This window comes from Peromyscus leucopus, chromosome 23 (genome assembly GCF_004664715.2).
Source record: "Peromyscus leucopus breed LL Stock chromosome 23, UCI_PerLeu_2.1, whole genome shotgun sequence".
NCBI lineage: Eukaryota > Metazoa > Chordata > Mammalia > Rodentia > Cricetidae > Peromyscus > Peromyscus leucopus.
The window spans coordinates 29,484,166-29,552,538 of record NC_051082.1 but is presented as its reverse complement, the minus strand read 5'-3'; the positions used below and the strand labels follow the sequence as shown (position 1 = coordinate 29,552,538).

The 68,373-nt window shown below is 46.8% G+C and overlaps 5 protein-coding genes across 8 annotated transcripts; 2 read left to right on the top strand and 3 right to left on the bottom strand.

Moving 5' to 3' along the window:
* Positions 1–10,317: 10,317 nt before the first annotated feature.
* On the top strand, positions 10,318–14,721 carry Lamtor4 (late endosomal/lysosomal adaptor, MAPK and MTOR activator 4). 2 transcript variants are annotated; one of them, XM_028859630.2, is made up of 4 exons: positions 10,318–10,425; positions 10,875–10,955; positions 14,030–14,147; positions 14,413–14,721. In XM_028859630.2, the coding sequence occupies exons 1-4, from the start codon at positions 10,423–10,425 to the stop codon at positions 14,508–14,510; spliced, it is 300 nt and encodes a 99-aa protein (XP_028715463.1). In that variant the 5' UTR covers positions 10,318–10,422; the 3' UTR covers positions 14,511–14,721. The 2 variants fall into 2 exon arrangements, with proteins under 2 accessions (XP_028715463.1, XP_037054254.1); XM_037198359.1 differs by lacking the exon at positions 10,875–10,955 and having other exon boundaries at positions 10,332–10,425.
* A 364-nt stretch (positions 14,722–15,085) lies between these two features.
* Positions 15,086–19,434, bottom strand: Trappc14 (trafficking protein particle complex 14). 2 transcript variants are annotated; one of them, XM_028859628.2, is made up of 11 exons: positions 18,851–19,428; positions 18,503–18,598; positions 18,274–18,403; positions 18,076–18,162; positions 17,824–17,944; positions 17,580–17,727; positions 17,193–17,275; positions 16,943–17,106; positions 16,297–16,451; positions 15,959–16,152; positions 15,086–15,844 (listed from the first exon to the last, which is right to left on the bottom strand). In XM_028859628.2, the coding sequence occupies exons 1-11, from the start codon at positions 19,262–19,264 to the stop codon at positions 15,691–15,693; spliced, it is 1,746 nt and encodes a 581-aa protein (XP_028715461.1). In that variant the 5' UTR covers positions 19,265–19,428; the 3' UTR covers positions 15,086–15,690. The 2 variants fall into 2 exon arrangements, with proteins under 2 accessions (XP_028715461.1, XP_028715462.1); XM_028859629.2 differs by lacking the exon at positions 15,086–15,844 and having other exon boundaries at positions 16,060–16,172; positions 18,851–19,434.
* A 933-nt stretch (positions 19,435–20,367) lies between these two features.
* On the bottom strand, positions 20,368–29,205 carry Gal3st4 (galactose-3-O-sulfotransferase 4). The gene is given in 5 exon segments (XM_037198357.1): positions 20,368–21,726; positions 26,631–26,903; positions 26,905–26,935; positions 27,180–27,281; positions 29,058–29,205. Coding segments are annotated over 4 exon segments (1,485 nt in total). The 5' UTR covers positions 27,278–27,281; positions 29,058–29,205; the 3' UTR covers positions 20,368–20,643.
* A 1,050-nt stretch (positions 29,206–30,255) lies between these two features.
* On the bottom strand, positions 30,256–36,801 carry Gpc2 (glypican 2). Its single transcript, XM_037198356.1, has 10 exons — positions 36,415–36,801; positions 35,595–35,753; positions 34,943–35,265; positions 34,113–34,193; positions 33,273–33,435; positions 32,901–33,031; positions 32,615–32,761; positions 32,386–32,525; positions 32,132–32,301; positions 30,256–31,153 (listed from the first exon to the last, which is right to left on the bottom strand). The coding sequence occupies exons 1-10, from the start codon at positions 36,578–36,580 to the stop codon at positions 30,894–30,896; spliced, it is 1,740 nt and encodes a 579-aa protein (XP_037054251.1). The 5' UTR covers positions 36,581–36,801; the 3' UTR covers positions 30,256–30,893.
* Positions 36,802–36,902: 101 nt separating this feature from the next.
* Positions 36,903–67,603, top strand: Stag3 (stromal antigen 3). Of its 2 annotated transcripts, none has more exons than XM_037198354.1 (34): positions 36,903–37,394; positions 38,601–38,774; positions 41,019–41,121; positions 41,438–41,557; positions 44,913–45,009; positions 45,977–46,053; positions 46,344–46,548; positions 46,947–47,098; positions 52,470–52,543; positions 53,306–53,429; positions 53,940–54,038; positions 54,250–54,329; positions 54,644–54,751; positions 54,970–55,084; positions 55,227–55,332; positions 55,532–55,635; positions 55,903–55,995; positions 56,112–56,201; positions 56,591–56,791; positions 56,892–56,962; positions 57,055–57,142; positions 57,771–57,848; positions 57,932–58,024; positions 58,143–58,311; positions 58,423–58,559; positions 59,311–59,412; positions 60,797–60,945; positions 61,138–61,266; positions 61,355–61,512; positions 64,566–64,740; positions 64,919–65,020; positions 65,253–65,334; positions 66,935–67,003; positions 67,225–67,603. In XM_037198354.1, exons 1-34 carry the CDS (start codon positions 37,126–37,128, stop codon positions 67,231–67,233), a joined length of 4,002 nt encoding a protein of 1,333 aa, XP_037054249.1. In that variant the 5' UTR covers positions 36,903–37,125; the 3' UTR covers positions 67,234–67,603. The 2 variants fall into 2 exon arrangements, with proteins under 2 accessions (XP_037054249.1, XP_037054250.1); XM_037198355.1 differs by having other exon boundaries at positions 37,308–37,476.
* Positions 67,604–68,373: the final 770 nt, after the last annotated feature.

Sequence of the window (68,373 nt, the reverse complement as noted above, 5' to 3'; positions counted from 1 at the left end):
TGGCTGTGGATCTCTGCATCAGCTTCCATCAGTTACTAGATGAAGTCTCTATGATGACAGGGTATTCACCAATCTGATTACTGAGGTAGGCCAGTTCAGCCACCCTCTCCACTATTGCTAGTAGTTTAATATGGGGTCATCCTTGTGATTCCTGGGAACCTCCCTAGCACCTGGGTTCTCCCTAACCCCATAATATCACCCTCTATCAAGATATCTCTTTCATTGCTCTCCCACTTCATCCCTCCCCCAGCTCAACCACCCCATTCCCTCAAGTTCTCACCCCTATCCCCTCCCCTCTATTGCCCCCTCATCCCCAGTTTACTCATGGAGATCTCATGTGTTTCCCCTTCCCAAGGTAATCCATGCATCCCTCTTAGGGTCCTCTTTGTTTCCTAGCTTCTCTGGATCTGTGGGTTGTACTCTGATTATCCTTTGCTTTACATCTAGTATCCACTAATGAGTGAGTACTGCTGTGGATATTGTTCTATATAAATAAAACACTGATGGCCAGTGACCAGGCAGGAAGTAGGTGGGACAAGGAGAGAGGAGAATTCTGGGAAGCGGAAGGCGGAGGGGAGAGACACTACAGCCACCGGCAGGAGAAACAGCATGTGAAGACGCCGGTAAGCCACCAGCCACGTGACAAGGTATAGATTTATAAAAATGGGTTAATTTAAGATAAAAGAACAATTAACAAGAAGCCTGCCACGGCCATACAGTTTATAAGTGATATAAGCGTCTGAGAGATTATTTTATAAGTGGATTGTGGGACTACAGGGCTTGGGGAACCTGGAGAGAAGCCCTCCAACAACAAGTACATACCTTGTTTGTCCTTCTGAGTCTGGGTTACCTCACTCAGGATGATATTTTCTAGTTCCATCCATTCACAGCAACTCTTATAAAGGAAAACATTTAATTGTAATGGCTCATTTACAGTTCTGAAGTTTAGTCCATTATTGCCATGGTGGGAAGCAAGGCAGCAGGTAGGCAGACATGGTGTTGGAGAAGGAGCTGAGAGGTCTTACATCTTGACTCACAGGCAACAGGAAGTGGTCTGAGAAACTGGGTGTGGCTTGAGCATATGAGACCTCAAAGCTCACCCCCACAGTGACACACCTCCTCCAACAAGGTCACACATCTTAATAGTGCCACTCCCTTTAGGGGTCATTTTCTTTCAAACCAACTCACCCATCAAGCACAGAACCCTGGTTGGACTCTAGTACTGGAATATAGGTGTGATGGTGCAGTAATGCATTGCCTCTAATCGCAGCACTTGGGAGGTGGAGGCAGGAAAATCAAAAGAGGTTTGAGGCTCATTCTTAGCTACAAAGAGAGTTTGAGGCCAGCATGGGCTATATGAGGCCAGCCTGGGCTATATGAGGCCCTTTCTAAAAATAAAAGGACAACTAAGGTAAGTTTAGCTTGATGGGAAAATCAGCTTATTAAAGGTTGTACGAAGGGCAGCTGCCATGCACCAGTTACCTGCCTCCCACCTCACCTTCACCTTCTGTATTCCTATTTTATTTTATTTTATTTTATTTTATTTTATTTTATTTTATTTTATTTTATTTTATTTTTGAGACAAGGTTTCACTACGAAGCCCTGGCTAGCCTGGAACTTAATATGTAGACTAAGATCTCCTTGCCTCTGAGTGCTGACATTAAGGGTGGGCACCACTATAACCAGCAGACACTTTTATTTTTATTTACTTATTTGACCCCCCCACCGTGTGTGTGTGTGTGTGTGTGTGTGTGTGTGTGTGTGTGTGTGTGTGTGTATCATATGTGTTGTATGTGTTAGTGCTGGTATGTGCATATATGCATGTGCGTGCACAGGTCAGAGGTAGACTTTCGGGTGTCTTCCCACCTTTCTGTTTTGAGCTTCTCATTTGGCTAATGGGTCTAGCCAATGAGCTTCAGGAATCTGTTTGTCTCAGCCCCTCTCCCCACCTAATATTGGGGTTATAAGAAGCTGGAACCCGAGAATTTTATACAAAACCCTCAGTTCTTAAATATGGAGGACTCAGTGAACCAAGTAATTCTTATCAGTGAAAACCCATCTATCACAGCCTCTATTTTGGGCATGTAACAGTCTAGCAAACAGCATGTCCTTTGTAAAACCTCTTTAGAGCCCTCAAGGGCTAGTCTGGGAAGAGTCTGTCCCAGTCCTCAGTCTGTTACATAGTCAAGGTCTACCGCACAGAAGCCCCTCCTTGTACAGCCCCGCTACGTAAGCCACCTTGAACTCCACAGAACTGTAACCCAGCACGTGAGAGACTGAGGTAAGGATGGTCAGGACTTCAGGGTGGTCCTCAAGCTATATAAGGAGTTTAAGGCAAGCCTGGGATACATAAGACTTTGTCTCAAAAAGCCAACACAACAACAACAACAACAAAGGTAGGAAAGAAAGATACACATCAAGCATTTACCAAGATACATACCGAGAAAAAAAAAATATTCCTTGGCAGAAAGTTTGTAGATTCCAGGCTAGCCTGGCTATCATATGTGCCATGACAACATCCAGCTAGTATTTGTCTACCTTAAAGCCTTGTGGCTCCAAATGGTAGAATATCTCTCTCTCTCTCTTTTTTTTTTTTTTTTTTTTTTTTTTTAATTTTCAGGGTGGGGGATGTTGCTCGGTTTGTAGAGTGCTTGCCCAGTATGCAAAAAATGCCCTAGGTCTAGCCCCGCAGCACCACATAAACTGGTTTTATGGCACTGTTATTCCAGCCTTCAGGAGCAGAGACAGGAGAAGTATCAAGAGTTCAAGACCACGCTGGGGCATGGTGTCCCAGAATGCCTTTGTATCCCCCAACTTGCATCAAACTATTTCCACCCTGTCTTAGGGTTTCTACTCCTGTGAAAAAACAGACCCCGACCAAAAGCAACTGGGGGGAGGAAAAGGTTTATTTCAGCTTCCGACTCTCAGGTCACGGTCCATCACCGCGGGAAGTCAAGGCGGGGATTGAAGAGAGGAACTGAGGTAGGGGCTGAAGGAGAGGCTGTGGAGAAGCACTCATCATCGCTTGTCACCATGCTTGCTCTTTTGGTTTTTATACCACCCAGGACCATCAGCCCAGGGCAGCACTGCCCTCAGCGGGCTGGCCCATCCACATCTATCCCTAATCAAGAAAATGCACTATAGTCTTGCCTACAGATGAATCTTACGGAGGCATTTTCTCATTGGAAAAATCACTTTCCCCAAAGGACTCTAGCTTGCATCAGTTGATATTAAATTAACCAACACACACCTCATAACATCTGGGACTTATTTTTAAAATTCATTGTATCTATATATTTGACTTCAAAAGGTTGCATATGTCATTGAGATCATACAAAATTACCCCTCATGTATCTGGCTCCCTTCACTATTTCAGGTCACCCATGTTGTGGCAAACGGTAGAATTTCCCTCACGTTTAAGTCTGAATAATATCCTGTTGTATGTGTATAATATAAATATATTATTATTTTTCTTTTTATTATTTTGGTTTTTGGAGACAGGGTTTTTCTGTGTAGCCTTGGCTGTCCTAGAACTCTCTCTGTAGATCAGGCTGGTCTCAAGAAATCCATCTGCTTCTGCCTCCTGAGTGCTGGTATTAAAGGTGTGCGCCACCACCGCCTAGCTTATTTTCTTTCTTTCTTTCTTTCTTCCTTCCTTCCTTCCTTCCTTCCTTCCTTCCTTCCTTCCTTCCTTCCTTCCTTCTTCTTTCTTTCTTTCCTTCCTTCCTTCCTTCCTTCCTTCCTTCCTTCCTTCCTTCCTTCCTTCCTTTCTTTCTTTCTCTGTTGTGGACATTTAGATTGATTCTATATTTTAGGTATTATAAGTAGTATGTCAATAAACATATCAGTACAGATATCTATTCAATGTATTTATTTTGTTTTCTTTTGTTATATGCCTAGTATTGGCATGGATGAATCATGTTAGCTTTTTTTTAATTAAAGCATCTTATTTTTATTTATTTAAATTATGTGTATATGTGCACATCTGAGTGAGTTTGAACATGTAAGTGTAATGCACATGGAGGCCAGAAGAGGGTATCAGAGTCCCTCCTGCAGCTGGAGTTATGGGCAGGTGGGAACCATTTGATGTGGGTGCTAGGAATTGAACTCCAGTCCTCTGGAAGAGCAGCAAGCACTCTTTAACTATTGGGCCATCTCTCCAGACCCCATGTGGTAGTTCTGTTTTTAATTTTTTGAGGAAACTTCATATTGCTTTCCATAATGGCTGTACAAGTTCACATTGTGTCCAGTAGACACAAGGATTCCCTTTCTTTACTATCTCACCAACACTCATCACTTGTCTTTTTATAATAACTGTTTTAGGAGCTGGAGAGATGGCTAAGAGCACTGGCTGCTCTTCTAGAGGAGCTGGATTCGATTCCCAGCACCCACAGAGATCTGACACCCTCTTCTGGCCTCAGGTAGCGCTGTGCTGCACATGGTACATAGACACACATGCAGGCAAAACACCCCTACAGATAAAATAATAAACCTAAAGAAATACCCATCCTAGCAAGTGTGGGGTAGTTTGGGTATGCATTTCTCTAGTAATTAGTAACGAGGAACACCCTTTCATTAGCTGTTACATGTACATCATATTGGTAGGCTGTTTGAATGCACTGGGAAGCTGGCTCTGGAAGCAAAGTTGCACCCCCGTCCCCAGCTCCACTTCCATTTCAGGCATAATCATGTTTGACTCAAAGAGTGTTCCAAGATCTAGAGTGGCTGCTGTGTTCCTGCTGAGCTACTCCTAGCCTGGGCTCCAGAGAGCAGCACTGAGCCCTAATCCATCCTTTGTTTAACCCACACCTTTTGTTTCTCTTATCGCCCTATGTGAATCTTGTCTGAGAGTCTTCTAAGGATCCAAGGTCTATGCAAAACTTGGTTCAGGAAACCCAGAAAGCCACCGTAGTACCTGAGAAATCGAGGAATTTGCACTTGGAATTTTATCTCTGGGAGCTCTTCTCAGGTTGCTTTGAAGGTATGGAAATTAACTGGCTAAACTGTAAATAGAGAGAAAATAAAGATGCCCTAGGCGAAGGGAAAGTGCTTCAGTCCTTCGAGGCAGGACCCCTCTGCAGTCATGAAGGGCTAGATTAATTCTTAAGATGCCTCTGAGTCTTCTTTCCACAGATCCGCATGAACACACATACTCGTGTCGTGACACACAGTGACAATCTAGGGATGGACTGGCCCCTTAACTCTGATAGGGTGGGAGCAAAGCATCAAAAGAGGCCAAGAGTGAAAATATCGTGCCTGTCAGTGCACAGTGGCACACATCTTTAATCACAAAACTCTGGCGGCAAAGGCAGGAGGATCTCTGTGCATACCAGCCAGCCTAGTCTACACTGTGAGGCCCTGTCCCAACCAACCAACCAACCAACCAACCAACCAACCAACCAATCAAATAAAGTGCCCTTGAGAATGACTGGCAGGTGATCCATTTCCAACAGAGGGTCCACGGTATAAAGGTGCCTGTAGCGGGAGAGAAGCTGAAAGTTCGGCCATGGGGTGAAAACTTCATGGGGGAACTCCCGTCAACTGCCTCAGCCTCCCCAGGTCAGTTTCTGCTGGATATCTGTAAGCTCCTAATTTGATGATTTTTGTTTTTTGACTTAGAAGCCTCCCCCCAAGGAGACACTCTACTCTGCCCAGGACTCTGTTTGTTGGTGGCTGCCTTAAAGGGGCTTCCCCAGTTAGTTTTTGCTGGATACTTGAATGCCCGATTTGGTTATGTTTTGTGTTTTCTCTCTCTCCCTCTTAATAAAGACACCCATTCAAAACCAGAATTGTGGCTATCACAGATCACCCTCTGAACTGTACAAAACAGCTATTGATATTCGAAAAAAGTCTCAACCTTTTTAATTAAATTATCAGTTAATTTTCTGGTAGTTGTGACAAGATCCTGCACTTGAGGAAGCCTCATGGTTTCGGGAGATACAGTTCATCTTGGTGGTGGGAAGGCATGGCAGTGGGAGCATGAGGCAGCTGGTCACGTGGCATCCACAGTCAGGGAGTGGAGAGAGATGGACGCTGGAGCTCAGCTCATTTTCTCCTTATTATTCAGTCTGGAACCCCAGTGCACTAGATGGCGCTGCCCACATTCAGGTGGGGCCCACTCTTCAGTGAAACATCTCTGAGAAGATCGTCACAGAGAGATCTCAGGCATGTCTCCTTAATTTCAGTCCCATTTATCACATCCCACTTGTTCAGGGTGCTATTTGTTGCTCATGGTTTTGTTGTTATAGTAAAAACTCATTGTCAAGGCCAGTTTCAACGTACAGTTCTTACTATGTTGGCCTACATGAGATTCTGTCTCAGAGAAAATCACTACTCTCCCCACCAATTTTAAGGAGAGTGTTTGGTACACAGGAAATGCCCAATACACACTTGTTGGCAGAGCAAGAAACTCTGATGTTGACATGAGTAGTGTGAACCAAGCTGTTGCAAAAGGAAACAGTACTGAATGATGAACAGGGCCTTGCGAAGAGTTCTTCTGCATTAACAAAAATGTCAGGAGGAAGTTTTGAGGTCAAAGGAAATGTAATTCATGTCAATGCATGGGCTGTCTGTAGTTGAAAATCAGTATTCTATGTGTTGCTGATAGTTTCTGTGTTAATAACTATGTCTGACATTACGCCTGGAAGGAAACAAAAATTTGCCCTTTTAAAAAAATTATTGGGGCTGGAGAGATGGCTCAGAGGTTAAGAGCACTGGCTGCTCCTCCAGAGGTCCTGAGTTCAATTCCCAGCAACCACATGGTGGCTCATAACCATCTGTAATGAGATCTGGCGCCCTCTTCTGTAAACATAATAAATAAATAAAATCTTTAAAAAAATAATAATAAAAAAAAATTATTCTGGGCTGGAGAGGTGGCTCAGAGATTAAGAGAACTGGCTGTTCTTCCCAGAGGTCCTGAGTTCAATTCCCAGCAACCACATGATGGCTCACAACCATCTTTAGTGAAACCTGGTTGCTGTGGGATGATCTGTATGTCCTGTGGGAGCCCTTCTTGGGTTCTTTGTGGCGTTACCCAGCAGGTCCGCATAGAGGATGATTAGGACCATGGGCCTGAGTGCAGGTGTTTGAGATGGTCTGCACTTGGCTGTGCTGGGGGATGGTCTGTATGTCAAGTTGTTCTGATTGGTCAATAAATAAAACCTGATCGGCCGTGGCTAGGCAGGAAAGATAGGCGGGACTAACAGAGAGGAGAAATAAAAGGACAGAAAGGCAGAAGGAGACGCTGCAGCCGCCGCCATGACCAGCAGCATGTGAAGATGCCGGTATGCCACCAGCCACGTGGCAAGGTATAGATTTATGGAAATGGATTAATTTAAGCTATAAGCACAGTTAACAAGAAGCCTGCCACGGCCATACAGTTTGCAAGCAATATAAGTCTCTGTGTTTATTTGGTTGGGTCTGAGCAGCTGTGGGACTGGCGGGTGACAGAGATTTGTCCTGAATGTGGGCAAGGCAGGAAAACTCAGGCTACACCTGGTGCCCTCTTCCAGCCTGCAGGGATGCAGGCAGAACACTGTATGCATAGTAGATAAATAAATACTTTAAAAAAATTATTCTTATTTTTTAAAAAGTGTGCATGTGTGTGTGTCTGTGTGTGTGTGTGTCTGTGTGTGTGTGTGTGTGTGCGCGCGCGCGCGCGCATGTATGTGCATATGTCCACAAAGGCCTGAAGAGAGAAGACACCAGACCCCCTACAGCTAGAGCTTATGGGTTGCCTGGCATGAGTGCTGGGAACCAAACGCAGGTCCTCTGGACGAGCACCGCATGATCTCAACCACTAAGCCATCTCTCTAGACCCTCATTCCTTCTAGATCACTGAATACTAGCCGTTCTTGGATGGTTTAGTCATTTGCGATTAAAAAGGTAAAATGCAGTTTTAAAGAACTGCATAATCAGTCCAGAGAGCAAAGGAACAAGCATTGGCCTTGACATCAGAAAATTGAGAGTAGAAACTGGCAACTGGCCAGTTGTACGCCTGGAAGCAAGGCTCAACCTCTACACTTCCCCCATCTACAACATGGAGCTATTACAGGGACATTAAGTGTGTGTGTGTGTGGGGCTATTATGGAGTTATGAACAAGTTTTAGATGTATGTGTATAGATGAAAATGCTCTGAGTAATAAATGCAAAGCTATCCCTAGCCAGCTGTGGCAGCACACAGCTGTAACCTCTGCACTTGGGAGGTGGAAACAAGAGTGTCAGGAAACCAAGGCCAGCCTAAGCTACATGAAGTCCTACATCAAACAAACCAACAAAAACAAACAAAAAACCCCATGTTATTCGTAAGCATCATGAGTGTCTAAGGCCAGGGAAGGCCTTGCATATTTAACATCTCTGAATAACTTTCTCTCGACAATCTTCACTAATTTAAAACTCTTTAGAGACAATCTCACTATTTACCTTAAAATAAAATTCAAGATCCTCCCACTTCACTCCTGAGTATGGGATTATAGATATGCATTACCAGACCCATTTAAATTAAATTTTATATTGTAATTATACTTTTATTTTTATTAATTTATTATGTACACATGCGTGTATGTGTGCGGCCACGTGTGCCATGGCTCACAGGTGGAGGTCAGAGGACAACTTGTGGGAGTCGGTTGTTTACTTTCACAATGTGGGACCCGGTGATCGAACTCAGGTTATTAGGCTTGGCTGCAAGCCCCTTTGCCTGCTGAGCCATCTTGCCAGTCCTTCTTCCATATTTTTGTCATCAAGATTGAAGTTGGGGCCTGTAAGTGCTAGGTAAGTGTTTGCACTTAAGTGATGGTCACAGCCTCACCTCACTTTAAAAGACATGCCTCTTCTCTAGTCAGCTGCTGCTTCTACAGCAGGAGGATTTGGGACCAAGGACTTTCACTGTTGAGCTATAATTCTCAGGACTGAAAAGGGGGGCGGGGTATAATTCACACATTAATTAATAAAATTCTCTATTTCAAAGTGTAGGATTCAGTGACTTCAGCACATTCACAAAGATGTGCAGTCACCCTGCCCCCTCAAAAAACAAACAAACAAAACAAAAAAAGTCGCATTAACAGCCTCTCCCTGTTCTCTTGCCCCACTACCAGCCACTAACATGCTTCCAGTTTTTCTGAATTTGCCAGAAGTGTATATGTGTGTTGGTCAGGGTCTCGGCAGGTAGCTCAGGCCTCAGACTATCTTTGAACTGGCTATTTAGCTGAGTGGTCTCTGAAGCCATCTCTCCAGCCTGCTTTCTCCATCTCTATCATGTTTTCGAGATTCTCATGCTGCACTGTACGTCGGGACGTCGGGACTGAAGAACCAAAGCACCCCCATTTCAAGCAAGCCCCTCACCCCAGCTTGAAACAGGCCTGAGTTTCTAAATTCTCAGAGCTGCTGACATCGGTCCCAGGACAAAGTCAGGATGTTTGAAGAGCCACCTGGTAGCAACTGATTAACCATAGAATGCTCCAATGCGGGAGATGGTCAAAAGTACAAAGTCAGGATGTTTGAGGGACTAACTGGTAGCAATTGATTAACACAGATGCCCCAATGCCGGAGACAGTCTATAAAGTTTGACAAACAACCAGTCAAAACTAAAAAGTAAGATAACACAAAAATTCTGGAAAGCCCCTAAAACCTGAGCCAATCAGAATTGTACCCGTACTAGCACCCCTAACTGATGTAACCTTGTGGTTTTTGCCTTTAAAAACTGAGCAGAGGGGCGGGCACCTCCTCCAGCCTCTACTGTGTTGGATGGCTTGATGAGGTCCCGGCCCCGGGGATTGAACTGCTCCAATAAACCTTGCTTCTGCATTTTGGTGAGCTCGTGTCTCTGGTGGTCTCTTTGGGGGATCTCGCGCCCAGGGCACAACAGGAACCGTATTCCCTTGTGTTCATCTTAGGCCACTGCGTATATTCCCCAAAATTGACTTACCCATTCGTTATATATGGGTTGCTTCACTCTTAAACCTCAAGACAGAAGAGTAACATTGTGAACGGCTTTTCATATGCAACCCATCGTCTTTCTTTCACGTTAGTTCCTCATTTCAGGTTGAGGCAAGACACCTAAGGAGTGTTCCCTTACCATCACTAGACTCCGTTAGTTTCTGCACCAAAGACCAGCGCGCACATGCGCACATTCGTAGAGCCCGAGGGTGGGAGTGTCCCGCCCTGCCCCCGCCCCGCCCCGCCCCGCCCCGCCCACTAACTCGCGGACTCTTCCGACGCTCTCCCCGGGTCGGAGAAATGCAACCAATCCACGGGTGTGTCCGGGAAGCGGCGCTCCGCAGTGGTTGATGAAGTCTGATGACGGATCCGCCCTCCAATCGGCAGGCGAAGGGCTGGGCTAGAGTCAGCTAGTGAAACCACATGACTCCAGCCTGGCGCCGGAAGCTACCTATCCGGTAGACAGCTCCCCCGGCACCTACGGCTGAGATGGTGAGTTGGGACGCATGCGCGGGCGTGCACGCCTAGGGTTCCGCGTCCCTGTTCCCCAAGCTTCGGTTGCCCCCTTATGGCCTGCCTTCCGCTGTCACCTCCAGTCCACCCTGGGACCGAGAGGGAACGGAGATGGGAGGGAGGCGACAGGGAGGGCTGGAGAAGGCTCTGCCACCCGGTGTTCTGCGGCTGGGGAATAGTCTAGATGGCACAAGGGGCGGGGCACAAGGGGACTGGAGTGAGAAGGGCCCCGAGGAGGGGCTATGGGGCTAGGAAGGCCTCCTGGGTCGCCTACTTGACAAGTGGAAGAGCTTGGGGGTCCACTAGTGACCGTGGATGGAGACTCAGTCCTACAAGCCATTTAGAGGGTCTGGAAGGGCCCTATTCAGGAGGAAGATGGGTCTGCAAGGCTGTCACGCTCCTCACCCCTTGCCTTTTTTACCCGCTAGACTTCCGCACTGACCCAGGGACTGGAGCGAATCCCAGACCAGCTTGGCTACCTGGTGCTGAGCGAAGGTGCAGTGTTAGCGGTGCGTTGTGGAAAAGCAAGGCGTGCGCGCACGGGGCGGGACGGGGGTGGTAGTGGGAAGGTGTCCTTGTGGGATACACGGTCCAGAAATCCCTTCAAATCTTGCCCAGTTTCTCCCAGTTGTCTATTTTTGTCCTCTGTCTGGCTCCCTGCTTGCCATATAGTAAGCTTTCAGTAATTAAATGTCTGGAATCCAAGTCTCCTGTTTTATGGTATTATAAGAGGTTTGTTACCAAAGGGCTGGGGATGTAGCTCAGTTCGGAGAGTTAATTTGCTGAGCACGCACAAAGCCTTGGGTTCAGTCCCCAGTACTGTATAAAACCAAACATGATGGGACATAATCCCAGCCCTTGAAAGGCGGAGACAGGCAGATCAGAAGTTCAGGGTCATCCTTGGCTACATAGTAAGTTCACTCCCAGTCTGGACTTCATGTAACCTTGCCTAAAAAAACAAAAAAACAACAACAACAACAACAAAAAAAAAACCACTTTTCTAAAGTCGTACAATTAGTTTGATGACAACTGGTCACTTGTAGTATGTTTTTATTTGGTGTATCTTTAAAACCCACATGGGGGCACATTTGGGTGTGAATGTCAGAGGCACCTTCGGGAGTGAGTTCTCCTTCCACCACGTGGGTCCTGAGGACTGAACTCAGGTCATCAGGCATTGAGGTGAGCATTTTTATGTTCTGAACCATTTCACCTGCCCCTAGAACTTTTTTTTTTTTTAATGGCAAGACTTCTTTTTTTTTTTTGTTTGGTTTTGTTTTTTCCGAGACAGGGTTTCTCTGTGTAGCTTTGCGCCTTTCCTGAACTCACTTGTAGCCAGGCTCGAACCACAGAGATCCGCCTGCTCTGCCTCCCGAGTGCTGGGATTAAAGGCGTGCGCCACCACCGCCCGGCAATGGCAAGACTTCTTTAGAGGCAGAAGTTGAGCTGAGCTGCAAGGTCAGAAGGTTGTGAACGAGAAAAAGAACACTCAGGGCTGGGAGCTGGACATACTGGCCTGAGCCTGTCAGTGCTTGTCTGGGTTAGGTGTGGGTTTGTGTTGAAACGGTTTGAGCAGGAAGGATGATGTGGTAAGAATCTTGACAGTGGAGGACTTCCTGTGGCTAGCTTTGACATCTTTGAGGGTTATTTAAAGAAAAAACATAAGTCACTGAAAAGGTTTGACAAGACTCTTGAGGAGTGTCATCTAGGTAGGAAATGAGACTGTTAGCAATAAGGAACACGGACAGAAGACATTGTATCTATTTTTAGTATGTGTTTGCACACGTGTGCCCATGCGTGTGCTGAGGCCAGTGCAGGATACGAGAGTCCAGCTTTATCTCTCTGCCTTATTTCTTGAAGCAGGGTCGCTCACTGAGCCTGGAGCTAGGCTTGCAGCCCTGAGCAAGCCCCAGTGATTAACCTGTCTGTGCCCCCATAGTGCTGGGGTTACAAGTGTGGCCATGCCTGGCTGGGGATTTGAACTCAGGTCCTTCTGCTTGTACAGCAAGTGCTCTTATTCACTAAGCCATCTCCACAGCCCAGAGAATACATCGTAGAGGTGTTAATATATGTTGGTAATAATTAGATAAAAGTACTTCTGGGTGTATATTACCTTTCTGAAGTACTCATGCAGCAGGACTTTGAACTGGAAAAACCAGAAAATACTATGGTGCCTGAACAAATAAGAAATTGAGAAAGGAAGCTGACCTAGGAGGTAGCTAAGGGGAATTTTGATGGCCCGACTGTAGATACTGAGTTTGATAGCAGTTATATAGAACATTTATTAAGTAGGTACATAATGCTCTCATTGTTTTCTTATGAAACTTTCACAAGCCCATAAAATAGGTCCTGTTGACCCCAATATACAGATGGAAAAACTAAGAGCAAAAGGAACTAAGCCTAGTAATGGCTCACTTAGAAACAGTAGAAAGAAGTTGAGACAGCCTGTACTATTGTTCAGAGGAAGTCTGGACAGTAGTCCTATCATTTACCCAAGGAGTAGCCAGAAGGAAGGTTTCCAAGACAAAGTGGGTGTTTCTGTTTCATAGCCTACAGACAGGACAAGTGGGAAGACTGGGAATAGGTAGAGACTTTAAAGACTGACAGTTGGCTCAGCGGTGGTGGAACATCTGCCAGGAATCCTAGGTGAGGGGCTGGGGGCCATGGCTCAATGGTCGAGCACCTGCCTAGAATCCCCCAGTGAGGGGCTGGGGTGTGGCTCAGTGGTAGAGCACCTGCCTAGAATCCCCCAGTGAGGGGCTGGGGTATGGCTCAGTGGTAGAGCACCTGCCTAGAATCCCCCAGTGAGGGGCTGGGGTGTGGCTCAGTGGTAGAGCCCCTGCCTAGAATCCCCTAGTGAGGGGCTGGGGTGTGGCTCAGTGGTAGAGCCCTGCCTAGAATCCCCAGTGAGGGGCTGGGGTGTGGCTCAGTGGTAGAGCCCTGCTAGAATCCCCAGTGAGGGGCTGGGGTGTGGCTCAGTGGTAGAGCACCTGCCTAGAATCCCCCAGTGAGGGCTGGGGTGTGTCAGTGTAGAGCCTGCCTAGATCGTGAGGGCTGGGGTGGCTCAGTGGTAGAGCCCTGCCTAGTGAGGGCTGGGGTGGCTCAGTTTAGGCACCGCCTAGAATCCCCAGTGCAGGGCTGTGTGTACTCAGTGGTAGACCCATGCTAGAGTGTTCGTGGTGGAGCACCTGCCCTCTCCTAGTGCAGGGCTGGGGTGTGGCTCAGTGGTAGAGCCCCTGCCTAGAATCCCCCAGTGAGGGGCTGGGGTGTGACTCAGTGGTAGAGCCCCTGCCTAGAGGGGCTGGGGTGTGATAGTTCATTTGATGAACATACCTAAGGCTTTGATCCCCAGCATGGGTATCAGCAGTTACAAGTAAAGGCTGGCATTTCAGGGTGAGAAACAGGATGGCACAAGGGAAGGCAACACCACCATAACGAAGCTTCAGGTAGAATTTATCCAGTGCTGGGCAACTTGGGACTGTGGGAGACCATAACAAGTATGGGAGCCAGCGGTCCTGTGCCTTGACATCTGTTCCTAACACTGGTCCCTCACTTTTTGCCTCTACCGTCCTCCATGCACATACAGTCATCTGGAGACCTTGAGAACGATGAGCAGGCAGCCAGCACCATCTCAGAGCTGGTCAGCACAGCCTGTGGCTTCAGGCTGCACCATGGCACGAACATCCCTTTCAAGCGCCTGTCTGGTGAGCTCCTGCTTTGGGCGGGGGGTTGCTTTTAGAGGCCTCTCTGCTTAGGGAGGAATATCTGGCTCCATCCCACTGACTCCCAGTTCCTCCTGGGGTCCCTGGTTCAACCACTGCCCTCAGTTTGAGATCCTCTAGTATGAGAACCGAGTGATAGGGGTAGGAAGGGTTTTCACAGCCACCTCTCCTTTGTCCCACCCCAGCCAGTTTTGCTGTGACCCCCCTGGAGGCCACTGTCCACCGACTTTGCTTCCTTCCCTTCCAGTGGTCTTTGGTGAACACACGCTGCTGGTGACTGTGTCCGGACAGAGGGTGTTTGTGGTAAAGAGGCAGAACCGAGGTCGGGAACCTATTGATGTCTGAGCTGCAGAAGGGGCTGGCTGGAGAAGTGGACTGCCGCTGGGGCCTGTGACGGGGGACACTGTCCTCTACCTTTCTCGCTGCTGGAACTGGGCCTGTGCTCGCCACCTCCTCACCCCCACGCAAGACACAAAGGGAAACCATGGCAAGAGCATCCCCTCCTTTCTTCCCTTCTGCGTAATAAACAGCAGTCCAACCCTTCCGGGGCTCAGGACGTGTGCATAGAATGGTTTGTTTGGGTGGGGCTGAGGTCACACCTTTGTGCCCGTCTTGGTCCTTCTAGGAAGACAGCCATACCTCAGTCCATCCGTGGGACAAGACCACCAGCAGGCAGCCAGAACTGAGCACTGGAGACAGGTGCGGTGATGCACATCTGTAATCCCAGCACTTGAGAGGCAAGTAAGGAGCATCAAGTTTTAGACAGTCTGGGCTGCTGCATAGCGGTTTCAGGGCCAGTCTAGGGTGTTTCAGAAAACCAACCTAAGTAAAACTAGGAATTGGAGAATCATGGATAGGAAGGCAGCTGTTTGTATACTGAAGGTGACCTCCCCTGTAGTCAACACGTAGACAACAGAGACTCCCTCCTGAACAGCTTTTAATAGTTTTACTTTAGTTGGAAGATGTAGTCAGAGAATAAGTTACAGGAACAGACAAAAAAAAAAAAAAAAAAAAACCAAAATAAAACAAAAACCAAGAAAACGGAACTTAAAGTGCTTCAGGCTGCCAACGTAAACATGAGGGGCAGAAAGAGGCCACCTAGCTATGCCCCCAACCCCTGAGACAGGAGAGTCATTGTCATTGTTGGGGTCCCTTTACCACTACCACCCTCTAATCTCAGCCCTGCGGGTGGGTGGAAGGGAATTTCAGAGGCAGAGAGGACTGAACAGGATGAGAATACTCTGTAAACTCGGGACAGAGGGAAGGACTGGGACAAGGGAGCGCCTGCAGCCCCTTGCCCTGCTGGGGTGGGGCCGGCCCCCCCACGAGAACTTGGGGAATACTGTTGGCCGAGCTGCATCCCTGCTGCCCATTTCACAGCTTCTGCCCTCGTCCCTCACCAGCAGACAGACAGGCAGCCCTGAAGGGCCTCTCCGCCTCCAGTGGGAGACGCCGCCTAGGAACAAGGAGCCCTCCGGGGGCTTAGGGTTTCTGGAGTGTACGGAGCTGAGCGAGCAGATTGGTGCTACTTGACGGGCTCCACCACCAAGACTTTACACTCGCGCTTGGCAATCTTGTCTAGAGAAAGCACAGCCTTGTCCGGGGGCAGGTAGAGGGGACGGCCGACGGGGGAGGCCACGGGGGGTGTGATGGCCCTGCGTTCCATCACGCTGCCAGACCTGGGAGAAGACAGAGGCTGTGGGCTCTGGGAGGGCCCAGCATCCCTCCCAGCGCCCTGCTCCTGCCTCCCAACTTCCTTCTTGGCCACCCTGACACCAGTCCAGGCCCCTTACCTCATGAGGTGGCTACGGGAAGGCTGTTGGTGGGAGAAGGACTGAGAACGGCCTAGGCTGGCCTGGTGTCTTTCCACCAGGTCCCGGACTGCAGGACTGCTGGGACTGCTCTTGCGGGACAGGGGCCGGGCCTCAGGCGGAGGGTGGGACACACTGGCCGTGAACTGGAGCTTCAGTTTCATGTGCTGGCTCAGCTGGGTAGGAAGATGCAGACCTTCACACAGACCCAGGTTGGACTGGGTTTCACCTTCCCTGTGCCCAGCCTTCCAGTGCCACCTAAGACATTTCCCCTCTAGAAGCTAGGAAACCCCAACTGTTCCACCCAACGCTGGGCCCACCTCAAAGAGCCCCGTCCTCAGGGCCTGGAAGGCCACACTGAAGGTCAGTGCGCTGCCCTTCCGGGAGAAGCCAAGGTTATTGAGGGGCGTGTGGCAGACGATGGAGTCTAGGGCTGCTTGCATGGCCCGACGCTCTTCCTCACACAGCTGCTTTCCTGGGGACAGAAAGCAGGTACCCGTGAGCACTGGACAGTCTTCCTCAGCTCCCATAGGTCTCTGTGGAGTAAACTGAGTAAATGTTATCTTTGCTGAGGGTTACAGACAATGGTAGTTAATGCTGCTGTGTGCTGAGGTTTGTTCTAACCAATATCGTGCGCTAACTCGTTAATATGCGTAACAAGCCATGAGAGGTTATTTACTCAGTTTTAGAGAGCACAGAAGCCCAGAGAGACAAAGTAACTTACCCAAGGCCACAGAGCTAGTAACTTGTACCAGAAAGCGTAGATCCAGTGTCTCTGCCCACTGCCTATCTTGACACCCCATCTGTGACCCTGGATGACTAGCCAGGTACTCGGCAGAGCCATCTGGGTACTGCAGTCACCCACTGAGGTGGGGCTGACGGCACCTGGACCTGTTCTCACTACCCTACCACTTGCTTTCCCTGTCCCTCCCAGGGGACAAGGTCTCAGCCTGGTAGGTGACCCACCAGCCTGTGCGTGTTCCGGGGTCCACACAAGCCTCACAGCAAGGAAGTCTTGGAGGTTGTTGAGCAGCGTGTAGGTGACAGTGAACCGCTCGTAGGTCCGAACAGGGGATTCACAAGAAGCAGTCATCACAAAGCAGGGACGGTCTAGGCGGACACTGGGCAGGCTAGGAGCGGTGGAAGAGGAAGCTGGGTGTATGTGTTAGGCAGAGGTGAGCAGGAAAAGTGCCTGGCGGGTCTCCCACACACTCACCGGTAGTGGGTGTAGATGCTCTGGGTGAAGGGCAGCTTTGGGGTGGACCACTGAACCACAGCAATCAAGGGGACTTCAAGACCCTGCAGACAGGACAAAGGGAGACTTCCCATGGTCAGAGTTTTCTTCTCTTAAGCCCATGGACTTTCCCTTCCATTGTCTATTCTTTGAGACGGGTCTGCAACTCCTTATATAGCTAGGGATGACCTTGAACTTCTGAACTTCCTGCTACCTCCCAAGTGCTAGGATCCCAGGCACATGCCACCACGCCTGAATGCTGAGGGCAGAACCTAGGGTTTTGTGCTCGGTACACAAGCGAGTACCACCAACTGAACCCTATCCCCACTTCCCTCTGTTTTCATCACTTATGCGAACACTCCAGCTCACCTCCTTGGCCCCGGGAGGGGGCTGCTCACCCCCCCTCAGCTGAAACAGGAAGTTGTGTTCCTCCAGAGCACTAAGTGGACAGGGGAAGTAGCCAGAGGTACCAGGAAGCCGACAGAAGGAGCCCATGGAGACTTCCCCAGACTGGTGACTAGTTCAGAAGAAAAGAAGGCAGTGTGCATTGAGCTCGCCATATCCCATCTCTGTCCCCACCACTCAACGTCCCTGCCCCTCCCCAGGGCCTCACCAGACATTGTCCACCAGAAGTACAGAGCCATCCGGCATGACAGGCAGGTAACTGGCGTTGAAGTTGGGGAGGATTCGGATATCCCAGATGGAGATCTCCTCCTGGGAAGAGCTGTTCAGCACTGTGTAGGGGAACCAGCCCAGTTCAGAGCAGTGAGACCCCGCCCCCCTTACCTAGCAAAACAGACCCATCGCTGCCCTCCAATCCCCTCCCTTGCTGCTGTTCAAGCCGTGAGCCTGCAGATGCGCTCACCCTTGAGCACGGTCAAGTGTTTTCCAGCCACAGTGAACTGCCGGCATTTCAGAACTGGAGGGGGAAGCAGCGTCAGCAGGGTGCTCACTGCAGATAGAATGAGGCAAGAAATCAGACCTTACAGCTCTTCCCTTCCAGTCTGGCCCCTCCAACCTACCCCTCCTCCAAGCTCTAGCTTTCCTCCTCTCCCCCACCCACCTTGGGCCTTGAAGGCGCTCTGTTCTCCGCGGAAAGTATCCCCAGGAGATCGAGTCTGTAGTAAGCGCAGGTAGCCTTGATCTCGGACTTCCGGTGCCTCGACCTCGCGCTTCCACACGGTCACTACAATCTGGGTACAGGAGCCATCGGACCATGATTCAGGTCTGATGGACGGGTCTTGAAATGTCGTCTGAATTACAGGGCAACAGCTCCAGCTTTGTCATCCTACCTTGGCCTTGGGTGTCCCTGGGGGCAGTCTATCCAGTGAAACAGTGAGTGGGAAAATGACCTCATCTGTGGACACGATCGGTTCTTCCACAGGCAGCTAGGGGTTATGAAAGGGGTGAGAAGTCAGTATCAAAGATGCAGGATTCTTCAACCTCGCTGCAAGACAGGGCAAGTCTACGCCCTCCTCTCGCTGTCATCCCCTTCCTGCCTTAGGTCCCTCTGCAAGGCAGGACAATGCTGTCTGTCACCTTCCTTCCTGCGTCAGGTCCCTAAAGAGTCCATGCCCCAAACTGCCTCCTCTGTGGCCCCAGCAACCTCCCCTCAGCCCTTGTCACCCCGAGATCCTCACCGTGGTCGCTCCCCCTGAGGTAGCAGGGCCCGGGCCGTGGGTGAGAAGGGGGCTGCAGCCTCGAAACAAGCCCCCGCCCCCTGGGTCCCCTCCCCCCGGGGGCTCAGCATCCTGGTCGCCGGCGCCGCCGCCGCCCCCTGGCAGCACCCCTCCGGCGCTGACCGAGGCCAGGGCGGCCAGGGCAGTCGCCAGCTCGGTCCAGGCCCCTCGGGATGCCAAGCCCGCGCCGCCCCCGACGCCGGGCCCCGCGCCGCCCCGGCAGCGCAGCACCAGCAGGAAGCGGACCGTCTCCCCTAGGTACAGATGGTTGCGCCGGGGCAGCGCCCGGTACCGGCCCGGGTCCCCAGCCAGTTCGGCGCGTGGCGGCAGCGGCACGGCCGGGAAATACATCGAGTAGTCGCATTGGGACTCCATGGGGCGGGGAAGGCGACGCGACCCGACACCGGGCCGGCGGGAGCTCGGCCGGCGAGTCCCGACCCCCCGAGGGCCGCTGCTCCGCCCGGCAGCGGGAGACACCAGCCGGGCCCGGAAACCAGGGAAACGAACCCGGAACCCAGACCCGGCGGCGCCGGAACTGGGGTGCGGGGCTGAATGACCGGAGAAAAACCGGAAGCGGAAGGGAAGGGAAGGGGCGTAGCTCCGAGGTTGCATGGATGGGGCCACCGGGGAGGGGGTCGTGAATGCAGACTGCTGAGGCATTTGTAGGAGACTTGACAGGCTTCTTTGGGTAGAATTTATTTTTATTTGCTCCTCTCCTTTCTCCCCGCCTTCTTTCTTTCTCTTCCGATCTCTCTCCCTTGCTCTCTTCCCTAATTTTCTCTTTCTGTTCCCCCAACCCCATCACGATTCTTTCTTTTTATGACAAGGTTTCCCAGGTTTCCCCAAGCTGGCTTTAAACACCCTGTCTGACTGAGGATGAACTCAAACTTTTGATTCTCTTGCCTCCGCTCTCCGGAGGGCTGGCATTGCAGGTGTCGTCAGGTCTGACTTATGCAGGGCTGAGGAGGGAATCCCTGAGGGCTTCATGCATGCTAGGCAAGCACTCTACCAACTGAGCTACCCCCGTCTTTTTCTTGGACCTTTGTGGTGGTGCTGGAGGTTATTGTTTTGGTGTGTGTGTGTTGTGTGTGTGTGTGTGTGTGTGTGTGTGTGATACATGACTCATGCTAGTCATTCATTTTACCAATGGGCTGTATTTCCAGCCTTGAGGAAATACTGAAAGAAAAAAAAGAATCCTTTCCAGTCCAATATCTATCCAACAAAAGATTCCCCATCCCTTCCCTTTTGAGAGTCCTACATAAAACTAATAACTGGGGGCTGGAGAGATGGTTCTGAGGTAAGAGCACTTGCTGTTCTTGCAGAGGAGCAGGGCTTTGGTTCCAACACCCACATGATGGCTCACGATCATTGGTAACTCCAGTTCCAGGAGACCTGTGGGCACATTTACACATGCAGGCAAAACACTCGTTCACACACACACAAAAAAAATAAATCTAATAATGTTTTAAAAAAATAAGTAAACGTTTCATAGCGTTTATTCATCCAGCAAATATTTTCACAGTGAAATCCACACAGCTCCATGACAAAGATTTCATAGAGAAATGGTCCCCAAACTTTCTCTGGCTCACTCTTCTTTGGCCCCTTCCAGGGGTTCTGGGGGGAACTGCTACATGAACCTGTCTTGAGACTTGAAGAGGCAAAGTGAGCAGCTGGAGGTGGAGGGTGGGGGCAGATGCTGCTGGAATTCCTCCAGAAAGGCCAGACAACTCCAGTCTCACCTTAGAGCCAAGTTCCTATTCATTCCAAGGAAAGGGAAGGTGTATCTGGCTGTCCTCCGCCGGCCACTTGTGTTCTAATTTGTAATCCGATAGATATGGGGGAAGTAGCCTTGAGGTCTTAAGAGGCAGGGAGACTGTCGGGGGGAACTGCTTGGCATCAAGTTTGTCCTTATACTGTAGCTCAGGGGTAGCCAAGCGTTCGCATTCCTCTCGGTCTTTCTGGCTCAGTCCATTCTGAAGGACATAGCCCAAAACTTTAGCTGAACCGAACTGGAAAGGACGGAGCCTACCATCGGTGATGTATTTGGGGTCTAAAGCCTCACCTCCCATCAGGCAACGTTTAGCCAGAGCTTCTCTTCGAGCCCGGAGCTCAGCCACGGCTCGTTGCAGCCGACTCTGGCCATATTGTTCTATCCGTGCCCACAGACTCCGGTTGAAGTGAGTATAAAGAGCCCAGTCTAGGTTATTCCAAGCCCGGGCCCGTGCAGTCAGCTGCTGATCTTCACCTTTCACCGTACTCTGATTGACAGCACTGAGCCTCTGCTTACTTCCAGCCTGGGCGTTGTGCATGAAGCCCACCACATCATCCAGACTCCAGCACAGGGCATCTGCCAACAGAACCAATGACTCATCAAAGTATTCAGCCACCATGACCAAGTCAAAGACAGAGTCCAACCAGGCCAGACCCCACTGGATAAAAGATGAGGGCCCAAAATCCGAAGAGGCAAAGCTGGCTGGCTGCTCATGACTATTAGCAACTGTGGTCATAGGCTGGAAGAGACTTCCAGGGCCAGCACCAGAAGAAGGCACAATATGTAGCTGGAGGGGGTTGGGGTCTCTGGGTAGATGAGGACTGACTCTCGTCTCTGGGGGGAAGGGCAAACCAAAATCGAACCATAGTAAGTTTCGGGCATAGTGGTTGCCACGGCCCCCAGGGCTGTAGAAGGCTCGAGGATTAGACAGGAAAGCAGCCAAAGACGGTGCCTTTCGGAAGGCCGATGAAGCTGATTTGTAATAGGAGAAGGCAGAGCGGGCTAGAGCCGCTGGGTCTCGGACAATGGAAAAGAAGAAGCTGTCAGAAGGCATGACCTGTAGTACCTGCGGAGGAGAGAAAGAAAGAACTTGACTGAGGAGAAGATAAGTACAAGCTAAGGCTCTGGTGAGCCTTCAGAACTCTGACTGTCGCCCCTTGGCTTCCTTCATTAGCTGGGTGATCTTGGGGGAAATTCTGTATCACCTCTGAGACTCAGTTTACTTGTCTGCAAAAGGGAAGTAGTCAGAGGTTCCCAGGTGACTGAGACGAATACACGAGATAGCAGCTAGTCAGAAATCTGGACCACACAAAGCTCCTCTGGAGTCAATTTCCTTGGGTCTTTGTGTCTTCTTTAGTTGATAAAAAAAACTCTCAGCCAGGCAGTGGTGGCACACATTTTTAATCCCAGCACTGGGGAGGCAGAGCCAGGTGGATCTCTGATTTCGAGACTAGCCTGGTCTACAGAGTGAGAGATCCAGGACAGGCACCAAAGCTACATAGAGAAACCCTGCCTCAGAAAAAACAAGCAAAACAAAACAAAATAAACCTCTCTCAAACCTGGGGCTGAGGAAATGGCTCAGTCCATAAAGCATGAGGACCCAACTCCAGACTCCCAACACCACCTAAAAGCCAGGTACAGTGGTGCTAACCCATAATAAGCCCTGTGCTGAGGAGACAGAGACGGTAGAACCCTGGGAGCTGCTGGCACACACCTAAAATCTCTAAGAACCAGACTTGGTGTTTACTTTTACAATAAAAAATCTTCTTTGTGTTCAGTTTTTGTGTGTTCATATGTGCAAGTGTTCATGTGTGTGCACTTGTGCACACAGACTCTGGGGGAGAGCCTCATTTCTCAGACATCGTCCACTTTTGTTTTCAAGACAAGATCTCTCACTGGCCCGAGTGAGAAATAACTGGGCAAGGCTGGCTAGTCTGGGAGCCCCAGGGACTCACCTGTCTCTGCTTCCTCAGTGCTGGGAACACAAGAGCCTCCTACCGGGCCCAGCTTTCTTACCTGGGTTCTGGGAATCAAATTCAGGTCCTGAAATTGTTTGCATGGTAAACATTTTACTGTATCTCCCCATCCCTACCCCTTTCTGAGACAGGATCACATGCATGCAGCCCAGGGTGTCCTTGAACTCCTGCCTCAGCCACCTGAGCATTGTAATTACAGACAGGTGCCAACATGACACACACATACACAAAAACTGTTAAATGCCTTTTCTGGGACTCTGGGTCACAGCTTCAAGAAAACAACTAGCCTTGAGGCTCGTCAGGATTCCATCAGGGACAGCAGATGCGTTCTCAGACCAGTCCAAGATGATGTACCGCAAGGCACTTCTGGAACTCCTGATGATCTTGGAGAAAAAGACACTCCTGAAGTAGGGCACACCAAGGGTCAGGAGGTGCGGTGCTGGAAAATGGGTAGGACTAAAGTCTGAGATGTGTGTCTCTATTACTCAACAGGTACCTTGAGAACCAGGCTGGGTTGTGCTGTAACATAGCCCTGCAGACTGACTGACATATTGTCTTAATAGTTCCCAGACTCCCTGATAATGACTTTTTATCATGGAATCTAACCTTTCTCTATCACAGTGGTAATTGGTAGTAAGTCTGTCCTTAAGGGAGTTTTTAAAATTAGGATCAGGGGATGGACAGATGGCTCAGTAATTAAGACCTTGTATGCTGCAATTGTGAGAACCGGTCTTCAGATCCCAGCATCCATGTAACGAGTCAGGTATCTCTACAAATGCCCGTAAGCCTATCTCCAATGGGGACAGAGACAGGAAGAATACTGGGGCTTGATAACTTCCGGCCTAGCTGAGAACCTAGCCCCATGTTCAGGGAGGGACCCTGCCTCAAAGGAACAGACAGAGAATGATACCTGAGAACTCCTTGCTATCTTTTCTAAACCTCCTTGTACATGCATAGGCACACATTGTCTCTCTTACACACAAATAAATAAATTAATCTTCAGATGAATAAAATAAATAAGTTTGGATCAATCTCCAAAATGATAATAGGAACTTATTTAGAATTTAAGGTGTTATGCTGTGCATCTGGAAACCATTTGAGCAAGCCCCCAAACCAGCAACAAGGTACCCATCAGTCTTTAACCATCCCTCCCCAAAAAGAACAAATGGTTACATTTCTCCTGTTGTCAAGAAATTTCAGTCCCCAAACTCCTATTCCCCCACCCCAACTCTGCAGGAGACAGCCTGGGGACAAATGACGTTCACATTTTGTAGAGTAAAGATTTAAGAGTGGGATACAGAACAGAACAGACTGAAAATTTACTGAGGAAAAAAATAAACATAAATGGATTTTTTTAAAAAGGAGTTATGACAGGCTGGGGAGATGGCTCAGTGGGTAAAGTGCTGTGCAAGTGTGAGGACCCGAGTTTGAATCCCCATGATGCAGGTAAGTCAAGTTAGATGTAGTAGCATGCCGATGTAACCTCCCATGGTGAGATGGGAGTGGGGACAGGTGAGTCCCCAGAAACCCACAGACCAGCTAGCCTGGAGTACATAGCCACAAACTGCAAAAAACGACCGTCTCAAAGGTGGTAGAAGGTGAGAACTAAAACAAGGTTGTCTCTGACTGCCGCACACGCTCCATGGCGCACCCTTGCCTGTATCACGGCTAGGGACACACACATCCTACACATGAAGATTGGTTTTTTAAATTATGCCTTTCCTTAACTGAGTGTTTTTCGACTTTCTTCATTAATATGGACATGCCCAGAGGGCAGAGCCTTTGAAATCTGTTTTTGCCCCCTAACCCCGCCCCGAAAGGAGAAGGTACTTAACTGTCTCTGGCATTAAAAATAACTGTTCCCAGTTCTACCATTTCCTGCTTGTATGACTTTGGCTTTTCACTGATGGTATGAGAGCCTTTGTTTCTTCGGGTATAAATCTGGATTAGTATATCTGGAAGAGCGTGGAAGTGCCGGGAACATGGTAGGTAGTCAATGAATGGCATTGACCATGCAGGTCATCTCTCAGCCATCCGAGGAACTTAGTTCAGTGATCCTGGTTACCGTCCCACTCTTATCAGTAGCCCCTGGTCATACAACAGCAGCCCCTCGCTGCTCCTGTCATCCCCTTCACGATCCTCAGCTGTCCTGCTCTGCCTTCAACAAGGGCATGCTGGGTGTGGTGGCTCACACTTGTAATCCTAGCCCTTGGAAGGCCGAGGAAGGACAATAGCTGAGAGTCCAAGGACAACCCAGGGTGTGTAACAAGAGCCTGCTTCAAAATAAAGTGTTTTGGCGGTCCCCGCTATTCTATTGGCAGCACACACTCTCCCGATATACACGTATATACGTGCATCATCACGTCTTCGTGATGGTTTGCTTCCTCTAAGAATCCCAGTCAGGGCTAGGGATATAGCTCCGTGGTAAAAATGCTTGTCTAGCATGTGTGGGCAATCCCTGGGATCAACCCCCAGGACTGCATTATAAACCAAAACAAAAACACCAAGAACATTTGATGTCTACTGGACATTGTGGTTCACACCTCTAATTCTGGCACTCCGAGAAACTGAGATAGAAGTATTGCCATGAGTTCTAGGACATTCTGGGCTAATGGTGAGTGTCATAATGGTAACTACCTTAAAAAAAAAAATCCACCCAAAGAACGTCCGAGCTGGAGAACCAGCTCACGTTGTAGAGAGCTTGCCTAGCATTCACAAAGTGCTGAGGTCCATCCCCACCACTACATAAACAGATAACGGTTTGTGCACACTTGTACCCAACACTCAGGAGATGGAGGCAGGAGCATCAGGAGTTCAAGCTCATCCTTAGCTACTTAGTGAGTTCGAAACTAGTCTGTGCTACATGAGATCCAGTATCAAACACAGACACTGACAGACAGACAGACAGACAGACAGACAGACACACACACACACACACACACACACACACACACACGAGAGAAACAGGAAGCATAATAGCCTTTACCAATCTTTCTTTTAAGTTCCTCACCCACCACACCAATCTTTCTCTGTTCTTCTGCCAGGTGCTCCTTATCCCTCATGGGGCTGGAATTACAGCGTGAGCCACCACACCCAGAGTTCCGGTGCTTTCTGTTTCTGCCGACAGGCAAGCCCTGGTCTAAGCCTGTGAGAGAATGGGCTCATCTCTCTCATCAGAAGTCTCCTTTGGGGTCGGAACTGGGATCCTTTTTGTGCTGTTGTGGTCATCGTTATTTGTTTTTGAGATGGGGGTCTGGTTATACAGCTCAGGTTGGCCTTCAACTTTTTTTTTATTTTTATTTTTTAGCTTTTTGATATCAGATCCTTCTGGCTCCATCTCCCAAGTGCTAGGATTTTAGGTGTGCACTACCACACCTGGTTTACGTGGGGCTAGGAATTGAACCCAGGGCCTCATACATGCTAGACAAGCGCTCTACCAACTGGGCTACGGCCCTAGTCTGACATCCAGTCGCCTCCTGTCTCAACTTCCTCAGTCCTGGGATTATTGGTCCGACTATTCTGTACTCTGTTGAGGGCTTAGCACAGAAGTGACATGAAGTTTCAAAACGTGGCTTTTACACATAACCCCCAGCACTGGGGAGATGGAGACCGGAAGACCCTGGGGTTCACTGGCCAGCCAATCTAGCTGAATCAGTAAGTTCCAGGCTCAGTGAAAGACCCTGCTTGTCTCTAAAACTGAGGTGGAGAGTGAGAAACACATCTGGAATCGACATCTGGCCTCCACAAGCACATGCATCCTCCACACACAGCTCCCATATGAGAGAAAGGAACAGCCTGGCTCCCAACACTACACTTGCCCCAGAGGAAGGGCACTTGTAGAATGAGCAATAGGAAACCTCATTTTTATGTCTTAGGGTCCAACTTGTGGGTGAACCCCCATACCAAACCATGGCATCCCTCTCTTACAGATCTTGACCACAAGCCTGTGGAGATCTCTTTTCAAGTCTACCCCACCCTCCTTGAACCTGCTCACCTCTTTTAGGTTGAATCTCATGTGGTGACAGAGAATATGGAAAGGCTTCTTGGTATCGGAACTCTGGGGGTGGTAGCCTTTGACCTTAGAGGCCTGGAAAAGCTTTGGGTAACCAAACTGGTAGTGGGTGGGCAGGGCAAAGCGTAGCCCCTGCTGGTCCCCATAGCGATGAAGGAGATTGAGCACAGAGCTGCTCCCAGATTTGTGGGTCTTCAAGAACACAAGCCGCTGTCGTGGTAGGCAAGACTTAACAGTTGGTCCTAGTGAAGGGACTCCAGGACTGTCGGAGCTGCAGCCCAGGTAACCTGGAAAGAGAAAGGAAGGGGAGTGTCCCTGTCCCTTGCCATTATGTGGAGCAGGTGGGTCCTTGTAAGGAATGGACAGTAGGAATGCAATGCTTACACACACACACACACACACACACACACACACACACACACACACACACACGAGTGCTTACCTCCAAGGGTCACATCCCCAGATGGGATTAAGGAAGAGTAGGTTGGGGGAGGGTAATAGTCGGAGAGGTAGGACAGGATGGGGACTCACCTCTTCTGGAATGGTCCCCTTAAGAGCTGGAGGCCAAATCCGATGGTCATGAAGACTCCCAAAGCTACCCCTAGGCTCCCAGGCCTCCAGAGCCTCATGGTCCTGGCAGAAGACAGAGGACCCATGTATCACAAGGGAAGTGACACTAGACAGTGACAGAGCCCTGGCCAAGAGCCATGGGTGGCAGAGACAGCTGGAGATGGCTGTGCGGCCGTGAAAGGCACCTTTTGGAGATCAGGGGCTCGTTCCCCAGGCCTGCTGGCAGCCCTGGTCGAGTCTGCTCCCTGAGTTAGCAGATTTTTGCCTCTGTCAGCGTCTAGAAGGGAAATGAGGGGGAAGGAGAGGAGTCTAAGGAGAAGGGTAGAACTTTTTCTTCTTCTTCTCCTGCTACTGAGTGTGGTGGTATTGTGTTCCCCAAAATATTGTGTACCTTAATAAATTTATCTGGGGTCAGAGAACAGACAGCCACTAGATACTAAGGCTAGAAATGGTGGCACTCACACTTTAATCCTAGCATTCAAGATAGAAATCCTCTGGATCTCTGTGAGTTCAAGGCCACATTGGAAACAGCAAGCATGGACACGCTTTAATCCAGAAAGCCAACCTTTAATCCCAGGGAGCGTTGGTAGAAAGCAAAAAGATATATAAGGCGTGAGGACCAGAAACTAGGGGCATTTTGGCTGTTAGGCTTTTGGTGGTTAAGCATTTGGCTGGTTAAGCATTCAGGCTTTTGAGCAGTAATTCAGCTGAGACCCATTCCGGATGAGGACTCAGAGGCTCCAGTCTGAGGAAACAAGACCAGCTGAGGATGCGGTGAGTGAGATAGCTGTGGCTTGTTCTGTCTCCTGTCACCAGCATGACCCCAATAACTTGCCTCGGGTTTGATTTTATTAATAAGAACTTTTAAGATTCCTGTAACAACTGAGACCTGAGGCAGGGATGGGGAGTGGCCCGGTGTGTGTGTGTGTGTGTGTGTGTGTGTGTGTGTGTGTGTGTGTGTGCCCTTTACAGACCCTTGTAGATGTCCTGGCATCTCTTCCCTGTTCTGTCAACCTCGTTTGTCTTCAGCCAACCCCTAACTCTCCAACTGTACCCCCTTCCAAGCTTTAGATATTTAAAAGAGAAGGAGAGAAAGCCAGGACCCAGATCTCAAGCGAAACAGACACCAAAATAAGATTGAACCTGTTTGTTCATGGTGACCTTCCATCAGGGCATTGTCAAAGCCAGGGTCTGGCTGCCTTCTGAGCCCCTCTGCCAATCACAAATAGGAATGAAGGACCTCCCTCCTTCTGGAACTAGTTTGGGGGAAACCTTAGGAGAGAATGAGGGGGGGGGTCAGATAGGAACAGCTTGGGTAACCCAGGAGGTGGAAGGGGGCAGGTGGACGTAGAGGAGTGATGTGAGCCACTGTGCCTGCTGGCAAGGCTGTTTCCCACTCAGCACAAGGCAGACCCCAAGGTCTTAAAGGGGCTGGTGCAAATGCTTCCTAATCCTATCTATCAGTGCACAGGGAGGGTAGAGAGAGAGAGAGAGAGAGAGAGAGAGAGAGAGAGAGAGAGAGAGAGAGAGAGAGAAATTGATTTTCTTCTTTCCCGGGCCCTAGGCTTCCTAACGAACTTGGAGTGTAGCTCCACCTTTTCAGATCACACCCTGCAATCAAAGATCAAGGTCCTTGCAGTGAGCATTGACAGCCCCCTTGCCCGAATTACCCGGGTGACCCCAAGCGAAAAGAATCCAAATTTGCTATCCAGAGACCCGCCTCCTTCTGACATTATCCCCAACTCCCTCCCCCATCACAGCCCCCAGAATTCAGCCAGCAACTCCTCTATCCCGAGCTAACTTTATTTCTTCCCATCCATCTCAAACTCTTCTCATTACCCGCATCCCAGCTCACGGTCCCCTCTGCAGCTTTGGTGACGGCTTCATCTGTCGTCAGCCCTTTGTTAAGGGTCTTCTGTGAACCCCACAAGTCTCCGTCCATAAATTCAAAGGTCTCTCCACGGGTTCCAGCCTCAGCTTTTCTAGCCACTCACCAGGCCGTAAGGAGAGCAGTCGAAAAATCAGGTCGGGCTGCCTCAGCCACCGCCCGGCTCCTCGGATCAACTTTCTCTACAAACTTTTCTCAGCACCCAGACTCCTCCCTCTCCCCTCCCTTTGTCCCGCCAGTCCAAGTAGCTGCTTACTTGCTTGCTTGGGCATTGATCCGTTCTCTCTGGGTCTCTCCCCTCTCTGCCCCTTTACCAGTCCACTGGGGAAAAGATAACCTAGCCTGCCTTTGAAAGATGCCACTTCAACACTCCTTCCAAGTAGGAATCAATTACTTCTTTTTTTTTTTTTTTTTTTTGGCTTTCCACAAAACAAAAGATTTATTCAGGTGAAAGGAGAGAGAGAGAGAGAGAGAGAGAGAGAGAGAGAGAGAGAGAGAGAGAGGAGAGAGAGAGAGGAGAGGAGAGGAGAGAAGAGGAGAGGAGAGGAGGAGGGCAGAGGAGAAAGGGGAAAGGGAAGAGAGGAGACAGACAGACAGACATGATAGCCAAAGTTTGCCAAGAATTGCTCCCCTTACCCCTAAGGCAAGGGTAGAGGTGTGTTAATGTAAACAGGCCTGGGGTTCACATTTTACAGGTACTTCTTCATGTGATTCCTGTTTGATTACCACAATTCTCTTTTAATAGATTAAGATAGTCAGACCTCAGGCTTGGGAAATCTGGGGTTGTTCCTTAGTTAGGGCTGCTTGCTCCTAGGGAACAGACTCCAAGAGGGAAGAAGCAGCTAGAAACTGAGCCAGTTACGGATGCCCACGAGGGAAGTTAAAAAGCAAGGAAACAGACAGAAAGAAAAGCACTGGCTACATATGCCTAAGGACCCTGTACCCATGTGAAGAAGCTGGGCATGGCCACAAGTGCATCTGCATGTGTCTCCAGTGTTAGGGGGTACAAGAGTATCGCTGGAGCTCCCTGCCAGCCTAGCTCCAGGTTCAGTGAGAATGATACAGCAGGACAAATGTACTCCTCCGGCCTCTGGGTGCATACATGCACACCACACACATACACATACACATAGAAAGCCACACGGATGGTCCAATAAATTATTATTTATTTACCAATTAAACACTGACTTGAACACTGAAATATGAAATGGAAGCTTTGAAGAATGTGATGGCAAAGGTCACAAGATGAGCCTCCCCCTCCCCCCCTCAAACAGATGCTTTTAAAGAGCCAACTGAACCCAGGTCCACCTCCCCCTACCCCATCCTGTCCACCTCAGCACCTAGCTCTGTTTTTGTGTGAGCTGGTCTCCAACTTTCAATCTTCTTGCCTCAGCCTCCCCAATAATGGGTTTACAGGCACGCGACATCACTCCAGCTAGGTTTATTTGTCCATTTTCAACACCAGGTACCCCCCTCCCCACTTCCAAGTTCCTCAACCCGTCCCCAACATCCCACCCCTGCCTTTTGCATCAATGAGCCCCAAAACCACACTCCCTTCCTAAATAAATATCCCCAGTTCCCAAATGAAAAAATAAATATTATGAACACCCATCTACCCCCCCCAGCCCATCAATGGGAAACTCCTGGATCTGGGGCCCCAGCCATTCACCCACAAAGTCCCTTTCTACCCTCTCTATAGCCCCCTTCCACTCTTCCTCATGCTCAGCTGAGGGAGGTGGAGAGGAAAGGGCCATTAACCCTTCTGATGCTAGGGCACCCCTCCCTGGTTATCGAAGTCCAAGCAGGGTCAGGGCGGAGGGGAAGAGGATGATGGTGACTGGAATATGGAGACCAACAGATGATCCCAGATTCCTGCTTCGGCCCTGGTTGTATCTGGCACTGCCGCTTCCTCCTTTGACCCCAAGACCGTCCCTTCGAGGAGGGCGAGGTGGCCTTGGAGGCCTGACTGGGGGGACCACAGGCGCCGCCCCAGCTTTCCAGTCATCTGCATACTGCTGTCCCCCTCCGGAGCCACTGGCATCTTCATCTGCGCAGATGCAGAGGAACAGAGGTAGATGGCAGAAAGGTAGAGAAAAGAGGTGGGGATGATGCAAATGGAAGGGAAATGGAGATAAAACACAAAGCACATGTTTTTATATATAGGAATGCACGAAAATGTCAAAACGAAACCCATTATTTTGCATAATTAATATGCCAAAAAAAAAAAAAAAGATAAAGAGAGGCCAAAGAAGGATACACACGTAAGAGTGACGAACAGGAAGGAATGCCAGGGCAGGGACCGCACAATCAGAAATCAGACACCAGACATGGAGATGGGAGAAGGTAACGAGAGAGGGGGAAAAGCCAGAGACAGAAAAAAGACAGAAATGGGTAGAGATAGGGAGAGAAGACAGACAAGAAGCCATAGAACACAAAAGCAGAGAAACGGGACGGGGGAGGAAGGGGTAGGGAGAGTGACCAAGACAAAGGGTAAAATGTGAATGTTTGTTTCTTTTCGGCTAATGGGGAAGTGGGGGCGGGGCAGCCCGCTGTCCCACAGTTAGCTTCCCTGTCCCCGGTACTGCTCTTTACACTAAGTTCCCTCAGCATTCTCTGCAGGAATGTTTGTGTCCTCCACCACCGCAATCAAGGATGGAGACCTTTCAGACAGGCACTTAAGAAAGGCTTAAGTGAACGGGAATGAATGAGGCTCGTTAATGGGGGGCGGGGCTAGTGGGGCAGTGAGTGGGTCTCAAAGGGAGAGGGCGGGAGTGGAGGCGCAGTGCGGGGTGGTGTCAGGGGCAACGGGAAGTAACGAGCAGGTACTCGAGGGGGCAGTGAGGGGGCAGAGGGGCAGTGGGCTGAGCTCCAGAGCAGGGAGCTGGCTCGCAGCGGAGGATGAAGCTGCAGGGCAGTGGGCGGGGCGTGAGAAGCAGTGGGCGGGCCCCTAGGGGAGACTCGCTGGAGACGGCCAGCCGACCCGGGGCAAGGGGCGGGCGGTGCGGGGTGGGTTTCTGGGCCTCACCAGCATCATGCATGTCAAGGTCCTGACCCAGCGCAGCCGCCTTCATCCGAGCCGTAGCTGCTCGGAGATGTAGCCTCCGCCGCCGCGTCGGGACATCGGGACCCGAGGTTTCCAACTCCGGGTTGCGGATCTGCTCGTTCAAGGAGCCCACGACCACAGGCGACAGATACCTGAGAACACAACAGCCCGAAAGGCTCCCGCTGCCTGCCTTCCCTCCTTCCGCAGCAGCCCGACTCCCACCGCCAGAGCCTCACCGGCCTCTCCCAACTCCGGTCCAGCAGGGTGCCGCCTCGTGTGAGAGGTCCGCCGCCATGCGCGAGTCCCCGCACACCGTCACGGGCAATCCAGCCCAGAAGCCCCGCACTCGGCCAACTCTCTCGCGGAGCTCCCCTACCTGGGCGACAGAAAACAAAGCTGCGGCGCATCTTTGAGCTGAGCGCCTGCCACGCCACGCCCACCCGCACCCGCAGCTCCTCCACACACCAGGCGGTGCAGATTAGTGCCCGCTGCCGTCGTGGGTCGTTCTTCCTCGGCCGCCGCCCTCCACGGCCGGCTGGCCTCTTCTCGGGGCGCTGGTGCTCGACGGTTACGAGATTGCACGGGATGCGGGGTCCCGCATTCCTGAAACACCTGAGCACAGGCGAAGACCCCAAGGCAGTCACTCTGAAGCAAACCACACCGTGTCCTCATCTAGTCTCCCCCAGACGCTCTATTGTTCTGACACCCACACTGTGAGCCACACCTCACCTCCACCCTTCCCTCTCTCTACCTTGGCTGACACCTTTACACTGTTTTCCTGCAGGTGCATCAAACCTTCTGAGATCTTCACCCCAATGGACTCTGCAGCCAGCTCAAAGGAAAAGGGTCCCTGGAGTTTCTCAGCCAACAGCAGGAGACCATCTTGAGGGAAGGGGGAAAGAGAAAGTATATGCCCTGACCTAGGATATTCCCACCAATCTCACTAGGGCCTTAAAAGGACCGAGCAATTTGCTTGCTTGGAGGTGGTGTGTGTGATCACATGAGAAAAGCCCACCTCCCTATTATTCTTCCCCCCAGTATGGTTTTAGGCCACTCTCTCACACAATGACCCCCAAACTTACTCAGGGCCCTCCTCCCCTCCGGCTTTCTTGAGCCCCCTCACCCAGATATCCGCCCCATTCTGGCTCCAGTCCCCTGCTGCTGAGGCAGCCATGGGCCACATTGAGGCAGAAGCCCCGGCAGGGCATAAGCGAGGGGACTCCCCGACAAAGTGGGCAGCCGATCAGACGCATCAGGGCCTGCCTGCAGCCTTCCAACACGGGCACCTGGGGAGGGGTAGAGAATGGGTCTGGGCATCAATGAATACCTAGGCTGCTCTTAGTAAGCCTGGTGTTGGGCATAGAGGTCAGAGATCCTGACCCACCTCCCCAGGCTATCTGTTAGAAGCTGGATGTGAGCAACTGGCTGGTGACCCCATGAGGCACCCTCGATGACAGCACGGGGGGGGGGCTGGGCTGAGAAAGGGAGTACCCAGAGGCAAGGTTATGACTGTACTTCATGAGAAGTGTTTGACTAGAGTGTTACTGGGGAGGAGGTGGTAAGGAAGGATTCAGGGCCAAGAGTGAGCCCAAGATGGCTGAGGAGAGAGGGAGGGGCAGGAGGTGAGGTTGGGGACAGGACAATGACGTACAGAGGCCTTCAGCAACAGGGAGGAGAGAGGGGGGCACTGGGGGGCTCACTACGATCTTGAACTGCTATGGAAAAAAAACAAGCCCTCCAAGGCTGGCAGAAGGCACGTGAGTCACCAGAGGGGAGAATCAGAAGTCACAGGGGATCGTGTCCCAGACCCAGTGGAGGCCTGACTCCGGCCTTCCTTCCCGATGTACCCTGGAACACCAGAGCCCAGGGGCAGATAAGGAGGGACAGCTCCAGGCTTCTCCCGCCAGCTGGTGCCTGTCTTCTTCACTCCCTAGGCTCTGTCCATACTCAGGTCCCCTCTAACCTTAAGCGCTTCACTGACCACATTTCTTCCAGTCTCCAGACCCTGGACCAAGGCCCGGGCCGCCACCAGTGACCTGGTTATCTGGAAGAAAGAAGGCAAGGAACAAACAAACAAACACAAAAATTCTTATTAAGACTGGAGCTGAGAGACAGTAGGGAACTGGGTTTGTGGGGTAAACTTGGGTGGGTTTACTGCTGGGAGACATAAGAGGGAGGCCCAATAGCTCCAAAGGAATGAGGGTCTAGAAGGACTGGGTTTTGGAAAGAGCTGGTAGGATTGTGTTGAACAAGGTTTAGAGATAGACTGTGAATCAGAACACTGAACTCAAACATTAGAAGACTTAAGGTGTGAAGTCCAGCATTACTACTTATTGGTTATGAGACGTGCTTGGGAGCCCCATTTTTCTCCTTCACAAAGTAAGGATGCTCTTATTTACCTCAAACAATTATGGTGACAATTGAATGTGATACTGTAAGTGAAAATGATTCCCAACTATGGAGTGCCCAGTTCATGTTTGGCTGAACCACAGAACGTCACTGTGTGAAGATCAGAGAGGTGTTGGCAGGAAAGCAGCTGGGGGTGGAAGGCCAAGTGTGTATATAAACGTAGGGCAAAGAATGAGGGTGGGCATGGAGTTAAAAGGAGACCAAGGAACACTGGTCAGCCATAGGTGACCAAGTTGAGATGGGGATCACCAAGAGAAAGGCTGAGATGCAGGGCATGAGGTGACATGGGCATAAAACGGAAAGACTGTCTGGGAGATGGCAATTCATAAACTAGAGGTCACGAGGTGAGAGGATGCTGAAGCTCAGGTCGTGGGACCCCCTCACCTGTAGGCGGAGGCGGCGGGGTGAGTCCCCGAAGGGCTGCAGAGAGCCATCAGCAGTGGAGGTGAGTCGGGTAAGGCAGAGCAGGAAGTCAGGAGGGAAGCTGTATTGTGGGTGCAGCAGAGGGAAGGCTCTCTCCAGGAGCTGAGCCCAGAAATCCGCCAAGGTATCCTCCAACCCCTCGCCAGACTTCTCGTAGTAGTCCCGCAGGCCAGAGAACAGACTATTGAAGATGATGGCGTGCTGGGAATACAGGCGACCATAGGAATGCGAGAAGAGCTGGGCCAAAGAATGCTGCGATATGGACAGCATCTCCCGAAAAAACTCTAACACAGGTGGCCGGATGGGAAGAGGGAGTAGAGAGAGGGAGAGCAGAGGAAGGGCAGAGACAGGAGAGGGAACGAGGAGAAGAAGAGGCAAAAGAATTAGAAAACCAAGCAAGTCGGAGAGTTGGCAGGCTAAGGACGAGGAAGGGCAGGGTCCTGGAGAGAATGTGGAGCGGGAATTGGAGACAGGCAGGGCCGGGCAGTTGTGGGGAGTTCTGGGGTGTTTGGTGGGCAGCCTTAGCCTGCAGGAGGTGGGGACAGGAAGCTGGGTGGGAATCATCAACCTAAAGAGGTCTGAAGCACATCTGGGGACCCCCAAAGGTCCTCACCATTAAACTTTCTATGCCGGGCAGCCAGTGTGTGAATCAGGAAGGAGCCACTGTCCTCCACCAGGCCACGGAAGGTGACCTCAGCATCCCTGATCAACTTCTGCTCTGTCTCACTGGAACAGCAGGTGTACTCCTGGGGACAGATCTGAAGGTGCTCACCTGGGCAGAGGAAACAGTGGAGAGCAAGCAGGGGCATTATGAACTTCCTTCCCTCTCCCACCTGTCTCTGGGGGCTGATCATTCTCTTCCACCTGCCCCGTCGCTTTTCCCTTTGTCTGCCCCGTCAGCCCTACCTGAACCCTCCTTTATTGTCTGTCCCTCACCCATGCCAAGTTCACCCCTATTTGTCATGGGATCGTCTATTTGACAGCTGCCTTCAGGGCCAAATTAGTGACCAGAGTGTCTTCAGGTGACCCTTCCCAACGCGGCACACCCCACGCCCCTGAGGATTTATGGGACAGCTATGGGATGAAGAATGGGGTTTGTAGGGGTGGGGCTAAGAAAGTATTATCATAAAAGAAGCTCACAGAAATTGCAAGGGAATCCTGGCTGCTAAGAAAGACACTAACGGGTGGGCTAATTACAGAGAGGGGAATTCCTTGGGCGGGGATTGAGTGAGCGCTATTATGTGAGCAGCAGGATTATTGTGATCCTGGTAAGGAGGTTACAGGAAGGAGGAGGAGAAGAAGAAGAAAGATGCCTAGGAGATGAAACAATTATCAGAATGGTCACTGAAAAGAAAAAGTCATTGTGAGATGGGGAGGACCCGTCCCCGCCCCCTCCCACCCCTGACTCTTTCGGTCTTCCTCTTTCTTCTCACCTGAGATGAGGGAGGGAGGGATTATGTTTAAGCTATATCCCCGGGCTCCCAGCACCTGCCGAGTCTCTGCACAACTCCGGACGACCTTTGCCTCGCTCCCAGGTCCCGGACCAGGACCGGGACACAGAGGGAGCATCAAAAGCAGGAGAGGACGCAGCGCGGACATAGCTGCTCTCCTCCCTGGGACGGGGCAAAGTGGGTCCTAAGGAGAAAAGAAGACTCCACGGAACTCTAGAATTCCTTTCTCGGCCGCGGGACGTCTCGAAGAAAAGAGAAAGAGCGTGCCCCCCCAAAACTGAACAACCCCCAGCACGATAGCTGGACCAGGCGGCATCTGCGGAGACAATGGGAGCCAGGGAGCGGGACAGGGGGCGGGGCCCGACGCGGGGGCTCGCCAATGATAAGAGGAAACCGGCCTCGGGGGCGGGGCCAGGCTAGAGTTGAAGCCAATGTGGAAGGGGAACTCGGCAGGGGGCGGAGCGCGGCCGCACGGCGGAGGTTAGTGAGGTCGGGGGAGGTGGCTTTGAGAGGGGGCGTGGCTCTCTTGCCCGAAAGGCGGGGCCTGCGTGAAACTGAGCCTATTGCAATTGAGAAGCCGGACCGGAGGCCGTCGCTGACCGCCCAGCCAATGAATGGGGGAACATAAGAGGAAAGGGGGCGTGGCCAGGGTGGAGCGACCCGCACGCGCTCGAGCCCACGTGACTGGGATGCATGCCTCGCGCCTGGTGGCTGCTCGAAGCCCGAGCCTGCTGTGTGACCGGAACGTGTCTCGCACGAGCTCGCGCTCTCCCAAGTCTCGCGACACTTCCCGGCCGCGCGAAGCCCAGTTTGATCTCGCGCCTGCGCGCGGCGAGTCTCGTGCCTTCCCGCGTTTTTTCTAGGCTTTACCCGCCCGCCGTCGCAGGAGGGGAAGCCGCCAGTGGCGGGGCGTCTCTGTCGGAGGTGGGATGTCCACTGAGACCTGAAGGACCCCGGAGGTGGTGGGTGACCTTTCCTGAGCTGTGGTCGTCTAGAGGTCACTCTTCCGAGCTCAAACAGTGAGGTGGCCCCTTTGACCCACGGGTAGGCCGCTCGCCCGCCCTGCCCCTCCGTCCTCTGCCTCTGTGGTGGCCGCTGTGGAAGCCGAGAATCCCGTCCTCTGGCCCGCAGAGACGGGTAGTCCCCCAAACGGAAGGCCCCCCTCAGCTCGAATAAGCTTCCTGGGGTTGGCCGTGGACCGCGCTTCCTGGAAATAGAGAACCCGGACTGGCCCCGACTCTTTGCAGTGTTTCCGGCCTGATGCAAAGGACCCCCCCCCCCCCCACCTCAAATCATCCCTAGACTCCCGTGTCCTGTGTAATCGGGAAGTGGTTTCCAGAAATGGAACTCTGAGGTGCCCTGCTGGGTTTGTTTTTGGAGGCCAAGCTTCATTCTCAAACACCAGCCAGTGAAAATTCATGTCTGAAGCTGCTCTGGTGTATAAATCCTCTAGCCTATTTTATCTATCTATCTGTCTATCTATCTATCTACCTACTATCTATCTATATCATCTATCTAATCTATCTCTCATCTATCTATCATCTATCTATCTATCATCTATCTATCAATCATCTGTCTATCATCTATCATCTATCTATATCATCTATCTAATCTGTCATCTAGCTATCTATCATCTATCCATCTATCATTTATCTATCTACCATCTATCTATCTATCTATCTATCTATCTATCTATCTATCTATCTATCATCTCTCTCTATCATCTCTCTATCTATCTATCTATCTATCTATCTATCTATCTATCTATCTTGCCTATACTGGAGATTGGACCCAGAGTCTTGAACGTGTTGGACAAGCCTTTCTACTACTCAACCGTAATCCCCAGGCCTCTTTTTTCAGTTTATTTTGAGATAAGGTCTCACTAAATTGCCCAGGCTGGTCTGGAATGGATTCCATAACCCAGGCTGGCTTGGAATTTGGTGACCTTCCTGCCTTAGCCTGCCAGGTAGCTGGGATTCCTGACCCTGTTTGCCAAATCCTGAGGAAGTCGTGACCTTAATACCTCACCGTGGTTAGATTGCCTCTTTGTATTGTTTCTGGTGCCCCCCAGGGGGGGGCTAGGACCATATCCTAGGTGAGAAAGGTGATGGTCATGGCAGGGATGGAGTAGTTGTAGTAGAAACACACTTTCCTCTTTTCTCCTACAGCTGGATTAACATGCCTACTCTGTGGTCACCCTCCTCTCAGCTCCAAGGCTCCCCCTCAGACAGTGTGCTCTCCCCACGTCAAAAGTCTGTGGGAAGTGCACAGATGGCCTTGTCTCCTTGTTCCTCCACCAGCCTATCCTGTGATGACAGGAACTCACAGGATACTGCAGAGTGGTGAGTGCAGTCGGTGAGGGAGAGGTTGTTGCCTTTGGGGGCCCCTCCTGTATCCCCAGCAGCTTTCCCCTCTGTTGCTTTCTATAGTATGTGTGGGGCTGTATGAAAACAGCACAAATACTGTACTGAAAGCTGGATGTGGTGGGACACACCTGTAATCCCAGAGCTTGGGTTGTGGAGGCAGGAAGATCAAGTGGTTAAGGACAGCTGCATAGTGAGTTCAAGCTAGCCTGGACTGCATGAGACTCTGCTTTAAAACAATATATAAAAATGAACCAACCAACCAACCAACCAAACAAACAAACAAAAAGGAAGGCAGGGAAGGGGAAAAGAGAAGAGAGGAAGGGAGGGAATGCTGTACTGGTTCAGACTGGAGGCTCCTCCCAGCTCTGCTGACTGGTTCTTAGTGTCTTACATCTTATAAACATCAAGACTAGCACATCTTTTTTTTTTTTTTTTAAGGGTGCTAAATGTATTTATATATATATATATATATATATATTTTATTTTACAATAACATTCAGTTCTACATATCAGCCACGGGTTCCCCCTCCCCTTACCCCCTTACCCCTCCCCTTACCCCCAGCCTACCCCCCATTCCCACCTCCTCCAGGACAAGTCCTCCCCCGAGGACTGCGATCAACCTGATAGACTCAGTCCAGGCAGGTCCAGTCCCTTCCTCCCAGACTGAGCCAAGTGTCCCTGCATAAGCTCCAGGTTTCAAACAGCCAACTCATGCAATGAGCACAGGACTTGGTCCCACTGCCTAGTTGCCTCCCAAACTGATCAAGCCAATCAACTGTCTCACCTATTCAGAGGGCCTGATCCAGCTGGGGGCCCCTCAGCCTTTGGTTCTTAGTTCATATGTTTCCATTCATTTGGCTATTTTTTTTTCAATAATTGAGTAAAACTGAAATTTATTACAAGCCACAGTCGTCCTAGGGACCTCCATGCTATATATATAGCCTCTATGGTTCTATGGGTTGTGGTCTGATTGTTCTTTATTTTATATCTAGAATCCACCTATGAGTGAGTACATACCATGACTGTCTTTCTGGGTTTGGGTTACCTCACTCAAGACTAGCACATCTTAATTGTAGGTTCAGAGGGCCAGCCTGGGCTACCCTGAAAATAAGAATAGAGTACATGTCTAGTTTTGAATTCATCTTGCTACCTAAACCTATCTTGAACATGTAACAGTACTTAGCACATGATAGTTGCTAGTGGAATGAGGGACTGAGACATTGTATAAATAAAGAGTACTTTATTTGTTGCTTGAGAATTTGTAGGTATTTTTTAGTTAGTGTCCTGTAGTTCTGTTTGAGATATTTAAAACAGACCCATAATCCTTATAACTTTATGTGTTCATTCTGTGAAGATTATAATAGCATATCATGTTTTTATAATCTTTCCAGGAAAAAAAAAATAACCGCACATTCCGTTATCTTTATCCCATTTGTTTTAATTGGCCTTCTCTGAATCATTTCTGTTTCTGCCAGTGCTATTATCGAGGACTAGATTATGTCAGTACTATGAACTTGAATCACTAAGGTTATGTTTCAAGGATGAACTAGGTACACACTCATCTACTTATGTATGAGTGATGTTATTCCTCAGCCAGGTTGATTTTTCTGCACACAGAGTAGTAATCTGAATATGCCTGTGAATACAAATTGTCTCATTCACCCGTTTCAGTTCCTCATTCTTAAAAAAAGGTAAGTACAATTTATTTAGGTATATATGTACATATTTGCATGCCACAAACATATACATGGAGATCAGAGGGCAGCTTTCAGCAATCAGTTTTCTCTTTCCACCATGGGGTTCCAGGAGCTGAACTCTGGTCATCAGCCTTTGGTGGTAAGTGCTCTTACTCACTGAGCCATCTCACCTGCTTTTACTCATTTTTTTATCTCCACTGTTTTGAAGTGATTTTTCTTGCCCCTTATTTCTTAAAATTTGAATGTTTTTCTCATGCAGATGTGGCACAGTTAGAGATAAATAGAAATTATAGATAACTCTTTTTTTGTTGTTGTTTTTTTGAGACAGGGTTTCTCTGTATAGCTTTGGAGCCTGTCCTGGATCTCCCTCCATAGACCAGGCTGGCCTCGAACTCACAGAGATCCGCCTGGCTCTGCCTCCGAATGCTGGGATTAAAGGCGCGTGCCACCACCGCCCAACTATAGTTAACTCTTTATGTGGAAGAAATGGGATGATACAAGGGACATCATACTCTCTTAATAGGGATAGTCCCTCTGTATCAACTGATGAAGATAGTGACTTTGAAGACAGCTCAAGACGCAATGTGAAGAAGAGAGCAGCGAAACGACCACCCAGAGCTGCCCCAGTGAGTCTGTTTTAATTAATTTAGAACCTAGTCGGGGAATCAGCAAAGAAAGATCTGGAAGGGACTCAGGTGATGGAATGGAAGAAAAGAGAACATTAGGATGGAGAGGTGCCTGAATTCTTTACAAGGAAAAAAGGTTAGTAATAACAAACTTCACAACAATAAGAAAAAAAATCAGTTACTTAAGTTCTGAAACAATAGTGGAAGCATAACTGTGGAATTGGCAGCTTAAGGCTACTTAAGATGATAATGATAAAATCAAATGTTAGCATCATTCTTACAGCTTTTGTATGCCTAATATTTCTACACTTAATAGGTGGCAAAACATCGGAAGAAGCAGTCCCGAATAGTACCTAGTGGGAATGGCAAGAAGGAATCAGTGCCGCCAACCAATGATCTCTTTGATGCTGTGAAAGCTGCCAGATGTGACATGCAGGTAAAGAAGTGTCTCCCCTCTGCTCCTCTTCCTCTTAACATCAATAAGAAATGTTCCTTATTTTGCCAATATGTACTCCACAGAAATTTAACCAATTTGTATTTGTTATCATTATTGATATATTTAAATATATTTCTGCCATTTTTTTGTGCTCCAACTTTATCTTTTCTGTCTTCTCTCCTTTTACATGCTTCATTTTGGATGTCTTCTAAAGGACCTTAATATATTTAAGTACAGCTCTCTCCTCCAATATACATACTGTCATATTGTTTGTCTATTTCCCTTCCTCAGCAAATCAGATCTTATTTTATATAGTGTTTGTTTATATATGCCTACATTTTTCTTTTGTTTGTTATTCCTTCTTGAATCTCAAATACTCTGTAAAGAATCATTCTCTTTTATCTCCAGATTATCCTTTAAGAGGGTTTTATTAATAAAGCATTATATATTTTGCTTGTATAAAAATGTACTTGTTTATTAAAAACTTTTTACTAGATAGAGAATCTTATAAATTATTTTTTAGAGACAGAATATGACTATGTAGGCCTAGCTAGACTGGAATTATGTATATTAGGCTGGCTTGGAACTTGCAGAGCTATACCTGCCTCTGCTTCACAAGTGCTGCGATTAAATGTGTATTCTACTCCACCCCAGAAACACCTTTTAAGGGTCCCATTCTAGCCCAGGCTGGCTTGTAATTGACTCTATAGCCCATACTGGTCTCAGACACAGAGAAATCCTCCTGCCTTAGCCTCCCAAGTGCTGAGGTTACAGGCATGAGCCACTACCCTGGCTAGACTAGGTATAGCATCCTGAGATGATATATTTTTCTTTAGCATATTAAAAATACTATTCCCATTGCTTTTTGCCTTTCCTGTTGCTACTGAAAATCAGATATCATTAATTTAACACTGATCAATACAGTATTTTAGGGCTGGTGGGATGGCTTAGTGGGTAAAGCACTTGCCACTTAAGCCTGGTAACTGAGTTCAGTTCCCAGAGCCATGTAAATGTGGAAGAGAACCAGCTCCTGAAAGCTGTCATCTGACCTCCACATTTGTGATGTGCTCACACCCATACACACATCATATACACACACAATGGTAAATAAAAACTTTAAATACAGAATTTTATAATGGTGCTACATATCAGTGCTTCTAGTACAGTATCCACTAGCTATGTGTGATTGTTGAGCTTTTGAAATATGGTTTATACAACTAAGGAATTTGATTTTTAAGTTTTATTTATTAATCCCATATGATTCAAGGCCAGTATATTTGCATAGTTCTTATTTGTAAATGTTTTAGTTTGTAAAATGTTAAATGTATGGTCTTTGTAAATGATTCTTTTCTACTATTTTGAAAAATTTTCTTGATTTTGTGTTCTGATGTCTTACAGGTTGTTTAAAGGTTAAGTTTCTTTTTTATTTATTATGCTAGAGATCCACTAGCTTCCTGGATCTTAGAATTGATGTCATTCAATAAGTATGGAAAATTCTTTTCAGATACTGCCCTTTCTTCTTTTTATTATATTATAGAATTCAGTTAGATCTTAGAACTTTTCAGTCTCTTCTCTGATCCCTTTAATACTTCTTTGACTTCCATCTGTCAGCCTCTCTGAGTTGCATTTTGGACACTTTCAGTGATTCAGCTCACCATTTGTTCTTCTGTGTAATGCATCCAGTGTAGTTACCTGTAATCTATCCAGAGAAGTTTGTGTTTTTGTTAGATTAAATTTTTTTTTTTTATTTTATGTGTGTGCACCATGAGTGTGCAATGCCCTGGAAATCCAGAAGAAGGCACCAGATCCTCTGGAACTGGAGTTAACAGGTGTTTGTGAGCCACTGTGTGGTGCAGGGAACCAAACCAAGGCCCACTGCAAGAGCAGCAAGTGCTCTTAACTGCCGAGCTACATGCAGTAAACTTTTACATTTTATTGTATTTCTCCCAAATTTCTGCCAAGTTAACTCATTTTCAAATTTGTCTGTATTTTTTCTATTTTTATATGTATATTTCTTTAATCATATTGAAACAACCATTTTATAATTGGTGATACCTTCAGTCTCATAAGTGGATGCTTATAATTCTATTGTCTGTTTTATAATTACTTCTTTAAATGCCTTTTTTTTTTTTTTTTTTTTTTTTGGTTTTTCGAGACAGGGTTTCTCTGTGTAGCTTTGCGCCTTTCCTGGAGCTCACTTGGTAGCCCAGGCTGGCCTCGAACTCACAGAGATCCGCCTGCCTCTGCCTCCCAAGTGCTGGGATTAAAGGCGTGCGCCACCAACGCCCGGCCTTAAATGCCTTCTTTCCTCATATGTTTTACTAGGTTTTTACTATGCTATGATCCATTCATTTTCTACTAAACTCTCTGTGTTAGAACTCTTTGGGTCAGGATCAAAGATGTGCTTATAAGAGAGGAACCAGCGTTTGTTTCTAACATGGGAACACTTCTGAATACTTTTGCTGTTGTGTTGAGGCAGAGTATCATGTAGCCCAGACTTGACTTCAAACTCACCATGAAGTTGTGGATGGCCTTGAATTCTGGATCCTTCTGCCTCCACCTCCCAAATACTGCAATTAGAAATGTTCACTACCATACCCAGCTGAGAATCACTTTTAATTAAGTTCTCTACCTCAGATTATTCTGGTCAGTAGGTAGTAAGAATCTGGATGATACGTCTGGTCCTAAAGGCTAAGTATGGTTATCATTTTTTTTTTTTAGAGAGATTCACTTTTCCTCTCTAACTATGCTATAGAATATGTTCTCTTGCTGTTCCCAATGGTCCAGTAGATTCATTTCCCATTTGAAAATGATTTTTCTTTTTCAAAGAATACAGCTCTGTAGGATTCACCCTAATATGGGAGCTTTTTCTTGGACTGCTCTTCTTGGAATGATTATCTTAGGCTCTGTTTCCAGTGCTGTGCATTCCATATAGCTGTTTTGTTTAGTGAATGAAACCCTTTTACCAAAAGTCAACTTCCTACTTCAGAATTGCTGCTTTCTCCTTTTTGACCTATGTCGGGTTCTACCTTCCATTCTAATTCAGCAATATGTTTAAAAGAGGTTTGTAATTTTTAGTAAGAAATCTGCATATTTCAATTGGGAAGATCAAATAAGACAATCTGTTCTGTCATATTGTTGGAATTGAAATCATCCATACTTTTTTTTTTTTTTTTTTTTTTGGTTTTTCGAGACAGGGTTTCTCTGTGTAGCTTTGCGCCTTTCCTGGGACTCACTTGGTAGTCCAGGCTGGCCTCGAACTCATAGAGATCCGCCTGCCTCTGCCTCCCAAGTGCTGGGATTAAAGGCATGCGCCACCACCGCCCGGCTAAAATCATCCATACTTTTCTCCTAGTCTTTGGTGGATGAGTGGCTAGAAAACTACAAGCAAGATGAAAATGCAGGATTCTTGGAGCTCATTAATTTTTTCATCCGATCCTGTGGATGTAAAAGTGAGGAAACTTGCCTACCTCTTCCTGATCCCTACCCGTCAGGTTTAAAACTTTCCTTCTGCTTATGAGTACAGTTGAAATTGTCTAAGTAAAGAAGGTAAGACGAGAGCTAGCTTACTTAACTACACTTTTTATGTGTAAGTATTGGAAGTAATTTAGTAGGGAACTATGTTGATTTTGAGTCACAACCTTTTGGTGGAAAAGAATCTTGCTTTGGCCATGGTAATGATAGGCACAGATTTAAAACTGGACTATCATACATACAAAAAGCCTTGGAGGCTTTTTCATTTTATTTTTTCTGAGATGGGGCTTCACTATATATCCCAGACTGGCCTTGATCCTGAAGCAATCCTCCTGCCTCACTCAATCTTCTGAGTACTGGGATTACAGGTATGCACATGACATCAAGTGCTTTTAGTCTTTGTATATGAGGCAATCTATTACTTGTTTCTATTTATCAACCATTTCACCTATATTTTTCCTCAGCCTCTGGAGTGCTGGAATTGCAGGTGTGCACAAAACACTGAGTGCCTTTTAGTCTTTATAGATGAGATAGTCTATTATTCTTATTTCTCAGCCACTATGTTTTCTGTCTGATGGTGTGGAGCCCCGAAACTCCACATGCCAAGGCTTAGTTTATTGTGCCAGGGAGCATCAACTTGTTTTTATAAGATTTCATCATCTGGCCTAGTCTTGTCTTTTTTTTCTCTGTTTGGGGGAATTTTTTTTAAACCATAGTTTTTCACTACATAATTCATTTTCACAATTACATAATTACTTTTTTCAGAAGTTATTTCATAGCATATGTACAAATGAATGGTGACAGGCTCATGAGTAGGGTGGATTCAAGTTGTCTGATTGCTCCTTAAGCTCTTCTCAATATTTCCTCTAGTTCATCCTGGAATGTATCTGTGTCTAAACTGTTTTCTTTTTATGTTTTCTTTTTTCTTTTTTCTTCAATTTCCAGGCACTGTAACTCCTGAGATGTTCAAGATGATGTCCAACTCAGAGATCATCCAGCACCTAACAGAACAGTTTAATGAGGTGAAGGAAGCCAATCAGGATCATCTTGCTCTTCTTAGTCTGAATTCAAAACACAAGGCTCATTGCCCCTTTATTTCTGATTCTGGGAAATAGCTTTTATAAGGAAGAGTTCTTTTTTAAAATAAAAGGGACTTACAGAAATTAGCTGGCATGCCTTTGGGATTAGGTGATGTTCCACAATGAAGTATATCGAGTTATATTTTCACTGTGCTATTGGGTTTTGACATTCAAATCCCTGAACTTTCATAGACCTAGTAATTTTCCTATTCTTCCCATAAACCCTTTTGTAGGATTCAGGGGACTATCCCCTAATGGCTCCAGGCCCATCCTGGAAGAAGTTTCAGGGAAGCTTCTGTGAGTTTGTGAAGACATTGGTCTATCAGTGCCAGTACAGCCTCCTCTATGATGGCTTTCCTATGGATGACCTCATCTCCCTGCTTGTTGGCCTCTCAGATTCCCAAGTCCGCGCCTTCCGTCATACTAGTACCCTGGCTGGTGAGCACTCACACAACTCTGGGCTCTCCCGAGATTAATGAGGTGGAGGAAGCTTTTATTCCATGTTCTGGGTTTTCTTCCCCACCTGCATCAATGTTATTCAGTACCTTGTTGCTTGTATCCTAGACCGACCTAATGGATATAGGAAAGGGAGAGACCACAGTAATGATTCCCAGTTTTCCTATCTTCTCAGAGCATACCCATGACAACAGACTGGGGCATAAAAGGCCAAAAGATGTTTCAGGAGAGAGCCATTCCAGGACAGGAAACCTTAGGACTGAAGGGTCACCCTGCTTTTTTTTTTTTTTTTTTTTTTTTTTTTTTTTCCCTTTTTTTTTTTTACACTCATGCTCTCTTCTGACTTGAACACTGGCTTCCTTGTTTCTTCTGACTCAAAGCCATGAAGCTAATGACTTCTCTGGTAAGAGTTGCACTCCAATTGAGTCTGCACAAAGACAACAATCAGCGTCAGTATGAGGCTGAACGAAGCAAGGGGCCAGAACGGAGAGCACCAGAGCGACTGGAGAGTCTGCTGGAGAAACTAAAAGAGGTGAGAAAGGTTCCTGGCTCCTTCCCCCCTCTTCCAGCTTTTATCTTCTGCAGCCCAGACATTATCAAGCTCTATACTTTTCTCAGTAAGTACAGGCCTCAAGGAGCCTTTCAGATAAAGAAAAATAGGGACTGGCAGCAGTTTTCCTGAACTCATCTGATCAGAAAGTCATTGTGTATTCCTCTTGGTTTGGGACATAGACTCACAGATGTTTAATTTGGAGAAATGTTACAGTTTTCTGTATTTCCCTTTCATTCCATTTCCATAGGTCTGCAAGCATTATCAGCAGTGTTTAGATGTTATACTGGCATGCCAAGTTAAGTTTGAACTTCATATTAAATGTACAGCACAGATTATCATAGGGGTGCTTAAAAACAACAAATGATAAGGGAGGCCAAGTTATTGGGAAATGGAAAAAGCACAAACCTTCCAATCACCCTTAGATACAAATTTTATTCTGGTAGTTGTTTTAGAGGGCCTTATGTAGCTTCTAAATCTTGAGTTTCCTTTTCTTTAAAAAGAGTCAATTCTTGTGGGAGGAATTGGGAGAAGGGAAAGGATATGACCAAAATATATTGTACAAAAAATGTAAAAAAATTAAAAATAAAGAGGTAATTCTACCTTCTAATCAATTTAAATAAGATAATGATTGAATTGGCTACCCAGCCACACAGTAAGTTTGCTTTGTTTTCCTTTTGGTAGGCTTTTCATCACTCTGACAGATACCTGAGAGGAACAGTTCAGAGAGGGAAGGTTTTATCCTGGCTCATAGTTTCAGAGGTTTCAGTCAATGTTCAGGTGGTTCCATGACTTTGTGCCTGTGGTGAAGCTGACTATTAAAGCCTAGAGGTTATGTTGGAGCAGGGCCACTCATAGAAGCAGTGAGGGGACAGAAGGTTCTGGGGACAAGCTATTTCCTTCAAAGACATGACCCCAGTGACCTACATCATCCAGCTAAGTCTTATCTCCTCATAAGTCCATTTAGCTATGAACTCATCTGTGGATTAATCCATTGATGAAGTTAGAACCTTTAGGATCCAGTCATCTCTTAAAAGTTTATCAGCAGGTAACTTACACACACACACACACACACAACACACACACACACACACACACACACACCACACACACACACACATATACACATATACATCTTTTGGGGAGGCATTTTTAAACTATAATACCTTTGGCAGACATAAGCCTTGGGAAAATCTTTTAGACTGATTCAACTTCCAGTAGCAGTGTTTGACTCAATCTGTCTTCTACTCCTTGCTAGTGACTCTTCCACCTTGAGGTTGGTAGGACATACCATGTATCTATTGATGATTTTCTCAATCCTCATAAAAAACAATTGCTTCTCTGCTATGCCAGAAGAGAAGGAAATAATTGCTACAGTGTGCATCTGTCTTACTTTTCACTTGTTCTGTTTTGCTATGGCACTGAGAATTGAATCCAAGGCCTTAGATCTGCCAAGTAGGCACTGTCACTGAGCTGTATCAGCCTGAGAAGCAAAATTTTGTGTTACTCCATTTTCATGTGCTGTTTTTCATTGTCAGGATGATATTAAAGGCCTACATATACTAATAGATGTGTCTAGTATTTTAAATTATGATAGATAATAATGTGTCATAGACCCACATTAGATCTGCAGATGAGTTTTCTGTGGTTTCAGTTTCCCACAGTCAACAAAGGTTCAAAAATCTCCAAAGTAGCTGGCCATGGTAGCACATGCCTTTAATCTTAGCACTCAGGAGGCAGAGGCAGGAGGATCTCTGTGAGCTCCAAGCCAGCCAGGCTAAATAATGAGACCTTGTCTCAAAAACAAAAAAGAACCCCAAAGTACAGTATGACTATTTTGGGGGGGGGTAAGAGAAAGAGACCAAAGTTCACATAACATTATTCCAACATTATTTTTGTTTCTCTATGTGATTTACAAACTAGTTTCTCATAGGTGTACACACACATAGAAACACATAATAAATTTTGAACATCCTTAATCCAAAAATGTAAATTCTAAAATGTTCTGCAAAACTTTTTTTTTTTTTTTTTTTTGGTTTTTCGAGACAGGGTTTCTCTGTGTAGCTTTGCGCCTTTCCTGGAGCTCACTTGATAGCCCAGGCTGGCCTCGAACTCACAGAGATCCGCCTGCCTCTGCCTCCCGAGTGCTGGGATTAAAGGCGTGTGCCACCAACGCCCGGCTCTGCAAAACTTTTTAAGCACCAGTATGACACTTAGAAATTTTTTTCATTTTGGAGTGTATTTCAGATTTGGATTTGGAAATTGTGTTTCCAATGAGTAAAGTCTATATAAATATTCCAGAATCCCAAAACTGTAAAATCTGTAACGCCACTTGTCCCAAGAATTTTATATAAAGATATATTCAACCTATATGGATGGTTTTGATACTGTCTGTAGTTTAAGCATTGCTTGAAAGTTTTGGTATATATTCTCTATGAAAAGGGAGAGCTGTACTAGTGTGAGTCTTTGTTTTTATTTTCTGGACTATTCTCCCATTTTAGTCTCCCTATCATACTGTTTTCTTCTGTTCATTTGTTAATGTGTATCAACCCTTTAGTCCACTTTTTCTGTAATATACTTTATTTACTTTATAGTATTTCCTTACTTCCTTGATTTTCCACTGAATGGGACAGTACCTAAATTTTAGCCCCGTTTTTTCAAAATTTCTCTCTAAACAAGTGCATCTTGTCACCAGTGGTCTTTTCTCAGTTTCCCTTTTATAGATATCTGTAAAATTTGGTACTGATTATCTTTTAAATGTGAAAAACTTAAGATGTTATAGAACATGATTGTAATGAATACTATATACACAGTGCATTCCATAAACAATATTTCATTAGCTTATCTGTTTTGATAGCTTATAGTAAGTTATGGACATAGTAGTTCTTCAGCCCTAAAGGTTTAAGTATACCCTCTTAAAAGTAACATGTCTTTGTTACTCAATACCATTTTTTTCCTGTCCCCCAAAGTCCTTTCTAATTAATCCAGACTTAAAATTCCCCATTCAGGACTTAAGTAAGGATATTTGATGATGGTGTTTCTGGAGCCTCTTAATATTCTCTTCCTTGGGATAGGGTCTTGTTTATGTAGGCTAGGCTGGCCTCAAACTCCTGACTCCCTGTGCTAGAATTAGAGGTATGCACTAACACTTGACTTTCTCTTTTAATCTTACACAGAGTGTCTGCTTCCTTAGATTTCCCCCAATATATTGACGTATTGAAGAAATGGGATTAGTTGATTCAAAGATGTTTTCTTCTTATAATTCTACTTACCCAGTATATAGTTCATTTAGTCAAGGGTTTCTCAGCCATGGCATTATTGACGCTGGGAAACTGTCCTGGCTGTGTATGTTGTTAGCACTGTTCCCTTGCCTCTGTCTACTAGATTCCAATAATGCTTTGATATCCAGTCCAGTCTGACAACCAAAACTTTAAAAAATACTGATTTAAAAATAGTCTTATTTTTTGAGAATTTTATACAGTGCATTTTGATCATATTCACCCCTCCCCAACTCCTCCACCCCACTACTCTATACATTCAACTTTGTCCTCTATTTTTCTTTTTCATTAAGTTCATTTTGTGCTACCAATATAATCTTGGGTGTGTGGCCTTCCATCGGAGTACAATTTGCTTACCAGGGGCAACACTCTCAAAGAAAACTGACTCTCCCTTTACCACTAGCTACCAGTTTCTAGTAGCTTCTAGGCTAGGGGTGGGACTTCATGTAAATCTCCTTTTTCCATGCTGGGATTTGGCCTCCCTTGAGCTTGTAAGGGGCTTGTTCATGCTGTCAGAATCAATGAATTCATATGCAGCCCTGCTGTGTCCACAGGATACTGTTTCTCTGTATTCATCTACCACTTCTGGCTCTTCTACAATGATACCTGAACCTTGGAAGGAGGGGATTCAGACATTGCCAGATATTCTTTGGGTGCTGTGTTGGGTGTTGGGTTCACACTGGTCCTTGGAAAAAAGAAACAGAGACACTCTAGGATGAATTTTATAGCCTTTTGCTGCTCAGCCTCTGGTGAACTGACTTCCTATAGCCTTGGAATTTTTTTTTTATTGTTACTCAGTTACACCTTTTAGCAAGTCAATTTTATATACCAAAACCTCTTATCTAAGCTCCCCAAAGAGACAAATGCCAGAGCAAATTCCCAGCTGCAGGACATCTCAATTTGCTGAGTCCTTCCACAACCAAGTTTTACATAGGCTTTGAACCTTTAGGAAGCACTCAGATAAGATTTTCATGCTTCAAACAGAAGGTACCAGCCAGACACAGAAGGTAGCAGTCACAAAAAGCAGATAAAAGCCAGGCTCTAACACTCAGGAATCAAACCAGCTGTAGAAGTTTGCAGGATCTCTTGCACAGCCACATTTGGGAAACAGAATTGTCCAGTTGAAAATTACTTATCCAATTTCTTTCATCTCTTTTTATTGGTTATACTTTTATCAAAATTCACTTATTAAAATTTCATTTTGAGGCTGGTCAGATCACTCAGTGGGTAAAAACACTTGTTTGAAAGCCTAAGTTCATACCTAACACTCACACTCACACGGTGGAAAGAGAACCGACTTCTGAGACTGACTTCTACATATATATTTATGTATATATATACATATATATGTATGTATACACATACACGCGCATATATATATACATACTTCCCCCTCAAATGAATACATTCAATACATTTTTTAAAAATTTCATTTCCCCAATTAATAGTAGTCAAAAACAAAACTGTCAGGTATGAATAGAATAACCCCAATCAGAAGGGACATTTTTTTTAAAAGATTAGTTATTTATAAAGAGGATGTCAGGTCCTCTGGAGCTGAAGTTACAATTAATTTTGAGCCATGTGATAAGGGTGCTGGGAACTGACCTTGGGTGCTTTGGAAAAGCAGTATGGGGGGCTGGAGTGATGGCTCAGTGGTTAAGAGCACTGACTGCTCTTCTGGAGGACCAGGGTTCAATTCCCAGCACCCACATGGCAGCTAACAACTGTAACTCTGAGATCTGACACCCTCACACATCTAGACATGCAGACAAAACAGTAATGAATGTAAAATAAAGATAAATTATTTTTTTTTAAAAGGAAAAGCATTATGTACTCTTAACTGCTGAACCACCTCTCCAGTCCTCAGGGACATTATTTTCTATCAAACACAAAGCAACCTTGAGGTATTAGACTACACTGCTTCTTTTGTAATTAGAAGGGACTATAGGATACTTGAGCGTTCACACTATGTCCTTCAATAAACAGGAAGTGGGTAGATGTTAGATTTTTCTGTATCTGTGATGTTATGTTATTGAGGTACAAGAGGGATAGACTGACCTTGTTCCTTTATCCAGTTCCAAGAAAATCAAGAGGAGATAGAGGGGATGATGAATGCCATCTTCAGAGGTGTTTTTGTCCATCGGTACAGGTGAGTCAGTTATGGGCTCTTACTGAAGCTACTGTCCTTCGTGATAGCATGGGAAATGACAAGGTCCTTTCCAGTGCTCAGTTTTTTAGTTAGTTCCAGGACTATTTCAGCTGGAGTGAAAACTGACTGGTTTATCCCACCCTGAAAAGGCTCTTGTGAGTTCTTCTGGGAAGGAAGGTCAGAGATCAAGATATTACTTAGTATTTTCCTCCTCTTGACCTTCCCCAAGTCCTGGCCCTGCTTCTGTCTTTGTACAGTTGGAGACTTGAGCACACAATGGCAGAGACCTGACAGGTGGTTTTCCTTCATGTCTGGCTCAGCAAGACTTTTTCTAGCTTAGCCTGTGGTTTCATAGTGTTTGAAGAACTGATAGAATTAAATTTTACCTGTTTTAGAATTGGAGTATTTGTAGTAGTGTCTCACTTTTGTCTATATTTCAACTTCTGATTCTCCAGAACTTTAATCATTTCTTGAAATGGAATTGAAAAATGGTACATTTTAGTCAACACTTAAGTGAACTTTCAGAATTGGCTTTTAAAGGAGTATGGGGATGTAGTTGTACAAGGTTAAATTATCTCTTATGCTGTTTATAGAAAGAAGCATTTAATTTCATGTATTTCATGTGTTTAGGTTGGAATGTGGAAATGAAAGGCCTAGTACTTGGTGTTTTTTCACAAACATAACTTCATTGAGAGTGCTGTGTGGTAGGCCAAAAAGTAACATTTGAGAGAAGATAATTTGTGAGTTTGTCTCTCTGTCTAGGGACATCCTTCCTGAGATTCGTGCTATCTGCATCGAGGAGATTGGGTGTTGGATGCAAAGCTATAGCACCTCCTTTCTTAATGACAGCTACTTAAAATACATTGGCTGGACCCTGCATGATAAGGTCAGGTTAAATCACCCTCCTCCCTGTTACCTGCTTCTTCTAACCTGTCCTGAACACTTCAGCTTTTCTTGGTCTGCTCCTCAAACATTCATATAGTGAGATCATTTCACAGTGATCTCCCCATCAAGGCATTGAACCTTGAGATTACTGCAGTGCTGAGGAAGGTAGGATAAAGCAGAAATGAGAAAAGCATTCAGGAGTCCGAATACCTTTGAAACCTTAGAAGTCATGGAGGAAGAAGGTATTCCCTATGAAACAGCAAATAGGTGATGGTAACACAAGTGCCAGAGTGCCAGCCAAAGGGATTCTTTTCATCATAATCATCTAGTGCTCATAGGAGCCTTTTGCATTTTCATTGAGAAATCAGCTCTTTACTGTTTCTTACATCCTGAGAGTCCTTGGTGTAGAGATCACCCATGTCCAGAATGAAGAACGGTGAGGGGCACATGGAGGCTCTGTTGGGATTTTTGGTCAGTCATGTTTCCCTTCTTCTGTCCCCTTCCTCAACAGCACAAGGACGTCCGCCTAAAGTGTGTGAAGGCTCTGGAAGGGCTGTATAGCAACCAGGAGCTGAGCACACGCATGGAACTCTTTACCAACCGCTTCAAGGTAAGATGAGGACAACATTCCCAGGTTTGGCTCATTGTTATGGTTCCCATTTCCCCACCTTAGGTCTTTCCACCTAGCTTCTCTGGCAGACTGATAGCTATTCTGGATATAGCTCCTGCTCCCTCTGTGTTAGGTAGGAGCTTCAGATTTCAGGAGACTGTGATGTTTTGGAATGGGTGCAGTGAGAGATTGGATAATGCTCTTTGCACAGGACCGGATGGTTTCCATGGTCATGGACAGAGAGTGTGAAGTAGCAGTGGAGGCCATCAAGTTGCTGACCCTTATCCTGAAGTGAGTTGTGGGAAATGGGGAGGCAGCCTCACAGATTTGCCTTTGTACCCTCAAACAGGCCCCTCCAGAGTTTTGTTCCCTGCCTTGTGTGCAGATTGGAAGACAGAGGGCATTCCTGAGTTGTAGGGTGGAAGGGTACTTCCCTATCTTTAACTCCCCCACTCTTCACTTAAACATTTTCTGTGAGTCATGTCCATGTAGGTGTTGCCTTGTTTTGGTCTACCCCTGACTATATGAGAGGACTATCATTCATATACATACACACACACACACACACACACACACACACACACCCTTACTCCTTTTTCTTGCAGGAACATGGAGGGAGTGCTGACCAGTGCAGACTGTGAGAAAATCTACTCTATTGTGTACATTTCTAATCGTGCCATGGCCTCTTCTGCAGGGGAGTTTGTGTACTGGAAGTAAGTGGTGTGTGTTTGTCATACTATCCTCTGTCTGTCTGTCTGTCTGTCTGTCTGTCTCTCTCTCTCTCTCTCTCACACACACACACACACACACACACACACACTTTCTCTCTCTCACCTCTCTGCTCTACCTAGGGACTTAGCAAAATTCTTGAAGTCTCTCTTGTTGTCCCTTCCTCCCATGCTATGCTCTTTCTATGTATCCATCCTACCAGGATCTTCTATCCTGAGTGTGAGGCAAAATCAGTGGGTAGCAGTGAGCGACGCCGGAGTCCACAAGCCCAGAGGACTTTCATCTGCCTTTTACTGTCCTTCTTTATGGAGAGTGAGGTAATGTAGGAAGGGGATGTAATGCCTATAAGGAGAGGACAAGAGGGGCAGTGGGTAGGAGGGCCTTGCTTACCAACAGCCACTTGCTAGAGTAGTTTGATGTGGCATCAGTGGATAACTTACTGGGAACCTTCTTTCACAGCATCACAACCATGCTGCTTACTTGGTAGATAGCTTGTGGGACTGTGCAGCGTCTTACCTGAAGGACTGGGAGAGTCTGATAAGTCTGCTTCTGCAGAAGGACCAGAGTGCGTGCTGAATGGTAGCTGGGGTTGAGTATTTTGAACCTTCTAGTGTGAAACTGAGAGGTTTGGGGTTTTATTTTGTTTTGTTTTGTTTTGTTTTTTGCCTGACTTGGAAAAATCGACAGAGGTGTCCTGGGGAGGGAATGTGGAGATGGAGGATGGCAAATCTGTGGTTTTACTTTTGATCCTCTTTTTATCCCAGATCTGGGTGATATGCAGGAGAGAATGCTGATAGAAATCCTTGTGTCCAGTGCCCGGCAAGCTGCGGAGGGTCACCCACCAGTGGGGCGCATCACAGGGAAGAAGGTGGGCCTGAGTGATGGGTTGTAATTGGTCAGTAATATTGGAACCAGATGGCTATTGGCCGTCTTCACCTCTACATTCTGTGTTAGGGCCCCGGCCTTCCTCTTTTCCTTCTAAGACTCCCATCTCCATATAAAAGACATCTGAAGGATATGCTGAGTTTTTCCTCCTCATTCGGAGAAGTTCATGGAACAGAAGTGTGTGCAGATATACCTACCCTCTGTACCCAGTGTTTCTTCACATTTTCCCACCCCTAATGACTAATCTCAGGGTCTGACTGCCAAAGAACGCAAGCTTCAAGCTTATGACAAGATGAAGCTGGCTGAGCACCTCATCCCCGTCTTGCCCCAGCTCCTAGCCAAGGTAAGAGCATCTTGTATAGCCTAGAGTCTAAGTGGTTGAGGGACCAACCCCAAGGCAGGATGGGGGAAGGATTTGCCTCTTGTCTCTTAATTAACATGACACTCTCTCCACTACAGTTCTCAGCAGATGCAGAGAATGTTGCTCCCCTGCTCCGCCTGCTCAGTTACTTTGACCTCAGCATTTACTGCACTCAGCGCTTAGAGAAGGTGAGGAGGCAGCTCATTTTCTAGACCTTGCTGCTCCCCTGCTTATGTTAAGGGTTTTTCGTTGGTTGGTTTATTTCTGCAAGGCCCTGTGTTCAGAAAGAATCTATAGGCCCATTTTCTGTCTGTCTGTCTGTCTGTCTGTCTGCCTGTCTTATCTATCTATCTATCTATCTATCTATCTATCTATCTATCTATCTATCTATCTATCTATCTATCTCATCTATCTATCCATCTCTTATCTGTTTATATCTGTCTACCTACCTGCCTACCTACTACCTACCTATCCATCCATCCATCCATCCTTCTATTCTTATCCCTAAACATCACTACTTTCATCCTTCTTTGTCACTCTTCAGCTTATAATCCGCCATACCTTGTCTCCCTTTTAGCACTTGGAGCTGCTTCTGCAACAACTCCAGGAGGTGGTGGTGAAGCATGTAGAACCTGAGGTGCTTGAGGCTGCAGCACGCGGCCTCTATCTGCTCTGTAAGCCGGAGTTCACCTTCTTCAGCAGAGTAGACTTTGCCCGAAGCCAACTAGTGGATCTTCTGACTGATAGATTCCAGCAGGAGCTTGATGACCTAATGCAGGTGGTACTAAATAGCAGGGCACCCCAAGGAGGGTAAGAGAGGGCCAGGATTAATGATGAGTTCTTGAGAAACTCTTGCTGTGAGCTTCTTTGTTCCTCAGTCGTCCTTCCCAGATGAGGATGAGGTATACAGTCTGACAGCCACTCTGAAACGTCTCTCTGCATTTTACAAGTGAGCAGCTCTCCTGCCCCTTCCCTTTCTTCTAGTATTGATGGAGTTGATTGCCTTGAATGTGTCCCGGCATAACATGTATCTCCTTACAGTGCTCATGACCTGACTCGCTGGGAGATCTCTGAACCATGTTCTCGACTAATCCAGAAGGCTGTGGACACGGGAGAAGTTCCTCACCAGGCAGGTGATGGGCTGGACACACAGAGGCAGGGCAGATGACTCTCAGGGCAGATGACTGTGTCTTGGAGGCTACCTTGCCTGGGCAGCCCCAGTCCTGGGGTGTGCAGTGGACTAGGGAGGAAGGTTGGGTGGGTTATTCTGTTCTTCTCTGAACAGTGCCTGGAAATAGGAGCAATCTTCTTGGTATTCCTAGGAGCCAAGGAGAATGTTGAGGAATTCTAGGAGACTGAATAAACCAAAAAGATGTGACATTTTTACCTAGGCTAGAAGCCTCTGGACATTGTCCAAAATAATCCCTTCTTTTCCATCAGAAAGGAATTCTGTTTCCCTGGTCTATCTTCTCTTTTCTTTATTGAGATGAGGTTTGTTATTGTTTGTTTGTTTGTGACAGGGTATCTCTATGTAGCCCTGTCTTAGAATTTGCTTTGTTGACCAGGCTGGCCTCAGACTCACAGAGATACTCCTGTCTCTGCCTCCTGAGTGCTGGAGTTAAAGGCGTGTGCTACTACACTCCGGCTTCTCTCTTCTTACTGATTGTGTGTGTGACAGTGCTGACACTTCCTCACTCTTGCTCTCTAGCCCCCTGATTTGACTCAAACCCCATTTTTCTGACATTTTGTGTTTATAGGTGATTTTGCCGGCCTTGAGTATTGTATATTTTTCCATTCTCTGGACAGTAACGCACGTTTCAGAGTCTACTTCCCATGTAAGTATGGGTTTGAGGAGGAAAGTGGGAATGGAGGAGCCTAAACCTTCATTCCTCTTTGAAGCAAGCTGCTCTCTTTACAGAGGCAGCTGATGAGTCTGAAGAAAAGAATGGTAGCCTTCTGTGAACTTTGCCAGAGCTGCCTCTCAGATGTAGACCCAGAGATCCAGGAGCAGGTAAGCATGTGTGTCCTGCAGTTTGAGGAGACTGTTCTCCGGAGAAATGAGCTATAGAATCATATAGTCTTTGTAAGTATTCTGATTTTTGTAATTATCCTTTTCTTCTTCCCAACAGGCTTTTGTCTTATTGAGTGACTTGCTTCTCATCTTCAGTCCTCAGATGATTGTAGGGGGACGGGATTTCCTTAGGCCCCTTGTCTTTTTTCCGGAAGCTACTCTCCAGTCAGAACTAGCCAGTTTCCTCATGGATCACGTCTTTCTCCAGCCTGGAGAACTGGGCAATGGTACATGAACTCTAGGCCCGGAGCTTAGGAAGGGGGGGTTGGACTGAGCCTGGCTACAGTATCTTGGGCAGGAGGCCTAAGCCTGTGACTGGTTCGTTTTTTGCTGGTCAGGTCAGTCTCAGGAGGATCATGTCCAGATAGAGCTTCTGCACCAGCGGCGCCGCCTACTTGCTGGCTTTTGCAAGCTGCTGCTCTATGGGGTACTGGAGTTAGATGCAGCCTCAGACGTTTTCAAACACTACAACAAGGTAATCAGATCCCCCGACATGAAAGACAAGTTGAACATAGCCCTGGCTTCAAACACTGCAGCATCTAAGAAAGGAAGTCAGTCAAGGGTTGAGGACAGTCTGAGAGAATCGGGCTTAAAAGAGAAGTAGGAGAGAACAGCAGTAGGAGTTTAGAAAAAAGGACAAAGAAAAGAGTATGGAGGGCGAATACTTAAATAGAAAAGGCTATTGGCTGGGAAATACCTTATTTTTCCAATTGAGAAATCTGTTTTCCCTGCTTTAAACCTAATCTACAGGATGGGATATTCAAGAAAGAAAATAGTGGGGAGAGTCAGGCCTCCAGGATAACCTATGGGATAGCTAGCTCCATTTCTTCAGCCTGCCATTGTATCCCTCTCTATTTACTGAGCACCTGCTATACACCAGACATGCCAGGTCCTAAGGGCAAAGCAATGAGCAGCACAGGAGTTCTTGTACAGAACTCTAGACTGAGGGGAGGGATGTGCAGGCTCCATTGGTGTCTGAGGGTGGTACTGGTGCACCCAGTACCTTTTCTCCAACAGTTGGGTTCAACCAATTCCTGCCCTGAGGTTTTTTCAGTAAGTGGTTTCTTTTGGACACTATACTATTAGAGATGAGTTATTTGTGTTCACATAACTGTTTTTCTACCTTAGTCTCTTTGGGAAGGAGTTATGATTAAGGATGTGAAGGAAGAAACCAAGGAGATTTTTCCCCGTGGTTAATGTTACCTTCTTCACTTCCTCTCCCTCAGTTCTATGAAGACTATGGTGATATTATCAAGGAAACATTAACTCGAGCAAGACAAATTGACCGGTGTCAGTGCTCTCGGATCCTGCTCCTGAGCCTAAAGCAGGTGATCTTGTCTAGATACCTTACAATTGTAGCATACTTTTCCTAGATTTCCACCTCATTATCTAGTCCCAGCATCTCAGAGATGATGCTGCAAGATCTTTAAGAAGAGAAACTTTCTTGACTCACTTCTTGTAACAGGTTTCTTCACACCTCATAGACCCTGTCTTAGTCATTGTTTTATTGCTGTGAAGAGAAACCATGACCAAGGCAACTCTTATAAATACTTTTAATTGGGGCCTTGCTTCCAGTTTCAGAGGTTTTAGTCCTTTATTATCACGGCAGAGAGCATGATGGCATGTAGGCAGTCACTGGAGCAGTAGCTAAGAGCTACCTTCTGATTCTTAGGGCAGAAAGAGGGAGAGTAACTCTGGTCTTGGCTTGGCCTTTGAAACCTCAGAGCCCACTCCAGTGACACACTTTCTCCAGCAAGACTACACCTACTAATCCTTTTAATCTGTCTATTCTGCTAGCAAGACCACACCTCCTAATTTTTCTAATCCTTGGTGACTAAGCATTCAGAGCCTATGGGGGCCATTCTTATTTAAATCACCACAGACCCCAATCTAACTGACCAGGCAGTTTCTCCTTCCCCAGGCCCCATAGAAATCAGTTATTAACACCAATACTAAAGTAATAGAGAATTAAAATTTTTTTATTGTTTATTTTTATTTAAGTAGGTGTTCTACCTGCATGCATGTCTGTGCATCATGTGCCTATGGAGCCAGAAGAGGGAGTCAGATCCAATCCCTGGGACTGGAATTATAGATGGTTGTGAGCCACCATGTGGGTGCTGAGGATTGAATCCAGGTGCTCTGGAAGAGAGCAAATGCTCTTAGCCACTGAGCCAGCTCTCCAGCTTCTAGGGAATTCTTGATTACTTTTTAGACTTTTTTTTTTTTTACAACCTCCTTCATTTATGACAGACATTTAATTTTTTTAAAATTATTTCTTTTGTGTGTGTTGCTGGAGTGGGAAGGAAGCATGTACTATTGTGTAAGTGTGGAAATCAGAGGAAAGTGTGGAAATTGGTTTTCTCCTTCTACTATGTGGGTTCTAGGGATTGAATTCATGTTGTCAGCCTTGGTAGCAAGCACCTTTACCTGCTTTACATTTCACCAGCCTGATCAGCGAGATTTTTATTCATCACTGTAGAGCTAAAATGCTGAGGATGGTGCTCAGTGGTATGGTGAGACTGTGTGTGATTCCCAAGAGCACATTTTTAAAAACTCTCAGCAGGGTGGAGATGCTCTGCTGTAGGGGGTCAGGATGTGGATGTATCTAGGGAGGAAAGATAGAAGATGGCACTCCACACCCCAAGCCTTGTGGAGTCTTGAGTAGAGAAGAGAGTTATGCTTTTCTAGAACTCCCTTGTCTCCTGGACACAGCTGTACACAGAACTGATGCAGGAGCAGGGCCCTCAGGGCCTGACAGAACTGCCAGCCTTCATCGAGATGAGGGACCTGGCCCGGAGATTTGCCTTGAGCTTTGGACCCCAGCAGCTTCACAACCGAGACCTTGTGGTCATGCTGCACAAGTGAGGAAGGAAGTGCTGGTTGGAGGTCGGGCACAGGGAGGGCAGGGAATCAGGTGTTGGTGGGAAGGGTAACCATGTGTAGAAGCAGCAGGCAGGCTGGTGGTAAGTGTGGCCTGTGCAGCAAGGATGTGGGGATGATACACTTGACTAGGATAGTTCAGACTCTAACTGAAATTATTCTACCCAATCAAGGGAAGGCATCAAGTTCTCATTGTCTGAGCTTCCTCCTGCTGGCTCTTCCAGTGAGCCACCAAATCTTGCATTCCTGGAGCTCCTTTCAGAGTTCTCCCCCCGCCTCTTCCATCAGGACAAGCAGCTACTGTAAGTTAGTGGTTGAGTAGAGTTGTGGATTTACAGAAGAGTCTGGGGAAGGCTCGGTTCATTTATTCTCTGTCCCATCCCTTCTTAGACTATCCTATCTGGAAAAATGTCTGCAGCGTGTCTCCAAGGCACCTAGCCATCCCTGGCGTCCAGTTACCACCTACTACCACTCCCTCAACCCTGTAGAGAACACAGCAGAGGCCAGTCCTCAGGGACCCCCCTACTCCAAGAAGAGGCGTGTTGAAGGTAAGGGGTCAGGGTTGGGGTAGGTAGGCATCAGTGTGTTCAGCACCACATCCTAGTTGCCTTTGCCTGATAATAGGAGATAGGTTTTAGTCTCCTTCAAACTTAACACTTTGTGGAATATTTCATCAGGCACCAGCTGTCATTCATTTTCTTCATCATTTGGCTAGCCAGCTTAAAAATGCCAAAGATTGAACCAAGCAGTCTTTTCAGGGTGCACCTCCTTGACAGCAAACAATGCACTGATTTCACCACTTGTCTTAAAATTTACCCAACGTCTTTAATTTGCTTTTTTTTTACATTGTCTCAAGTAATAGTCTAATCAATTTGATATGCTAATGTGCATTTGCTAGCATGCACTTTAAAATGTAATTTTAAAACCATTAACGGTTTTAATGAGATGTAATTTACATACCATGAAAGTCAAAGTCATCATTTTAATGTGTGTGCTTCAATGGCTTTTGTTTCCTCAACAAGTTTTAATTGTGTATGTGTGAGGGGTCGGGAGGGAGAGAGAGAATGTGCATGTGAACACAGGTACCTGTGAACTGAACTTGGATCTTTTGAAAGAGCAGTACATGCTCTTAACTGCTGGCCATCTCTTCACTACTTTTTTTTTTTTTTTAAATTTTAGTTCTTAATAGTTCTTAATCTTTTTTGTTTGTTTACATTTTTGTTGTTGTTTTGTTTTTAGAGACAGTGTTTCTCTTTGTAGTCCTAGCTGTCCTGGAACTCACTTTGTAGACCAGGCTGGCCTCAAACACACATAGATCTGCTTGCCTCTGCCTCCCTAGTGCTAGGACTAAAGGCATGCACCACCACTGCCCAGCAGGTTTTTAATTTTTAAGTGAGACTTTAATGTTTTAATTTTGTTTATTAGTCTTAAAATTATTTTAAGTGTATGATGCATATAGCATGCACTTACTATGTTGTGCATGAGGAGCTTAGAGGACAGCGCTGTAGAGTTGATTCTCTCCTTTACATGGATTCTGAGTATTAAACTCGGATTTGGAGCTTTACCAACTAGCAGTTTCATGTGCTGAGCCATCTTACCATCCTACCAGTCTTTAATGTTCAGACACTCTGATTGCTTCAAAAGAAAGTATATCCTTGTTACATCATGGTTCTCCCTGTCCTCCTAACCCTGGGTACTGTCACTGATCTTCCTCTCTCTGAATTTGCCTCTGGCAGACACTTTGTCTAAATAGCACCAATACATTATGTGGCTTTGTGTGTCTCTATTCTTTTGCTTAGTCTGTTTTTGCGGTTCTTTCTATAGCAGAATAGTAGTCCACTGTATGGCCAATACCTATTTTACTCACTCATGAGTTGATTAACATTTGAGTTGTTGCCGTTGTTTGGTATGCATGGTGCTGCTAAAATTCTTATACAGGGTTTTGAGTGGATATATCTTGATGTATACTTAGGAATGGAATTTCTGGCTTGGTCATATTGAAGCTCTACATTTAACTTTATAGCGAGATACCAAACTATTCTCCAAAGTACCTGCATCATTTTACATTCCTACCAGCAATGATTGGGAACCCAAGTGCTTCCTCTCTCAATATTTGTGAATGTCTGGGTTTCTTCTTATCTTATCTCTCTCCCATTGACTAAATTGGTATCTCATTCTCTTCAGTTTGTATTTCCCTACTGACTAACAAAATTGAGTTTTCTACTTCATGTTCTCATGGTCAGTTGATATTTAGTGAATTGCTTATTAAAACTTTTGTCCATTTTTTTTTTTTTTGGTTTTTTGAGATGGGGTTTCTCTGTGTAGTTTGATTCCTGTCCTGGATCTCGCTTTGAAGACCAGGCTGGCTTCAAACTCACAGAGATTTGCTTGGCTCTGCCTCCCCAGTACTGGGATTAAAGGTGTGCGCCATCACTGCCCAGTTGTTCATTTCTTTTTGAGACAAAGTCTTATGTAGCCTAGGCAGGACTTGACCTCTGTATAGTGGAAGATGACCTTGAACTTCAGATTTCTCTGCCTCCACTTCCCAGGTGACTGACAAACTTTGGCCACCATGCCCACCTTTTTTCATTTAAAATTGTGTTGTCTTTTTATTGATGAGTTGTTGAGGGTTCTTTACACATTCTAGATAGATTTTTATTAGATAAAGAGATACAAATATGTTCTTAAATTCTTTGAGTTACCTTTTTATGCTGTTGATATTCTTCTGTTATTTTTATTTTGTTGATATCCCTAATTAGGGTGAATTCTATTTTTTAATTTTTTAAACTTGAATATGTAATGTCTAATTGGCTAATTAACCATTGATTTATCCAAGTTCATCAAGATTTACTTATGGCTACAGTCCCTGCTGTCTATAATCCTTCATATAGGTTAACGGCAGCAACTTTTGGGTTGTTGGTTTCTGTGTACATACATGGTTACAGAGGAGGAAGAGAGTTAATAGAGGAATGCTCACCCCTGGCAAATGGTGACATTTGACTGATGTTTTAAAATCACCACCTGGATTTTCTCAGGGAAAGAGGGCCTCTGGTGTGGACACCTCAGTTGGTGGCATCTTCCTTCTTTGCCCTCTGTAGTTGGCAGAGAAAGTACTCAGCCTTCTTGGTAAGATGACATTAGCGTTGCCATCCTTCCATCTTCTGACTTCAGAAAACCCTGTCTCTCTAGCCCTTATGCATCCACTCCAGCCTCTGGTCCCCAAATGGTTATCAATCTAGAATGGATAAAATTTCAGAATTCTAACAGACTGCTTAATTTTGGGCAATCAGTCATCTCCCACATTTGTCATCAAATGTTTATGCCCTCTGTGAAGTGGATATTTTTCTCTATCTGCCTTATTTCCTAGATAGGTTGTATTTGCTAGGACAGGAGCTATACATAATGACACAGCATCATGCTGTATACACAGGTACATTGTTATGTAGGGCTCTGCTCATTGAGGTGGAATAAAATAAGGCCACATAGATTTTCCATTCTTTTGTGCTTAACTTTCCCTAAAGAAACTCTGGACAGGTTTTGTAAAAGTAACCCATGTCAGGTTCCTGATCTATTTAATATATGTGTATCTGCTTCTTTGTAGGCCCCTGTAGGCCTCAGGGAAAAGAGCCTTCATCCCAGGAAGAAAGCCTTCAACTGAACAGTAGCCCCCCAACACCTACCCTCACCTCCACAGCATTGAAGAGGAGGCAGTCCCTGAGGCCAGTGGGCAAGAGGCAAAAAGGTAGACCAGGACCAGGACCAGAGATGATCAGCAGGTGAAGCCGGAGGATGGTGTTTCTGTTCTTCCTCCCACAGCACACTCTAATCTTGGTGTGCTTTTCTGTTGCTTTTATGGCTGCAAAATGTCTCCCTCACACTCCATGCTGTTCTCTACTCTTTTTACCCTTTGCTTTTTCTCAAACCTTGTCACTCACCCTGCTTTATTCTCAACAGTCAGCAACTCTCAGGCACCCAGAGGTTGAAGGTGTCAAGTGCACAGTCTCTCCAGATTCATTGTGATCCTTCAGGCTCTGGTTTGGGCAAGCAACTAACTCGGTGAGGTTCCTCTTTCCCATGCTGCTGTCACCCACTCTGATTCCTTACCTGAGCCAGTGCTCCTTGAATTGTTTTGGTCCCAGAACACTCCTTCCAGCATACATAGCATGCTTCTCCAGTGTGTAAAGGGCTCCTCCACCTGCTGCTGGAAGTCTGTCTTTCCCTGTGCCTATGAGAAACTCAGGGTCTGGAAGGACCATCTGAAAACCTGTACTCTTTGCCACTACCACAGACTCAGCCTTATGGAAGAGGATGAGGAAGAAGAGCTAGGACTTCTGGATGGATCATCTGAAGAATGGCAAGGTGGAGACAAGGTATGGGCCCAGCAGTCCCCTTCCCCAAAACTAGAGTCTGAGACTCCTGTTACCAGTTCATGATGCCCTTGTTTCTGAAAGCTGCTAAAGATTGTTGGAAAGAATCATGGACTGAAGGAGGAAAAGTTGCAGACTTCGTTTAGACTTTACTTTTATTAAATAAGGAGCCCAGGAATGATCAGAGGCCATTCACACATACAATCTCAGCACTTGGGAGACTGAGACAAGAGAATTACTATGAGCTTAAGGCTACCCTAGGCTACAAAGTGGCTTCCAGGCCAGCCTGGGCTATCCAGTGAGACCCTGCTTTGAAAACTGAAAGGAAAAGAAGTTAGAAATGCAAAGGCCAGCAAGATTGTTTAGCAGATAAAGGTCCCTCCTTCTAAGCCTGAAGGCTTGAGTTCAGTTCCCAGAACCCATGTGGTAGAAGGAGAGAAATTACTTCCAAAACTTGTCCCCTGACCTACACACAGTACTACACACTCATTCTTTCTTTTTTCCTCACACACACACACACACACACACACACACACACACACACACACACGCACACACGTACACACGCACACATAAATAAATGTTAAAAAAGGAAAAAGTATTGGAGCAGCACATTCCTTCACAGTTCCAAGATCAAAATTGTTGCCACTGAATTTCTCAACAACTGAAAGAGTTCTTAGAGCCAGAGACAGAAGTCCCTTAGCCCATTCCTTCCTTCCACACCATTCCTTCCCTCTTTCCTGAAAAGGCTGCCTATACTTGTCCCCCACTCACCCCTTTCTCTTTCCTGCTACCTGGTTTCTTAGGTGGATAATCTGATCTAGTAAGCAAAACAGAGAGCTTGAAGTGAGGTCAACTGAATGTGAGTCCTTAGTTTCATACCAGGTTAGCTGTTGCTTGTCTCAGTCTCATTTCTCCATCCTTACAACGGAGTGTTTATAAATAGTGTAGAGTACAAAGCGTTAGTTCAGAGAAGCATGGACCATAGGCTTATAAATGGCAGACATTTATTCCTTCAGCTCTGAAAACTAGAAGTAAGCACAGATGGGTTGTGGTAAGGGCCCACTGCTAGTTGCAGGCTGTCTCGCACGTAGGCAAGAGCAAGCTAACCTGGCCTCTTGTAAAGGCACTAACATAGTTGTAAGGGCTGCACCCCCTCACCTAAACACATTCTGAAGGTCACCTCTACTTCTGTGGGCCCCAAGGATTAGGATCTCAACATACATGTCAGGTAGGTCTTGCAGGAGGTAGAGGGGAGGACAGCCTGCAGACAGTCAATCCGCGCTGAGCTAATACTGTATGCTGTTATTTTAGTGTCTTCTCTGGGAGGGCTGAGAGTGGATAGAATAGGAGAATGGAGGCTTTGTGCTCAGAGGAAAATCCAAATTGCACCTTCATACTTCTGTTCAAATAACCTGTACAGAGTTCTAGGACAATCCCACTCTCTAGCTCCAGAGCTGAATGTATGTAAAAAGGGTTCAGCCAGCAGACCAAGAGAGGAGTCGGTTCTGTGATTTATCCCTTGAGACGTCAGAAGGAACCATATTTCTGTTGGTAGGTATAATTTAGAACAGCCTTTCTAATTCTTGACTGTTTGCTTCAGCTGCTTCATAGCCCTTCTTCCAGTGAGCGTGGGCTGGACCTATTAGATACTACAGAGCTGAACATGGAGGTGAGCATTCCAGAGCTAGTGTGTGTGTCCTTGGAAGTGATGGTGGCCAGCTGTCTATCCATCCAATAGACGGAAGACCAGAACCTGTGGGCAGCTCTATGTGGTCTTCAGGAGCCCTTGTGGGGAACTAGAATGGCTACCCTAGAACACACAGCCTTCTGTTTACTATTTGGTCTCTTCCCACCATGACTCCATGTCTTACATTCTCTTTCTCGTTGCAGGATTTCTGATGGGAACTTTGGGCCCCTCCCCTTCTCTACTTCCCACTTCTACTTAAAGGCCGTGAGTGAGCAGAAGGAAGGAGTAAAACGAAGTATTCCTTTGGGCCCTACCAAGTACTTTAAAGGAAAGAGAAATGGCCTTGTTTTTCAAACCTCCATTTCTTTCTGAAGTGGGGGCTGTATAGAGAAGCCATGAGCCCTGTCATCCTTAATGCACCAGAGCTCTATGCTTATGCCTATTTGCAGGGTTGGAGTTGGGTAGGGGGCTTCACCTCAGCACTGGAGTTTAGTAAACCTTTGGTTTTCTACTTGGTACTTCTTCCCAGAAACACTGCCAAGCTCTAGATACAAACTCTCAATAAACATGTTCAAAGCTGTTTCCAGGTATGGCTTGAGATTGTAATGCTGATGAAGATTGGGTTCTTTGGCTTCCTGACACCGTGGCCCCCTATTTAAGTGCCTCCATACCCTCAGATATTTTGTGTATAGGTTCTCAAGGATGGATGGATCAGTCAGTGAGATGAGTGGGACAGGTGGCTGAGGAGAGTTAAGCTATCTCTGAGCAGTTACACTAATGATGATAGTGTAGGCCAAAGTGAGAGAAGATGGCACTGATAGGCAGGTGAGGTAGAGACTTCTTGAAACGTGTTGTTTCACCCACCTAGCCCAGGGTGCATGGGATGGTGGGTATCACCCATTAGTTCTTTTCAGGGTAGTTTCATACCCTTATCCCAAAGATGTGGATGTTTTCGTACAATAGCTGAGAGTACAAAGATACAGAATTTAATGTACATATCCAAACCCAAATCTAAGAATTGGAGGAAAGCGACTCTGTCCATGCTTCCCTAGCCAGTTACTCACAAGTCCTGTTGCAGTGTTCTCTAACACATATCTCTGGGGTGTTCTCTACTGATTGTACTGGTGTTCTCACCTGATTGTCACAAAATTGCCTCAGGAGACCTGCCTTCTGGAAGCTGGACTTGTTATTCTTGCTCTGCCTCTTGCAGCAGCATAGGACCTCTGTACTGTTACCAGATAGGCTGTCGCAACACATGAAGACAACTGGGTGGCTTTCTGATGTCACTACTTTCTTCCATGGCTTAAGGAGCTCTTTACACTTTCTGGGGAGATATGTAAGATTCAAGGTCT

Bases quoted from the DNA above. Each gene is read 5' to 3' on its own strand.
- Lamtor4 (XM_028859630.2), top strand. The intron at 10,956-14,029 runs GTGCGTTGTGGA...ATGCACATACAG, and splicing joins GCGAAGGTGCAGTGTTAGCG to TCATCTGGAGACCTTGAGAA. The intron at 14,148-14,412 runs GTGAGCTCCTGC...CTTCCCTTCCAG, and splicing joins CCCTTTCAAGCGCCTGTCTG to TGGTCTTTGGTGAACACACG.
- Trappc14 (XM_028859628.2), bottom strand. From the start codon at position 19,264: ATGGAGTCCCAATGCGACTACTCGATGTATTTCCCGGCCGTGCCGCTG. The intron at 17,728-17,823 runs GTGAGGCCCTGG...CTTCTGAACTAG, and splicing joins CTTCTGGTGGACAATGTCTG to TCACCAGTCTGGGGAAGTCT. The intron at 15,845-15,958 runs GTAAGGGGCCTG...GTCTTCTCCCAG, and splicing joins TCCCGTAGCCACCTCATGAG to GTCTGGCAGCGTGATGGAAC.
- Gpc2 (XM_037198356.1), bottom strand. From the start codon at position 36,580: ATGTCCGCGCTGCGTCCTCTCCTGCTTTTGATGCTCCCTCTGTGTCCC. The intron at 35,266-35,594 runs GTGAGGACCTTT...CACCTGTGTTAG, and splicing joins CCGGCATAGAAAGTTTAATG to AGTTTTTTCGGGAGATGCTG. The intron at 34,194-34,942 runs GTGAGGGGGTCC...TCTTTCTTCCAG, and splicing joins CCCGCCGCCTCCGCCTACAG to ATAACCAGGTCACTGGTGGC.
- Stag3 (XM_037198354.1), top strand. From the start codon at position 37,126: ATGCCTCGCGCCTGGTGGCTGCTCGAAGCCCGAGCCTGCTGTGTGACC. The intron at 46,054-46,343 runs GTGAAGGAAGCC...ACCCTTTTGTAG, and splicing joins TAACAGAACAGTTTAATGAG to GATTCAGGGGACTATCCCCT. The intron at 65,021-65,252 runs GTGAGGTTCCTC...CCACTACCACAG, and splicing joins TTGGGCAAGCAACTAACTCG to ACTCAGCCTTATGGAAGAGG.